General features: G+C 38.6%; 5 protein-coding genes across 8 annotated transcripts in view; 2 read left to right on the top strand and 3 right to left on the bottom strand.

Moving 5' to 3' along the window:
• LOC148920446 (putative E3 ubiquitin-protein ligase ARI8) overlaps window positions 1-2,066 on the top strand; it is a 2,801-nt gene extending 735 nt beyond the window's left edge. The window contains exons 1-5 of one of the 2 annotated variants that reach the window (XM_089045699.1): window positions 1-415; window positions 679-764; window positions 880-978; window positions 1,254-1,301; window positions 1,899-2,066. The exon at window positions 1-415 is cut by the window's left edge and continues 735 nt beyond it. In XM_089045699.1, coding sequence (XP_088901825.1) covers window positions 325-415; window positions 679-764; window positions 880-978; window positions 1,254-1,301; window positions 1,899-1,994 — 420 coding nt within the window. In that variant the 5' untranslated portion in view covers window positions 1-324 and the 3' untranslated portion in view covers window positions 1,995-2,066. The remainder of the gene's footprint in view (window positions 416-678; window positions 765-879; window positions 979-1,253; window positions 1,302-1,898) is intronic. The other variant, XM_089045700.1, reaches the window with a different exon arrangement.
• Window positions 2,067-20,995: 18,929 nt separating this feature from the next.
• Window positions 20,996-32,822, bottom strand: LOC103322443 (tRNA synthetase class I (I, L, M and V) family protein). Its single transcript, XM_008224357.2, has 27 exons — window positions 32,084-32,822; window positions 31,893-31,958; window positions 31,486-31,629; window positions 30,958-31,178; window positions 30,663-30,828; window positions 30,051-30,164; window positions 29,550-29,647; window positions 29,212-29,290; window positions 28,726-28,884; window positions 28,458-28,547; window positions 28,238-28,371; window positions 27,961-28,120; window positions 27,739-27,822; window positions 27,375-27,587; window positions 26,629-26,754; window positions 25,180-25,317; window positions 24,840-24,943; window positions 24,668-24,731; window positions 23,633-23,721; window positions 23,372-23,513; window positions 22,865-22,928; window positions 22,719-22,786; window positions 22,486-22,608; window positions 22,033-22,098; window positions 21,633-21,744; window positions 21,401-21,492; window positions 20,996-21,289 (listed from the first exon to the last, which is right to left on the bottom strand). Exons 1-27 carry the CDS (start codon window positions 32,615-32,617, stop codon window positions 21,191-21,193), a joined length of 3,549 nt encoding a protein of 1,182 aa, XP_008222579.2. The 5' UTR covers window positions 32,618-32,822; the 3' UTR covers window positions 20,996-21,190.
• A 4,399-nt stretch (window positions 32,823-37,221) lies between these two features.
• On the top strand, window positions 37,222-40,748 carry LOC103322444 (putative phospholipid hydroperoxide glutathione peroxidase). 2 transcript variants are annotated; one of them, XM_089046057.1, is made up of 7 exons: window positions 37,228-37,417; window positions 38,081-38,157; window positions 39,011-39,072; window positions 39,160-39,278; window positions 39,574-39,741; window positions 39,841-39,881; window positions 40,591-40,748. In XM_089046057.1, exons 1-6 carry the CDS (start codon window positions 37,244-37,246, stop codon window positions 39,871-39,873), a joined length of 633 nt encoding a protein of 210 aa, XP_088902183.1. In that variant the 5' UTR covers window positions 37,228-37,243; the 3' UTR covers window positions 39,874-39,881; window positions 40,591-40,748. The 2 variants fall into 2 exon arrangements, with proteins under 2 accessions (XP_008222580.2, XP_088902183.1); XM_008224358.3 differs by lacking the exon at window positions 40,591-40,748 and having other exon boundaries at window positions 37,222-37,417; window positions 39,841-39,882.
• An 897-nt stretch (window positions 40,749-41,645) lies between these two features.
• Window positions 41,646-43,577, bottom strand: LOC103322445 (small ribosomal subunit protein mL104 (rPPR9)-like). The gene has a single exon (XM_008224359.2). It carries the CDS (start codon window positions 43,571-43,573, stop codon window positions 41,804-41,806), a length of 1,770 nt encoding a protein of 589 aa, XP_008222581.2. The 5' UTR covers window positions 43,574-43,577; the 3' UTR covers window positions 41,646-41,803.
• Window positions 43,578-44,307: 730 nt separating this feature from the next.
• On the bottom strand, window positions 44,308-52,450 carry LOC103322446 (Tetratricopeptide repeat (TPR)-like superfamily protein). 2 transcript variants are annotated; one of them, XM_089046419.1, is made up of 5 exons: window positions 49,392-52,450; window positions 47,673-47,952; window positions 47,067-47,208; window positions 46,874-46,977; window positions 44,308-44,881 (listed from the first exon to the last, which is right to left on the bottom strand). In XM_089046419.1, exons 1-2 carry the CDS (start codon window positions 52,389-52,391, stop codon window positions 47,908-47,910), a joined length of 3,045 nt encoding a protein of 1,014 aa, XP_088902545.1. In that variant the 5' UTR covers window positions 52,392-52,450; the 3' UTR covers window positions 44,308-44,881; window positions 46,874-46,977; window positions 47,067-47,208; window positions 47,673-47,907. The 2 variants fall into 2 exon arrangements, with proteins under 2 accessions (XP_088902545.1, XP_088902544.1); XM_089046418.1 differs by having other exon boundaries at window positions 46,874-47,208.
• Window positions 52,451-71,138: the final 18,688 nt, after the last annotated feature.

The following is a 71,138-nucleotide window of genomic DNA, read 5'->3' as shown; positions in this document are numbered from 1 at the left end:
AATGTGACCTTGGAATTGCAAGTCTCTTTAACGTTTAAAGCTGTCTTTAGTTGTTTAGTTGTAGAAAATTTCCCTTGACCCCCCTTCCTCCACAAAATATAATACCAATAATTTTGTATAAACAAACTATTTTTTGCAACTACTTTTTCGCCATTCTTTCCACCATTTTCTGAACATCCATAGTATTTTAATCCCATGCTAATCTGTTTCTTGCTATGATCTGTTGCTAGATGTTTTATATTTCTTTCCACTGCCATGCTTTATGGTTTTCCGCGTATAATTATTTTGTTCTTGTGGTAGGCTACATTAGAGCATCTATTAGCGATGGTACTTCATATATCGTCTTCTGTTGTTCTCTCATATCTTTCGTTGATGACACTCAGGATACTAGCCAATTCCAAGCCATGTCCAAAGTGTAAGCCATACTGAAAAAACCAAGGGTGCATGCACATGACATCACACCCCTTGCAAATTTGAATTTTTCTGGTATGCTTTCTGCTTGCATTTTTTTTTCCTTCCATGGAAATTGATAGATGTTTGAAAACATATCTGATTAATGAATAATAGCATTGTATCATTCACATTGAGAATAGAATAATTGTTTGAGGAAACTTTTCTATTGTTTATGCTCTTATATTGTTAAGTTCTGGTTCTAAATGAATTATATGTATCTTGCAGGCTATGCCTTGTGGTCGGATCATGGTGAGAGGACAGGTGGTTTCTATGCTTGTAACCACTATGAAGCAGCTAAGAAAAAGGGATTTGTAAGGATTTTACAGTTTCTTTTTGCTCATTCTGAGAATTTGATATTCTTCTTTGCCTTTTGGGAGCATAGTTTTCTTTTCTTCTGTTTATAAGAGTTTGTATTGTGGTTTGTAGTATAATGAAACTGAGAGAAGAAGAGAAATGGCAAAGCATTCTCTGGAGAGATACACTCATTATTATGAATGTTGGGCAAGAAATCAGTTGGTGTTCACAGTTCTCTTTTCAAATTTTCCTCTCTGTTTGTTCTGCTATGCTTTGAATTCATGCATTTCTTTTCATACTGTTATAGTACCCTGGCTATGTATTTTTTGTTGGGTCAACTACATAAAAGTGTGGAAGCCTCCTGAATTTGTAGTATTTGTCTGTGCATTGTTCTTCTGTTTTATGGATTTAATTGTCTAAGCCTTAATGTTGCTCTTGATGGACCTATACAAATGTCCTATTCTCGTTTAATCATTCACTAAAATCTTTTTGGTCTTCCTTGGCAGTTGAGGCAAAAAGTTCTTGCGGATTGGCATCAAATGCGAACTGTGAATGTAAGAATCTGTACTTGCAGAAAAAAATTCCTACATGTGCACATACATGCAGACATGGGTTCATGTGTTTGCTATCTTCATTCTTCAATGGAGTAGCTAGTAACAAATGTGTTCAAAACATAAATAATCTTAGCACTCATCTTTCTACTGTATTGTGGAACTAGAACCATATTTAAAACTTTTGCAGATTTGGAATGTTATGGTATATTTCTTTTGCTTATTTATTTATTTTTAAGAACTCGTTATTAGCCTATCGATAGAGAATAGGTTGTGGCTTACAAGCCTCATGCGACTTGGATTCCTAAAACCTTTTTGGTGTACTTTATCCTGACTGGGAGAAGTTTTGGTTGGATTATTATGATGGACTTCTTGTCCACACGGAACTTTTACTTATTTTCCTTATTTGAATAATAAAGTTGTGTTTCTTCAGTTCCATAAAAAATTGTTTGTGTTATTGAAACAAAAAGTGTGATTGCTTGAAGATGTTGGGTAGGATTGTCTGTTTTCATCGCACCTGTGTTACTTCCCTAGCTATCATGGAATTCTATGAAGTACTCTGTATTTACTTTGTTTATATCCTGGCTATCTTTTTCTCAGGTGCAGAAGCTTAGTGATATACAGTGCGAACCCGAGTCTCAGCTCAAGTTCATAACTGAACGGATGCCTGGCAGCTGGAGAGTTTTTAGTTCATAACTATCTTTTTTGTTAGATATATAAAGATTTATTTTCTTTAAAAGATATGAAAGTAGCTATAAGATCAGATTATATTTGATTTTCCATGAAATGTTGACAAATGTGTAGGAGAGTGCTGACATGGGACTTATGCATATGGGTACTATTATCACCACACCAGTACAGCTGCAGGCAGGTGGAATCCTGAATGTCTCTTAGTAATTGGCATTACATCCTTAATTGTGCACCAGTCATCCAATGAAGTGCTCATAGTGCCTTCAAAAACCATTCTTTCTTTTCTTTAGTCTCTACAACCAATCGCGTAGTTCATGCAGCATGTCTAAAGGGAGCAGGCATTGGTTGACCACAATGAGAAAACAAGCTCTTGAGTAGTTGTAAGAAGATTAGTTCCTCTGATTAATATCAACCATACAATTGCATTTTTCTTTTGAAGCCAACTTTTTTTTTTTTTTTTTTTCAGTTTGCAGGCTGTTTTACTGGAGGGATTGTGGACTGCAAAATCTGGTTTGATCGTCTCGAGAGGATGATGCAGCCAATAACTTTCATCCAAATCTACTGCAATAACCTATTCAGACTAATGCATTTGGTCAGGCCGGTTGAAGTTGTTCACCCATATATCTCATCAGAGGAATACAACAGATGAAGAGTTGATATGCACCATAGTGGCTGTCCTGTCTAAAGTGACCTCAGAGCATCAAAATGTCATTGTTTTAAAGGATTGTAAATGCCCTTATAATATTTTGATTCTCTCTCTCTCTCTAAGGAGAAAAACAAATGCAAGAGGTAGATGAGGATAAAATCTTTATGAAATGGCACCTAAAGTGTTCAAAGAGTAAAAACTAAAAACAATCCCTAACTTCCATTCTCAAGTTTTTATTTCATACATTCTCCCTTCATTCTCTCATATTACTATGCTTGTCAAGAAACTTTAAAAGATATGTAACCACCTATAAAGTGGTTTACAGGCCATTTGTTAGTATGTATTAAAATCCAGGACAAAACTGCTTTTAAATACATCAAAATCAGTTCCAGAATATCTCATACAGATATCCTAAGAGCTTAACTAAGCACTATCAATCTTAAGAGACGACCGCCGCACCGCCGCCCCCCAATCTGCATGAATAAGAAAGAAAGGCAAGTCCTAAATCTCACAATGATTCCCAACAACGAACTCTCTTACATAATCCCTCCACTTCCTCCCACATAGTTTTGAAAGTTGCTCTTATTTTGTTCAAACCATGCTGCCCACCCAAGAGCCAACACACAGCAGCTCCACAAATTCTTTGCTTTCTTCCCCCTCAAAAAACAAGCAACTTCAAACACAGAAGTTTTCCTCATGTGCGTAGTTGGCAGTCCTTGCGGGTGTTGTTGAGTATACCAAAAACAAGAAAAAGGCTCGGTGTAGCTCCAACCCACCTTTACCTACAGCTCAAGGAAGTTCCAAATCTGCAAATAAAAAACAAGCGAGAGTCAACGGCGGAGTCAACGACGAGTCAAGAGATTTAGACAAGTCACTTTGCTGTTTGTCTGTGAAGTTATTTAATATTTATTAAAGTATTTCTGTTTAGTTGGAATAACCCTATGTTTTAGGGAAGTGGCTGAGGTTTGAACGTTTCTTTAGGAATATCTCTTAAATTTAGGAGCTGCTGGTCATGTGATCGTGCAGCAGGTCATGGAGTCGTGCAAAGTTTCTTTTCTGTTTTGTAAGGCTATTTAACAACCATCTTTCACTTAATGAAGTATTCAATTCTCCCACTCTGTTTCCTCTCAGTAAATCTAGAAACTAACAATTGGTATCAGAGCTCCAAATTGGGGCCTGAAGAGCAAAGGAAAGTAGCAACTCTTTCCGTAGCAAGTGTCAATGTCAACTGAAGGAAGCAGCTTTGTTCAACCATCAATCCCACGCTTCGATGGTCACTATGATCATTGGAGCATGTTGATGGAGAATTTTTTGAGATCTAAAGAATACTGGAGTCTCGTGGAGAATGGAATCACAGCATATGCAGAAGGAACGGTGTTGACAGAAGCTCAACTCAAAACCTTGGAGGATCAGAAGCTCAAAGACCTTGAAGGCCAAGAATTACTTGTTTCAAGCCATTGATCGAGCCATTTTGGAGACAATTCTGAAGAAGGATACGGCAAAGGATATCTGGGATTCCTTGAAGAGAAAGTATCAAGGCACGGCTAGAGTTAAACGTGCACAACTGCAAGCTCTTCGCAAAGAGTTCAAGATGTTGCAAATGAAGAATAGAGAAACAGTCACTGACTATTTTGCTCAAACATTGACTGTTGCAAACAAAATGAGGATACATGGAGATAGAATGGAAGATGTCACTGTGATTGAGAAGATACTCAGGTCTATGACATCTAAGTATGACTACGTTGTATGTTCGATTGAAGAGTCAAAAGATATTGATGCACTTTCAATTGATGAATTGCAAAGTAGTCTGTTGGTGCATGAGCAAAGGATGACTTGTCATGATATTGAAGAGCAAGCTCTCAAGGTTAGTCATGAGAATTACACATCAGGAAGAGGAAGAGGTTGAGGCAGATTCAGAGGTCGTGGAAGAGGGAGAGGCCATCAAGGTCCATTTGATAAGTCAACTGTGGAGTGCTACCACTGCCATGAACTTGGACACTTCCAATATGAGTGTCCTCAAAAGGAGAAGGAGAACAAGGCTAATGTGGCTGAGACAGAGGAGGAGATGTTACTGATGGCATCAATTGATGAAAGAAATAACCAGAACTGCAACACATGGTACTTGGACTCGAGCTGCAGCAATCATATGAGTGGAAACAAGCAGCTGTTTGCAAAGATGGATGAATCATTCAGGGATAATGTGAAACTTGGAAACAATTCTAGTCTGTGTGTCATGGGAAAAGGCAACATAAAAGTTGAAGTCAATGGAGTGATGCACTGCATAACTGAGGTATTTTATGTTCCAGAGCTGAAAAACAATCTGATTAGTCTTGGTCAACTGCAGGAGAAAGGGATGGTCATCTTGATTAAAAAGAACTCTTGTCACATACATCATCCTGACAAGGGTTTGATTATTCAAGCTGATATGACTTCGAATCGTATGTTCATACTCAAAACAGAAGCACATGCTAAGAAACAAATGTGTTTCAAATCCACAACTAAAGAAGAATCATGGTTGTGGCACTGCAGATTTGGGCATTTGAGTTTCAATGGCCTCAAAGCACTCCAACAGAAGAACATGGTGAAAGGACTTCCTCTATTGCAAGCTCCCTCAACGGTTTGTGAGGAATGTATGGTGGGAAAGCAACATCGTGAAACATTTCCAAAGGAAAGTAGCTGGATAGCCACACAGGTGCTGCAATTGGTGCACTCTGACATATGTGGACCAATCAACCCCATCTCGAACAGCAGCAAAAGGTATTTTATAACCTTTACTGATGATTTTAGTAGGAAAACATGGACATACTTTCTTGCTGAAAAGTCTGAAGCTTTCGTGACTTTCAAGAAATTTAAAGCATCTGTTGAAAAAGAAACTGGTGTGTTTATTAAGGCTTTTCGAACAGATAGAGGAGGAGAGTTTACTTCCAATGAATTTGTTAATTTTTGTGAGATAAATGGCATACACAGGCAATTAACAGCAGCTTATTCACCACAACAAAACGGTGTGGCCGAGAGAAAGAACCGTACCATTATGAATATGGTAAGAAGTATGCTTGCAAGAATGAAGGTACCAAAAGAATTTTGGCCAGAAGCTGTGAACTGGAGTTGTCACATTCTAAACAGATGCCCTACTCATGTTGTGAAGGATGTTACACCGGAGGAGGCATGGAGTGATAAGAAGCCTGAAGTAAGCTATTTTCGAACATTTGGTTGTCTAGCTTATGCTCATATTTCAGATAATTTAAGAACCAAGCTTGATAACAAAAGCACAAAATGTGTGATGCTTGGAGTCAGCAACGAATCAAAAGCCTACAGATTATACAATCCAGAGACTCAGAAAATCATAATTAGTAGAGATGTGGTGTTTGATGAAGCTAGTGGTTGGAACTGGAATGATAAACCAAGAAAGGAAGCTAGTGTTTATCTTGAAGAGACTGAAACTGAGCAAATTGTTGAAGAAGGTGAAGATGAACCTGTCGAGCCAAGATTTAATGAAGTCTCCTCAAATTTACCAAGGCAAAGAAGACCCCCTGGCTGGATGACTGATTATGTGAGTGGTGATGAGCTCTCAGATGATGACAATATTGCTCAATTTGCCTTGTTTGTTGGCAATGATCCCAACACGTTTGATGATGCTGTAAAGAGTTTGAAATGGAGAAAAGCCATGGACCTGGAAATACAAGCAATTGAAAGAAACAACACATGGGAGTTGGTTGATTTGCCTAAAGGAGAAAAAACAGTTGGAGTGAAGTGGATATTCAAGACTAAGTTCAAAGAAAATGGGGAGATTGACAAGCACAAAGCCAGGTTAGTAGCTAAAGGATATACTCAAAAATATGGTATTGATTATTCTGAAGTATTTTGCTCCCGTAGTTCGTCATGATATCATACGTTTGGTTATATCTTTAGCTGCACAGAATGATTGGTCCATTTACCAACTCGATGTGAAGTCTGCCTTTTTATATGGAGAGCTCAATGAACAAGTGTACATCGATCAACCCCCTGGATATGTGCAAAAAGGAGAAGAACAGAAGGTCTACAAACTAAAAAGGGCTTTATACGGACTAAAACAGGCGCTGAGAGCTTGGTATAGTCGTATAGAGTCACATTTCTTGAAGACTGTTTTTATCAAGTGTCCTTATGAGCATACCTTGTTTGTCAAACATGGTCAAGAAGGGAAGATTCTTATTGTGTGTCTTTATGTGGATGATCTAATATTCACAGGAAATGGTGTAGATATGTTCAAAGACTTCAAGAATTCCATGATGGAGGAATTTGAGGTGACAGACTTGGGGAAAATGCACTACTTACTTGGAATTGAATTGAAGCAGTCAAGCAATAGGATTTTCATTGGACAGAAGAAATATGCTGAGGAGATTCTCAAAAGATTTCATATGGAAGGCTGCAACTTTGTTCAAAATCCCATAGTTCCAGGAACAAAGCTCGTCAAGGATGAGGGATGGGAGAAAGTCGACAGCACTCACTTCAAGCAAATAGTGGGAAGTTTAATGTATCTAACTGCTACAAGGCCTGATTTAATGTTTGCTATGAACCTTATTAGCAGATACATGGAATCACCCACTGAACTTCATTTTCAAGCAGCTAAGAGAGTGTTACGCTATTTGAAAGGAACAACTGATCTTGGTCTATTTTACAAGAAGAAAACTGGAGCAAAGCTGATGGGATTCAGCGACAGTGATTATGCTGGGGATCTTAATGATAGGAAAAGTACATCTGGATACGTATTTCTGTTAAGTTTAGCTGTTGTAGCTTGGTCTTCGACAAAACAACCTGTTGTCACTCTCTCTACAACAGAAGCTGAATTCATAGCTGCAGCCTCATGTGCATGCCAAGCTGTTTGGTTGAGAAGGATACTCGAAGAATTGTATTTTATACAGGAAAAGCCTACTGTGATCATTTGTGATAATAGTTCTACCATCAAATTATCAAAAAATCCAGTAATGCACGGGAGGAGTAAGCATATTGATGTTAGATTTCATTTTCTTCGAGATCTTGCCAGAGATGAAGTCATTAAACTAGAACACTGTCCAAGCAATATGCAGGTGGCTGATATTCTAACTAAGCCATTAAAGTTGGAGGCTTACATGAGGATGCGAGAAGCACTTGGGATTTGTTCGAGTTCGAGTTCAAACTGAAAGTTCAATTACTTTTCAGTTTAGGGGAGGATGTGAAGTTATTTAATATTTATTAAAGTATTTCTGTTTAGTTGGAATAACCCTATTGGAGGGAATGATTTTCCCCACGAGAATATTCGTCAAAGATTCCTTCGTCTTCTCCGCTTCTCTTTCTCCCTGCAAAACAGATCGGAGTAAAAGGACCACACCCGGGGGGTGTTGGCCAAAGGCCCTCCGATGCCTAAGTTAGGTAAGGTATTTCAAGGAAAACCGGGTGGCCGGAGCTGTGTGTGGTGGCCGGAGCCTTGTGTAAGGGAGAGAAAGAAAGTGGTGGCTAGGGTTTGTGAGAAATGATTTCTGCAGAGTTTCAGTAGGAATTTAGACGTACCTCCACCCTTGTGTGTGGCTATACTTTTATAATGGTCTTGGAGGCTAGGGTTTCAGATGAATAATTCCGTAGATGGAAGGGAATTATTCCTCCCCTTTTTGGAATTGATTTGATTAATTAGGGATTTGATTTATTAGGGTAAATCAAATCCCTAATTGTGGTAGGTATCAAATCAAATCATAATTCAATTGGGTAACTCCTCATTTAATTGGGAATCGTGGTAATTAATCAAATCAATTATTAACCCAATTAGGCAACGTTCAATTTAATTGGGTAATCCCCAATTAAATTGAGTAACTCCCAATCAGGTAAATTAATTCCCAATTAGGTCAGATAATCCCCAAATGGAATGAATTATTTGACCTAGGGTTTTGATTTAATTTGGTTACCACAAATGCCCCCCAGCTTCTGCATGGTGCATGGTGGCATGCAGGAGATGTAAATTATCTGTTGGGCTGTCCAAATTGAATCGGGCTTCCTTCGGGGACCTGGGCTCCTGAGTAGAGGAGGTGTTTGACTTGCCAATTTTATGAACTTCCAAATTGGAAAGAGTTTGCGATTCCTTGTAGGTCAAGGAATTTTGATCCTTATAAATGTAAGGCTCCTCCAATTTATCCTTCACATCAAAATCCATCCCTTCGACTTTATTAGTGCGAGAGAGAAAACCTTGGTGAGTTTTCCCATCCTGCTTGAGTCTTTGTCCTTGCTGCACATCCAAGGTAATTAGCTTGGAAGAAATTTTTTTCTTGTGTCTTTGACTTTTGGCAGCTTGGTCTGTGCCTTCTAGTTGATGAGGGGAGCTGCAAGAAGTGCGTGATTATGGCTTGAAGCATGGCTGGAGACGTTAGAAGGTGGCAGGCTTGAGGTCGCATGCCTTGGGCTCGAGCATGAAGGTCCGGAGGCTGGTAGGCTCGAGCAGCGGCGTCTGGGCTTCGAATTGGAGGTCCGGAGGTTCCAGCCCCGCTTGCATTGGTGCCGAGCGGAATTGGGCCAGCGTGAGACGTGGGCTTGCGCTAGGCAAGGCCGCCACTTGCGCCTGGTGCCGAGCGAGCGGCCAGGCTGAAGGATGCACAATGGGCCTTAAGCGAGGCGTGGCCGCGCAGTGGAGGTGGGCCTCCGTCGGTGCCGAGCTGCACGCCGGTGGTGTTGGTGCGACTTTGGCCTGCTGGAGCACTGCTAGGCGCCCTTCTTTGGGCTGATCCAAGCATTATTTTTCTGCACGCTTTTTTTTTTTTCCGACTTGCGAATATTTCCGGTATTCTAACTTGTAGAATTCTTTCTTATTTTTTGCAGCTACTCGCTGACCAGCCATGTCTTCCGAGGACGGTAGCAAGGCTCCAAGCTTTCAGCACCTTTATACTTGTGGGAGGCTCCTAGTGCCTAGCAAGAAATTCGTAGCCAACTTGCACCGCGTGACGACCGACGCCTGGGTTCCAAAGTGGCGGGCTGCCTTCACGCCCGCCATTCTAGATGACGGCGGGTCAAGCTATCAAGTCTTGGGCTGATAACAAGCCTTTGGTAGATGCAAATGATCCGCGCTAGGGTCATCACCTTCCGTCCTTTTACTTTTCCTTGACTTCAAATTCCCGCCGAAGCTTTCAAGGAGCTGTTCGCGCCATGGAGTGTGCTCCGAGCCGTGTACTCCCAATGTTTACCGGGCAATTATGTGCTTCGAGAATCTGAGCCGTTTCTTCACGTTGGAGCTGACAGGCGTGAGTTCTTTTATTTTTTCGTGGTGAGGCACTTTGAGCAGTATGCCCAAGTTCGCACCTACAAGACCAAGCTGTTCGACGGTCTTAGTCAGGGAGATCACCCTTGGCATGACGACGTGTTGGAAGTTAGTGGACGGTGGGAGGGCGACGTTGATGACGGCCTACTTGTTCCCATCACCTATTGCCATGGTATGTCTTTTGCGACTTTTGATATGTTCCTTTTTATTTGAATTTGTTAAAGTGTGGTTGACTAACTTCTGTCTTCTGCTTATAGTGAATGACATCAGCAAGCAATTGGAGCTTGGACCAGACATGGCTAAGGTCCGTCGTGCTTTGAACATCCCTCAAAAGTTTCGCGAGTGGCGCTGGTTGTTGAGCGAGTACCGAGAGGTAGATGGTGGTCTGCCCCCTGCCGAGGATGTCGAAAGGTGGAAGCGAATGGTCCCGACTGACGATCCGCCTACAGGATGGAAGAGTGTTCTGTTGAATCTCCACCAAAGAGAAAGGTGCTACCAAATCTTCCGTAGTGAAGCTACTTCTTCGACGCCAAGAATGGGTCTCCATCGAGGAAGAAGCCAAGGCTCCTTCTGCTGAGAAGACTCAAGTGGGGTCTACTCCGTCATCATCTACCAGGATCAAGCATCTCGTGGGTGAAGATTGCACGAAGGTTGGTGGTATGCGCGGTGCTCGGATGTTCTGCCGAGCCTCCCGCCGACAAGCTTGAAAACATGATCGCTTCGTGAGACAGCTCGTGCCCGGCCTAGTTCTACCGAGGCGTCAAAGAGATGTAGACATTCCTCCTCGAAGTTCAAGTCGTCTGCATCGGTCGAAAGATGGAGATCGAAGTGGGAGGTCTGCTTATGATCCAGTTGTTGAACCGTGGGTAGTCAAGCGTGGAGTTGATTCCAGTATCATTGACTCCTTTGGAGATGAAGTTGGCGGAGGCTAAGAAGATGAGAGAGTCATCTACTCGGGCTAAAGGTTCTTCTTCAGCGACGGCGGTTGATCCCAAGGTGGACAAGTCTAGCCCTGCAGGGGATGCATGCGTGTCCGATCTGCTCAAGATGAACTTCCTATCAAACCCGTCCTCATGTGCCGAGCTGGTTGATCACATCCATCAGGCCGGCGATCTTGGCACTTTCTCGAGCCTTTCCTTGGAAAAACAAAGGGAAGCGACATTCCATCTTATCCAAAAAGGATTGGTTTTTGCTACAGAGACCATTCGAACTCATCTCTGCTGTTGCCCCTCTTCGCTTAGCGAGATGGAGAAGAAGAATGCTAAATTGGCCAGCCATCTTGCCACCGAGCAGGCCCGTTATGAGAAGAAGACGCATGATTTAAGGACAATGATATCCGAGCTGAAAAGCTCCCTTACCGAGAAGGATTCTGAGCTCAACTCTCTTGCCACTGATTTGGTTAGCCGCAAAGATGCCTTCTTTAGTCTTGAGCGTAAGAATGCTGACATCTCCTTTAGCTATGACAAGCTCCTGGCTAGATTTCATGCATACCACAAGTCCGCAGAAAAATCCAAGTCTGAAGCCATCATAGATGCGTACAAGTTGGGCTACCTGCACCTGTGCGGATGAGACTACTCCCTTGTATGCGATTAACGATGTAGACATCGAGACACTCTGCCCTGATTCACCCCGTGCGGAAGGAGGAACCAAGAGTAGGCGTTGGAGAGGATGGAGGGGAGGAGGACACAGTGAGATGAGATGATGGCAGATGTTACGGAGCAGCAGATGAGGCTCAAGGCATAGCTGATCAGGTGGACGCCGAAGAGGCTACAACTCATAGGTCTCCTGCTGGCGCCTCGGAGTAGATGAAGACTTCTTTGTTTCTTTTCAGCTTTTGTAGTTTGCTTTCTTGTTTAGAATAATTGGTCTTTTTTGACCATATTCTTTTTGTTAAACTTGGCCGGTTGGTCATCTTGTTATGAAAATTTCAGTTGTTATTCTCAACTTTCGATTTGCATATCGACTTGTGAACCATTAAGTAACCAGCTTCTATCTTGATTGCACTTCTTCTTTGGAGATTTATGAGTGATAGGGTTCCGAGCGTATTCTGCACATCTCGTATGATGTTTTCTCTTAGGAAGTTGGCGAGTGCTAGGGCCCCTTAAGAGGCTCCGGCGATTCGCACATCCCTTGGGATGGTTTCCCAGGAAGTTGGCGAGCGTGGCCCCCTTAAGAGGCTCCGGCGATTCTCGCACATCCCTTAGGATGCCTTGGTCGCCTGCGTCTCCCGAAGGGCGCGATTATGGGCAATGTGTCTATCCCGCCTCCCTTAGGAAACGGATAGGAACCTGGATATTCCCCGAAGGCATGGAGACCTCCTTTAAGAAATTCTGGCGCACCTGCGTCTCCCTTAGGATGCTTTTACGGGCGCGTCTCCCGGGACGCTTTGGTCGCCGTGCGTCTCCCTTAGGACGCCGCTTATGGGCAATCGCGTGTCTATCCGCCTCCCTTAGGAAACGGATAGGACTCGATACTTCCCGAAGGCATGGAGACCTCCTTTAAGAAATTCTGGCGCACCTGCGTCTCCTTAGAAGCTTTTTACGGCCGCGTCTCCGAAGGACGCTTTGGTCGCCGCCTGCGTCTCCCTTAGGACGCCGCTTATGGGCAACTGTTTGTGTTTTGTAGGCAGATAAGACATTTTGGAATGAGAAACTGAACTTATATTGATATTCATAAGATTACAGTCCTTTATTCGAAAATGAAAATAACTGAGTACAAAACTTGAAACTTCTAGTAGTCATGAGGAAGCATTATGGATAATACTTTCGGAGATGGTGAACATTCCATTGTCGTGGTATTTGCTTCCCATCCATGGTGTCCAATGTGTAGCTTCCTCTGCCCCCGGACCGGCTGATCACATAAGGGCCTTCCCAGTTGGGATTCATCTTTTTGACCCTTGTCTTGGTGCGGTGATGAAAGCCTTTCTTAGCACGAGGTCGCTGGTTGAAACTGTCTCGACCTTAGCTCTTTTGTCGTAGTAAGACTTCAACTGCTGCTGGTAGGAGGCGACTCGGATAATGGTCTTCTCACGTTCGCCCTCAAGTAGGTCAAGGTTGAGCCTCATTTGCTTGGAGTTCTGGTCAACACTGCCCACCTCGAGGTTTATAGAGGGGACTGTGATGTGAGGAGGGATGATTGCTTCCGTCCCATAGGCGAGGGAGAATGGGGTTTCACCAGTTGACCTTCGCTTGGTGGTGCGATAAGCCCATAGTACTCCGGGGAGTTCATCCACCCATTTTCCTTCGGCGCCTTCTAGCCTCTTCTTCAAGCAGTCCAATATGACTTTGTTGGATGCCTCGGCCTGCCCATTTCCTTGTGGATACCTCGGAGTTGACAGGTGTTGTTTGATCTTGTATTTCGCAAAGAAGGCGGTGATATGCTTGCCAATGAACTGTGAGCCATTATCAGTGACCAGCGATTGTGGGCAGCCAAATCGGCAGATGATGTTTCTCCAGATGAATCGCTCCACATCGGCTTCTTTAGTAGAGGATAGAGCTTCGGCCTCGATCCATTTAGTGAAGTAGTCGGTGGCGACGATCATCATTTCTTTCTTGGCGGGCGCCGGTGGCAAGGGACCCACTAAGTCGACGGCCCATTGCATGAATGGCCATGGACTGTTTTGCGGATGGTAAACTTCGGCAGGCAAATTAGGGATCGGCTTGTATCGCTGGCAACGATCACACTTTTTGACATATTCGGAGTCGTGGCGCATGGTAGGCCGAAGTAGCCTATGTTTAGAGCCTTCTGGGCGAGTGACCTGCCCCCAGAGTGGTTGCCACATTCGCCGTGGTGAATTTTGTAGAGGACCTCAAGTGTTTGAGGGTATTTTATGCAGGTAAGGTGAGGGCCGGAGTATGATCTGCGGATGAGCTTGTTGTCGTGCATGTAGTATCTCGCGCCTTCTGTTGGACCTTCCTAGCCTCGGACTTGTCCGCGGGTAGGTTTCCATTCGCTAAGTAGTCAATGATGGGGTCTTGCCAGCTGGGGTCCTCGTCAATTTGCATAGTGTCGATTGGCTCTACTTCTTCAATGCTTGGCTGGTCAAGGTGTTCAACCGGGATGGAGCGTCTGAACTGGGTATCCAAGCGACCCTAGGACCGCTAGTGCATCGCATGTGCGCTTCTCTGCCGGGTACTTGTTGGATGGTGAAGGTAGGAAATGCCTTCAACAGCTCCTGAACTTTGTCAAAGTACAAGATCATCCTTGGGTGCTTCGCCATGTATTCTCCTGAAGCTTGATTCGCGATTAGCTGGGAATCGAGTAAATGGCTAGCTTCTTAATTGCGAGTTCCTTCGCTAAGCGTAGGCCGGCGTGCTCGATTTCGCCTCGTTGTTCGAGGCCGGGAAGCCAAGCGTGATAGCTTGCTCCAACAAGGTTCCATCCGGGGTGATGATGACGACACCCGCTCCAGCTCCTTTTTGGTTTGATGCTCCTTCTACCCGCAACTGCCACGTGTCTCTAAGTTTGCTAGGTCCAGCGGAGGTCCCGTCTGCTCTTGAATTTTTCTTATTTTTGTTGACCAATTTCTCTTCTTCGGCTGATGGGGTGAACTCTACCACGAAGTCTGCTAAAGCCTGGGCTTTTATTGCAGCTTTTGGCCGGTAGATGAGGTCATATTGGCTTAGCTCTATAGCCCACTTCATGAGTCGCTGAGAAGCGTCAGGGCTGTGCAGGATTGATCTCAAAGGAAAGTCAGTCATGACGATGACTCGATGAGCTTGGTAGTAGGGTCGTAGCTTTCTCGCGGAAACTACAAGAGCCAAAATGAGTTTCTCCAATTTTGGGTAACGAGTCTCTGCATCGAGGAGAGCTTTTGACGTGTAGAATACCGGATGTTGGGCCCCCAGCTCTTCTCGAATGAGAGCCTGAGCTGACAACGAGTTGGACACTGCAGTACACGAACAAGTCCTCACCAAGGACTGGCTTTGAGAGCAGGGGTGGTGAAGTGAGATAAGTCTTCAAACTCTGGAAAGCTACTTCGCACTCCTCATCCCATTTGTCTCTTTGTCCTTTCTTCAAAGCTTTGAAGAATGGTTTGCACTTGTCGGTTGATCTCGAGAGGAATCGGTTGAGGGCCGCTGCTCTGCCCGTCAGACTTTGTATTTCCTTAACTATGGAAGGCGACTTCATCTCGAGAATGGCTTTGATTTGACGTGGGTGTGCCTCGATTCCTCGTTGTGTGACTAAGTATCCCAAGAATCGACCGGAGGATACACCAAACGTGCATTTACTTGGGTTCAACTTCATGCGATATTGGCGGAGCAAGCTGAATGCCTCGGCGAGGTTTTTGAGGTGATCTGCACGTTTTGGGGCCTTGACCAGCATGTCGTCCACGTATACCTCCATAGTTTTACCGATTTGCTCCTTGAAGATTTTATTCACCAGCCTTTGGTAGGTTGCTCCGGCGTTCTTCAGCCCAAAGGGCATGACCTTGTAGCAGTAGGTCCCTCTCTCGATGATGAAAGAAGTTTTCGCCTTATCATCCATGTGCATCAAGATTTGGTTATAGCCGGAGTAAGCGTCCATGAAGCTGAGCAGCTGATTGCGGGCTGAAGTGGAATCCACGAGTTGGTCGATTCTCGGCAATGGGAAGTTGTCTTTTGGGCATGCTTTGTTGAGATCAGTGTAATCGACACAGACTCTCCACTTGCCCTTCTCTTGTTTTGCTACTAGAACCACGTTGGCAAGCCACTCTGAGTAGGAGACCTCTTCAATAAAGTCGGCAGCTAGAAGTTTGTCAATCTCGGCTTCGATGATAGCGACTTGCTCGCGCGGTTGCGTCTCTTTGCGCCACCGCTTGCAAGTAGGGTTGACATGGAGTCGGTGGCAGATGATTTTCGGTCGATGTCGGCATATCTTACGGCGACCATGCGAACATATCTTTGTTATTCGGAGGAAGGTGGTAAGCTCCATCTTCTCGTCGGGCTTAGGCGCGAGCCGATCCGCGCTTTTTGTCCGGGCCGATCAGATCCAAGGGTATTAACTCGACATCTTCCTCGTGTTTCCATCCTTCTTCGGGAAAGACCTCTGGACGGATTTCCTCGGCTTGGTCCTGACGCATTGATTGCTATAAGATAGCAAGATTCGGTTGTTCAACTTCCTTCAGATCTGCCTGGCTCACAGGGAGGAATTGCGCTTGTTTGCTTTTCTTTAGCCCTTGGGCGGAGCATTTCCTCGCCATTGCCTCGATCGCTGTTGATTTGGCCGACACCGCCCCAGGGATTGGGTACCGAATTTTCTGATGTGTGGCAGAGGTGATGGCGTTGATCTTGCCGATCCATGACCGCCGAATGCCGCTGTAGGGTGAAACTTCATTGATGACCATGAACGTTTACAAGCAGACTACAGGTGGGGAATAGACGTCGAGGTCTATTGTGCCCACGGTAACCTTTGTTGCACCATTGAAGCCGGTCCGATCCTGGCTGATTTGTTGATTTTGCCTCAAGCCCATCTGCGGATGACCGCCACCGGTGTAGGATATTGGCGCGCCCTCGCTTGCATGGATTCGGCCGACCATGGCCTGCGCGATTTGAATGCTCGACAACAAGGGCATCGTTATGTGGCATGTCGAGGCCGATCAGATCTTTCTTTTGGAAGCCGATTATAGGATCGTCACTGGTAGAAGGCCGCCGAGACTTGGAAGATCATAGCGCCTGTTTGATCTTCCTCTTCTTTTCCTTGCTGGTCAGCCCCGACTCCTTGGCGCCGCTAGGATTGTGTTAATCCTTATGACCTTCTGAGGTGGTTCCTTGGCGGTGTCTCGATCTTCAATTCGCTGAATGGCTCGCTTCGCGATGAACTCCGTGCAGTGACCTTCTCTCACGAGTTCTTCAAGGTGTGCTTTCCAAGCGAGGCAGTTGTTGGTAGTGTGCCCGTGTGTCCCATGAAAAGCATAGTATTTGCTAGTATCCCTCTTGTCTGGATCTCCTTTCAAGGGTGGTGGTCTTCTTACCCAAGGTTTGTTTTTCACTTGGGCTAAGATTTGATGTATGAGGATGCTGAACTTGGTGTAGTTCTCTCTTGCTGCAGCATCTCCTTGTGGGTGTGACCTGCGCTTATCCTTGTTCTTGTTGCTAAATCCATCGCTTCTTTGACCTGCTCGCTTAGTTGGTTGATCTTCCGCTTAGTAGACTTTTTGCGGCGATTTGATCATCATCCCGCAGCGCGTAGCGCTCCGCGGTCGCGTAGACCTCGCCAGAGTTTGGCCGGGAGTGATAGTCACCGCGATACAAGTCGTGTTCACCGAAGGCCTTTCTTGAAGGCGATGACGCGATTCGGTCGTCGCATCCTACAATGTTGACCTTTTCGCTTTGAATCTCTTGATGTAATCTCGGGATTCGTCGGACTTCTTGCGCAGTTGTGCTGTGGTCGTGGTTCTTCTTGATCGCTCGGTAAGAGGGTACTCTTTGGTGAAGACGTAAGCCAACTCCTTGAAGCTATTGATCGACCCAGATGGCAGGGTGTGGAACCAATCTTGGGCTGCTCCTCACAAGGTCACTACGAATACCTTGCACATCAATGCGTCGTCGGCCTTGTGGAGGATCATGACACTTTGAAGTGTTTTAGGTGGCTCTGATCGGAGTCCCCTTTGAAGTGTGTAAACGGCGTGGAGAATCGCCGGGAGCAGCCGCTCGATTTCGGCGGTGAAAGGTGTGGAGTTTGCTCGGTCGATCTCCTTGCGTAGTGCATCGTCGAGGTTCCCACCGCCTTGGACTTCGAAGTCGGTCATTCATAAGCTTTTCAACGCCCTCCATACACATTGCTGGTTGATCATGTTGGCGACTTCGTGATTCGGCGACGCTGACCGACCTCCTCCTAGGTCTCGCGAGGTCGACATTCTCGTACGCCTAGGCGGCGTGTTGGTGGATCGCGCTATGCGAGAGATTCTCCATAGTTTGTCGACGAGCCGCCTCTTCGTGAGCGAGCAATAAGCGTCCTTCCTCGTGGTCCTCATTGTGAGGATTATCCGGTTGACCACCCCGGGACGTAGCCTCTCGTGAATATTCGTCGCGAGTGGATAGCCGGCGCCTTTCTTCACGACCCTCGTTGCGATGGTTGTCTCGATTGTCCTCCCGGGGCCTAGCCTTTGAAGTACATTTCCCTGCGGTCCCAAGCGGGCGTGGACGTCAAGTCGTGCGGCCTAGCCTCTCGCGCATATTGTTCCTCGAACTTAATCGCTCCGAGTGAGGCTCGAGGATGCTCGTGACATGTCGGTAGGCCGATCAAGTTGTTGTCCTCGCCTTGTCCGCCTACTCCCGCTTGACTCTGGGTACCCGTTGAGCTGCCGCCGGTGCGTTCGTCCATCCTTCTCTATTCGCCTAGTTGTCCAAGGCCAAGGTTTTGAGCCAAGCTGATTTGGTGGAGGAGTTGCCTCATCAGATCGCTTTGGTCATCCATTCTCTGAGCTAGCTGGTCAACTCTCAGACTAAGGTCTGCTTGACTTCATGGATCAGGAGGAGAGAAGTGTGTGGAGCCCAATTGCACACGGGCTAGGGTTTCATTGGAGGTGTGCGCGGGAGCGTGTGTCGAGCGTGGAGGCAATGAAGGGATCGCTTGAAGTTGCTCCAAGACCGGGCCTAAGTCGGCGGTGGTAACAAGCCCACCTTGATGAGAGGTTCCACCATGTTCGGCGGCGGTGGCCCGGTGCGGTGGTGAGAGGTGGCGGTGCCACCATGTCGATTGCGGGACCGTGGGTGGAGTGGCTTTGGGCCGTCGCGGATCTAGCCATCGCGGCGGTTTTGCCTCTCGTCTTCATGCTTCCAACCATGGTTGTTTGGAAGGCTTCGGTGGATTGGAAAATAGGAGGAACGGATTCCTTGAGCACGCGTTGAGTATAACTCGTGCTCTCAATGAAAGCACCAATTTGGAGGGAATGATTTTCCCCACGAGAATATTCGCAAAGATTCCTTCGTCTTCTCCGCTTCTCTTTCTCCCTGCAAAACAGATCGGAGTAAAGGACCACACCCGGGTGTTGGCCAAAGGCCCTCCGATGCCTAAGTTAGGTAAGGTATTTCAAGGAAAACCGGGTGGCCGGAGCCGTGTGTGGTGGCCGGAGCCTTGTGTAAGGGAGAGAAAGAAAGTGGTGGCTAGGGTTTGTGAGAAATGATTTCTGCAGAGTTTCAGTAGGAATTTAGACGTACCTCCACCCTTGTGTGTGGCTATGGTTTTATAATGGTCTTGGAGGCTAGGGTTTGGAGGAATAATTCCGTAGATGGAAGGGAATTATTCCTCCCCTTTTTGGAATTGATTTGATTTATTAGGGTAAATCAAATCCCTAATTGTGGTAGGTATCAAATCAAATCTTAATTCAATTGGGTAACTCCTCATTTAATTGGGAATCGTGGTAATTAACCAAATCAATTATTAACCCAATTAGGCAACGTTCAATTTAATTGGGTAATCCCCAATTAAATTGAGTAACTCCCAATCAGGTTAATTAATTCCCAATTAGGTCAGATAATCCTCAAATGGAATGAATTATTTGACCTAGGGTTTTGATTTAATTTGGTTACCACACCTATGTTTTAGGGAAGTAGTTGAGGTTTGAACGTTTCTTTAGGAATATCTCTTAAATTTAGGAGCTGCTGGTCATGTGATCGTGCAGCAGGTCATGGAGTCGTGCAAAGTTTCTGTTCTGTTTTGTAAGGCTATTTAACAGCCATCTTTCACTTAATGAAGTATTCAATTCTCCCACTCTGTTTCCTCTCAGTAAATCTAGAAACTAACATTGTCTCCAAGTTTCTCATCAAATAAATAAACATGAACATGTCACCGCAACGCAGGGCCCTTGTTTTTCCTATGACAAAAGCCCATTATTATTTACAAGCTTCGTAATTCAGTTGGGCCACAAAGAAATCCCAAATTCGGTGCAAAGCCGAATACACAACTTATTCTAAATTATTCAAAAAAGGTCACTAAATTACTAGTAGGTCATATGCTCATTAGCAAAATTAAATTACCTTTTCGAAATACCGTCGGTTTGTTCTACCAAGGGTATACGCAGACAATCTAGAAATTCAATCTAGATGCAACCACAAATACTTCCTTAAATTGAATCTCTGATTTAACCACATTCATCTAAATTCTATAAATATTTTCCACATCCAAAATTCCTCAATTTACATCATTATAAAATGCTTTCAAGGGGTCATTCACTCCTTGAAAATCCAATTAAATTCTTCCGAGAATTACAAACGGCTTAATCCCCAAAAAGGTATGTAGGCAGTCTAGGATTCCCAAGACGCAACTATAAATATCAAACAAACTTTCACAAGAGATTGTAATTAAGAGATATTTTCATCCAGAAATGGATCCTACTCAAACTACAGAAACTCTTATTTGCAATAAATAAGAGTGAAATTGTGTTGGATGAATCTTTTATCACTTTTTGTATATTTTTATCTAACAGTGTTACGGAATGAAGGCAGCAAAACTGTAGGGGATCTCACTGAAAGCTTAACTTCTTGTTCTGCTCTCCATGCGGAACCGGAAGCTGCCATTCGAGGTCTCAAACTAGTGGCTGGTTTGGGGTATAGAAAAATGATCATGGAGACTGACTCATAAATTTTGAACCCTAGTATTTATGGTCGAGTGAATAAGAGGGCTTGGACTATTCTTCCAATTGTGCTGGAAATCAGCCATCTTGCTTCATCTCTGGATGTTGTGGAGTGGGGTTGGATCACTTGTAGTGTTAATCGAGCTGCTCATGCAGCAGCGACGATTGGTTCCAGAGCGGTGGCGCAATGTTGCTGGCCAGATAGGCCACCACCGTCTCTAGTGGGTGAATTCTTGCTTGTATATTTTGGTGCTCTTTGTTCTTTGTTCTATTTCCTTTTTCAAGTTTGTCATATCTTATACTTCTGATCTGATTATAGAGAAACAGTTCCATTCTTTTATGTTCATCTAACGTACAAATGTTTGTTATCTCTGGTTTTCTTTCCTAAGACTTTCGTCCAATCGGCCTCATGAATTATTATTATTGTTATTATTCTTGTACATTTGAATCAGATTGAATGAATATTCAAGCTCCACTTGGTGTTCCCCCCTTCTTTCATTTGGCTCTTATCAATAAACAAATATCGTATTTGCTTTTACAGCAAAGCAAGGCAATTGAAACAAAAATTAGGGCAAGCTGTTACAAAAGTCAGTACGTCTTTACATTTGTACAGCAAATAAGAATGGTAATTTATAACTGCCCGCGAAAAGGGCCCGTATTTGTTTTCTAGTATATTTTTTTTTTCACCGGACGAAAAGCAAAAGAAGAAAAGAAAATCAACCTACAAAAATATTGTCCAAAAAGAAAACCTACTGAGATTTTGTTCTAAAATCTCCAACACACAAGAATACGTGTTCCCCCAACACCAAATCCACTGGAGGAATGTTTTCAATGCAATCAACGGTTATCTGCACAAAGAGAAGTATGATAGGCAGAATGAGCACACGTAATGACATGCCTTTTTATTTTTTTATTTTTTGCGATACGAACAGCTTAACGGATTAGAATGTAGAACAAACCTTTCCATTTCCAGCCTGAAACTCAGACTTCAAAGTTGCATGATCCCTTGATAACAAGTATATTTGCAGACACCGTACGGATTCAGCATTTCCTGCAACCATTGAGGAACGTTTGTAAGAGAGAAGCGGATAAGACTTCAGTTGTGCAACCGTCAACCCATATTAAATATGTCTAGAATCAATTCTATTTCGTTATTGTTCTTTTCTTTTAGGTTCTGGGAAGAGTACCAACCCGAATACAGAGGGAGAATTGCATCTGAGTTGAACACTAGGGCAGGTCGGGCCAAACTGATAACAAATGACATGCCAGAAATCCCATGGAAACTCTCCTCCGCAACAACGAGCTGCAATGTGTAAAACATTGAAATTAAAAATATCAAGACACAAGAAATTAATCAGTTACCCCGTGTCACCATGAGAAGATGAAAGAAACTACTGCAATGCGAACGAACTCATTAATATATTCCTGGTAAAATAAAGTATGCGTATCTGAAGTCTCATGAACATGTTCGAAATATCAGGGAGAGAATATTTTAGTCAACTTCCAAGTGACTATTTAACTTCCACACCAAAAACAAACAAACAAAACAAAACAAAACAAAACAAAGCAGCATCCAGTGAAAGCAACTTACAGCATCTGATGGCATCACACTAGAAGGAAGCAGTGGCAAACCAATGGCATCCCTAATGTATTGTTCCTGCATACAAAATACTCATCAGCCCTTGACACAGAATGTCATCAGAAATGATCTTTGACAAGACAGGCATCAAAAACTGATTTCCTTGGGGGAGCGTGCTATTCTGGAGAAAAGTACGAAAGAGAACTCCAAATGGAAGAATTGTACATAAACCAAAAGGGAAATGGGGGAAGACAGCAAATAGAAAACTTTAAACCCTAGAAATAAACCACCCTTCAAATCAAGAAACATATGATTCATAGAGGTAAATATACCGACAAATTGCAGAATTATGTTGTATTTCTCATGGTAAGTAATTCTTTTAACTGATACTAAAAAGAAATAATTCCCGCATGCACATCTATCACCAACAAAGGACCTAACACACTGCCTGAAGAAAAGGAGTACCTGTGAGTGCAAAACCCGTTGTGAGACAGATTTGTCTTGATCCAAAGAATCAAAGTACGCTTCCACCATGTCAGTAGGTTCAAGGGCGGCTTTCTTCCGTAACTTCTGAATTCTGTTAACAATCTGATATGGATTGAGGAAAATGAGACAATGTTGCACAAAAAAGAGACATACTTCTACATAATTAGAAGTAAGTGTTTACCCAATAACCCAACAAGAAGTAGCATAAATACCTCACGAGCAATACCGGCCTCAAACAACGACTCATCTGGACGTAAATCCAAAATCACCAAAACATCACCTGGAATGTAGAACAAAGAAAAACTTAGATACAGATACACGTCACAAAATATATCACAAGATCTCTCAAAATTCCCACCATCTCCATTTGCATCAATCTCCTTTTCTGTTGTTCCATTAGGACGTTTGAAATCCCTAACAACCTGGAAATTAAAGGAACGACAATAAAAATGAGTTAATGCGATCAATGGAGTTCAATGAGTTATGCTATTGATGGAGTTCAATGAGTTATGCTATTGATGGAGTTCTTGCCGGCATTTTAGGCAAGATCACACATGCCAAAAATGCTGTCCTCAAAAAAGATAAATCTTTTTCGTCTTTTCCATCATCCTTTTGATACAAAATGGCTACCTAAATATAATATGCAAATACCATTGATACCATAAAGCTAAGCTTTTCTTTTCGAATATTGATCTAACTGCTAATATAAAATGGCTGTGATATAAATAGATTGCAAGGGACAAAACATTTTATTGTAAATAAAATAAAAAAGAAATGTCAAACGAAGTGAGGTAGATACCATGGCAAAGAAGTTGAGCGGAAACAGAAGATAAAGGATATTATCTTAGCAATGGAAGATGAGCACCTTAATATCAGCCAGTTTTAAACAATGACCAGAAAGAGAAACTTCTCCAGCTTTCTCAAATCCTAAAATGCTTTCCTGGGACATAGCCTTGACTTCTTTGGCAACAACTCCCATAGATTTTCCTAGCCGCTTACCTAATAAGCTATAAGAAAACAAACGAACAAAGCCATTAAACATAAATACAAAGGCACATTCTTCAACCCCCACCCCACCCAAAAAAAAAAACTTTCAAAACAGTCCTCATGTATACAGTGTTCATACCTAAAATCAGGCTCTGCACGTAACGAAGCATACTTCAGTGTATCATTACATGGGACAAGCGACCGTACATTAAGTTCCTCCAAAACATACTGGGATAAAAGGAAAACAGCTAATATGTTAGTTGGGGAAGACTGATGCCCAAGACCAAGAAAAAATGAGTTCATTTACATGGGATCTGCAATGAGCCACTGCTACTACTGACCACAGTTATAGATCACATACATTATAAAAAAAACAAAACAAAAAAGATGACCGCCAGTTCAAGGTTGATTGTAAGTGGTTTAAAAGACTTTCCTTGCCCCAAACAAAAGTTAGCCTTCGCAAGGAAAAAACAAAAAGAAACAAAGTGAGCAAAACCAATTAATCAAGTAGCCACATTCTTTGATTTCCCAAAAGTTTTACACAACCAAACCAGCCAAGGAGAACACACACACACACACACTAAGACTATAAATATATTGTATTGAAATTTGGAGTTTGATGCACTTAATAAAATAGCTGAGAACCTGGAGTAACCAACAAAACATTGTTTCAAGAAAATCAGAACATGGTATCAAATACTGGTCCTAGCAGAGACGTTTATATACTGATAGATAGAGAAGATGGTCAGAAAATAGATAATATTGGAGAAATAACTACTTGTTACAAATTACATCTTGGTAAAACAAAATGGTTGAATAATTGAAAATTGAGGTTATTTAAGAAGAGACATTAAATACTAAAGATTGTGGAAAGCATTTGTGGTAGTAAATCCATAATTAAAAGAATGTTCGTGATTGAACAAGAAGATACTAGGGCCATTGATTCAGATCACTTACTCAGAGACACATGTAATACAAAGAAAGAAAAAGGAACCTATTACTTGCAACACAAAGCTGAAAGGTTAATTAGATGTAAAAGATTGGTGGTTTCAACTGAAAGACTATTATTCTACCATGTAGATTGCGAAAAGGCACTTTCACAAACAATACCATTAGTTGGTACCACAATAACTAGACATTTCTACATGTATGAAAACGTATAAGCACAATATACCTCTCTTAGCTTTCCAGCAATATCATCAAGAAAATCTGCATCAGGATGAACTATAACCATCTCCCTTTAATGTTCAGAAAAGAAGACTGTTTGTTAGATAAATATGAAGAGACAAATGGCAGAACAGTTTAACAAAAGTAACAAAGCAACAAATGGGAAGGTATGAGCACACCTGAGGGGTGTTTTGAGAGGCTTGTTGTGACGCTCACGAATATTACGCGCAAGATCAATTATTGTCATCATTCTTGTAACACTTTGCTCGATACGTTCATCTCTCTGTAATGGAAGTAAAATTTAGTTAAAATGCCTCAATGAATCTAGAAGATCAATATGTCAAAATTAAGTTCATTGAAATACAGTCGGCCACACAAGAAGGCGCTAAAAATGCATTATTTAATTGTTCCACATTAGAAATATTACCTTGACAAATTCATAGCTTAAATAACTACAAAAGGTTTCAATAAAAAATTGTTTGATAAGATCTTCAGAAAGAAACAAATGACCACCAATACCTTTCCTTCTGCTTGAGGAAAACTGCAAAAATGAATGCTTTCCTCTGACTCATTCAAAACTTTCCGCATATTTTGATAAAGGACCTCAGTGAAGAATGGGGTTAATGGTGCCATCACTTTACATGACACTAAAAGGACCTGTAAACACAAAATAAACAATACACACTAAGTCATATCTCAAGAACTGAATAGTTACAAACGGCTGAGGTTAATGGTGAATCTAAACTGCATATCTCAAGAGCTGAAAAGTAACAAACTAAGCCATAGTTGAAGGCAATATGCAGAGAATAATTATTGATAATGATGCTCATAAGAATTATAACCATGGTATGCAGAAAGAAAGATGAGAAAATGAATGCCAGGTAGAAAATTTTCTGATACTTAACACGGTTATATGAAAAGTAGATGATAGCTTACATATACTAATGTATAAGTTAACAAGAGCACATGAGGAGCAAGTCCAGAGAGAAATTAGTTACGGAGGATACTATGCCCGAAAAGAATTTAACAAGTCAACACTATGCTTGCAGATGAAGCATTCTGATTCTTAGTGAAGAGTAATTAGAAACTAGGAGTCTTTTTTTCATAAGAAAATATTAATAGAACCATTGACACTTTTACAGTCAAAAACAAACAGGTATATAAAGGTACATTCGAGTTAATTACAACTTTGCTCCAACTAGAATGAACCCTCTATTGGTTAACAACAGAATATTAAAGAACATCTTGGTTTCACAATTGGAAAAAACATAAAAATTATAAAGTTGCTCAGTAGTTATAGCCTGAACATCCCCTTCATTGGGTACTATAGTATAGTACCAAACAGAACATGATTCCGAAATCCAAAGAAACATGAAAACACATTGTTAGACTTTAAACTCCCACCAATGACACTCACAGCGTATTTGAGGACCTCCAAACGACAATCTAGTATCACATGCAATCTTTTTACACAACGTTAGGATTGAAAGGTGTTGGGATGGGGTTTAGTTAGGCTTTACCACAAGGCTTTGGGTTGGTAGATGATGAGTTAGTGGTATAAGGGGTGACAGGTGGGGGATAGATAGTAAAGATGAGGGGGTCAACATAGCAACTCCCAAATGAATATTATAGTAATTTAAAATTGTTTTAGAAAAAGTCTGTTGATTCCTTTTTTTTAGCATATACGTGTACATTTCTTCTATTAACAAGACTTGAATATAAAAATGCCTAAGGCAATAAATAAAACTGCATATGCAAATGAGCCTTAAATACAAAGGCATTGCAAAATGTAGATACAAAAATCAAGTAAATAATAACAAACAAATAACCAAAATCACATTCCAAGAATCGCAAACTCAACCAATCATGCACACCATCATTCATGAAAGACATAGCTGTTGGTCACACAATGGAAAGTAACAAGAAGAGAATAACCATCATAACACAAGAAAGTTACCATCACCATACATTGAAGAGAGTTGAGAGTGCCATCCTACAATCTTCTTCACCAGTACGACCCTTTAGCCTCTTGCGATTAAAACGCACGTATATATTTGTCAAGTTGTCAAGAAACTTCAAAAGATATGGAACCACCTATAAAATTGTTTACAGGTCATTTGTTAGTATGTATTAAATATATAATTAAAGGCATAGAATGATTTCTAGAATGAACACATTTCTTTATGCGATGCGAAACAGAAACATTTTATCCCAAAAAAACAGTAACTATGCGGGAACCATGAAAATAATTAATGACCTTTAGGGGGAAAAATCATTATAACTATTAGATCCAAAACATAGCAAATCCAAAGAGATAATAACAATGAAGCAAGCATACACGAGCAAAGATGACAATGACGTCTACGTAAACAAGCCCATAATTAAATTCTGATTTATCCATTTTTTTCACTAGTGGATTTTTCATAAATCATAATTCAGCAGAGATATACAAGTTTCATGTATATTCATGAAAAGGTACTGTCCCACGCATGGAATATTATTGAAACCAGACACTTCAAGTATATTTTGAACACCTAAGACAGGATACCTTTATTGCAACGTCAAAAAATTACTAATTAACTGTTACAATTTAGTTTATATTCGGATCTTGCATTCTAATTATCTAATCTGCATATAACCAGAAAGCACAAATCCACCTAAACTTTACGGGAAATCAAAGTTAATTTGAAAATAATGGTTGATATATAGCTAACCGTGTAAAGTCGATAACCATTCATCTCTTGCTGGACAAAATATACAAGACTCTGTGTGGCTGAGTTGATCCACTGGTCAAGGACATTTGATGACTTTTCTACAGTGGCATGATTTATAGGGCGGAAAGGGGCAAAGCCCTCAACTTCAAGTCTCTTAGCGTTCTGAACAAGGAACCTATATGCGTTGTACCAAGGAAGAAATACATCCTTGACCTGAAAAGAATAAATAAAACGTACTTCTAAATTAATTGAAGGGAACCAAAACTAATAAACATATTTAAGACCATATAATTGAAGATAACTATGCAACCAAACAGAACTCCAATGCAATAATAAAAAGAACAGTAGATATAATAGTACTTACAACACCAAAAACACCTTCTTTTTTGAAACGTAATGGCTCAGCACGCACAACAGGAGAGTTGATGAGGTATAACCGCAGTGCATCCTGCACAACAGAAATAGAAAACAGACCAAACATTGGTAAGATTTAACATCTAGAAAGGCTTTCATTATTCAAAGAAAGAAACCTGGACAAAAATTTCATATGTATAATGAAAACTTGAAGATACTACAATAAACTTACAGCCCCATAGTCATCGATGACTTCCATTGGTGAAGGATAGTTTTTCAAACTTTTACTCATTTTTTTTCCATCCTCGGCAAGGACAAGTCCATTGCAAATGAGGTTCCTAAAAGCAGGTTTTCCAAATAATGCAGTAGATAACACCATAAGAGTGTAGAACCTGCAGAGTGAGAAGGAAACCAACAATAAATCAGAACATATGGGTTAGATATCATGTCACCTATTTTCTTTCCAGGCGAAGACACTCAAATCTGGAAAAGAACACAAACAAACTTACCATCCACGAGTCTGATCTAGCCCTTCAGCCACAAAATGCCCAGGAAAATTTTTCTCAAAAAGTTCTACATTTTCGAATGGATAGTGGATATAAGCATAAGGCATGGACCCACTCTCAAACCAACAATCAAACACCTGAAGAGAAAAACCAACACATCAACATCAAGGTAAAGAAGAAAATACCGGCTACTACCATAATAGAGTAGCTTGAATGTACTTACATCATCTATACGTCGAAGAACACCATATTCAGGACCACGGCTAGAAGGAATAGTGATATTATCAATGTTGTGGCGGTGCAGATCAAAAACCTATTAAAATCAGCATAAGAAAATATTAGTTTAGATTTTCTAATTCATTAAGAGAATAAAAATGAAATGAGATTAATTTTATTCATGAAACAACAATTAAAAAACATTATCCTTGAAAATCTAAGGAATCAGCATTCATAAGTAATAGCAGACATGCAGACACAGAGAGGAATCAAACCTTAACACCAGAAAGCTTTTCAAGCTTCTCAATAGAATCCATGACGACTATTTCCTCACCATCCTCACTGATCCACACAGGAAGCGGAGTGCCCCAAAATCTACTTCGACTAACTGCCCAATCTCTTGCATTTTCCAACCAATTGTGGAAGCGTTTTTCCTGAAATAATAGAAACCAGGGAGTTGTTGTCACCACAGTTCAAAATTCCATAAGTATCTCCCATCTGAGGACGTACTGCATATTTTTCATAACATAACACGTAACACGAAAATAAATTTTAAAATAGCATTCTCACTAGCCATTTGCATCCCAAAAAAAAAAATCAAATCAAATCACAAGGTTCAAGGAATGAAAATTTAGCCACACCAAAAAATCTTTTTTAGCTTTTTAATTTCAACAGTTTAAGCATAGGATTAGATGATAGTACAGCCGCCCTTGCCCGTGTTCAGAAAAGCAATCCATGCTCAGAAGAAAAAAAAATTTAACCTTCACAAAATCAGGAACCCAGTAAGTCTGCGTGTTGTTTTCTAACAATTTTTCTTTTAACTGCTCCACTCGGATAAACCTGTAATCAAATGGCAAAACTCATTTAGGATGAGACTACACGTTGGCAGGAGAAGAAATAAAAATGGTTGAAACTGACACAAGTCTTAGAGTCCTACTATAAGAACTTGCAATAAATTTAGCATGCATGGAAGAATCTGTTCGAACAGAATCTACCAAAAAAAAAACAATTGACCAATGAAAACTGAGCTTTTAATATATAAAACATTAACAGAGTATAAAGCTGAAGTACGAGATTAGCTAGTTAAAACTGCAGTTACCAGCTTGGAACAGCTCTGTAAATGAGTGGAGTTTTAGATCTCCAGCAAAAAGGATAAGAGTGAGTAAAGGTTCCAGACTTCACTAGCCTTCCGTTTGCCTGAGCAAATACGAAGAATTACATCAGAACAGAGGAGAAAAGCAATACACGAGGTAAAAAAAGTACAAAATCATCTCTTGGCAAATAAATCTCCATGAGAATAGAACATCCACACACTGAAGAGGACTCTGGTTTCTACTTTTTTCACTTTTTTTACTATGATCCTTCAACTAATGATGATGACAACAAGAAGAACAATAATAATAACTAGCATCAGAACACATGAACCTAGACATTATTTGATGTCAAAACATGTTTAAATGATGAAGATAAAACCGAACATTTCTGTAAAAGTCTATTTCTTCTCAAAGTTGAATGGCATAGCTATATCTTTTCTTCTTGTTGAGTGGGGGTTGGGTAAGTAAACCACCGTACTTATATGTGTGTGTAAACTGTCTAGTACCTTCACTGCTTCAATAATGGCTTTATCTGCATCCTTGACATAGCGCCCACTGAAGTCGGTAATTCTTTCCGTGAAGCATCCATCATCATCAACCGCTACAATCAAGTTCTCTCCCTACATGCAAAAAAAACAAGGGAGTTTCACTAAAACACCCAAAATGGGGGTTGAAATTATAAAAAAAACCCAAGCACTATTTAAACATATAAACACACCCAAAACCCATCATTACACACACTCAAAACCCATTTATAAACACACCCAAAAAGTTGACTTTGGGGTTGATTTTGGGTGTGTTTCTATGTTTAAATAGTGCTTGGGTTTTTTTATAAATATGTGTCTAGGATTGGGTTTATTTATAAATTTGTAAAAAAACAAAGGCAAACATAAAAAACATGGGCCTGAAAGTAAACTGCAAAAATTGAGATGTTTAAATTTCTCGGGGAAAATATTTAATTTAATAGGCCACTTAAGGGGAAAATATCTTCAGGACTTTCAACACCATTAAAGCAGTAAAGGGAAGTTCCACAGAGTGTTGAAAATCAAAAAGAACTTGAAAATGCAGAAAATTTCAACCCTTGATATTATAACATTTACATGCATCTGGGTGCATACCTTATTGATTACTTTATTTTCCAGGCAAACACGATAATCATCTTCACCAAATGCAGGAGCACAATGAACAACACCAGTACCACTGTCATCAGTTACGTAGTTATCGGCAACAACTCTGAATGCCACATCAGAGAACTCCTTAAAGTAGTCAAACAGTGGTTCATACCTGCAGTTCACAGTCTCTTTATAATTGTGATACGCATAAATAACTACGTGAACTAAGTAAACAAAAGAAACCACAGACTAAAGTCCAATCTGACAATAATTTGAAAAATTAAGGAACAGAAGTACTCACTTCTTTCCCACTAATGAAGCCCCAGAGACTTTCTCCAATACTTCATATGAAGTATCAACAGTTTCTTTTTTCCCACCTGCGGATCCCTTGGTCTTGGAATTGAGCTTTTTTGAATCATCAACAGATCCATTTGCAACATTTTCTTTTGGTTTATCACTCGGAAGAGCTGACAACCGAGATTCAGCAACAACATATACTTTTCCGGAGTACTTGTTGCGAACCTAATTTTTTCCCACCTCAAATTAGATTCTCACGTGATATAGCATAAAAAATACATTAATAAAGTTGAACAAAAAATTAATGACATCACAAAATAGTATGATAACCACTAGATGGCCAGGATATCGTATTTTGACAAAAATTAAAAGAAATACAGTTTAAGCGCCAATATGGGTTTAAATTTGCATGATATGGTCAAAGTGACATTGAAATAAATAAATAAATGGATACACTTTTTAAAAAGCAAACTAGAAAATAGATATCAAAACTACTGTTATAGCAGCAAAATTAAGTGACAAAGTAACTGACCTTCACGTAAGTGAAATTTGCATTGACACATAGGGCTAAATTGCTAGGAAGGGTCCATGGAGTGGTTGTCCAAGCCACAAAATTAGCCTTTTGCAGATCTCCAACAATTGGAAAAGCCACCATAATTTCAGGATCAGGAACATCCTGTGTTACTCCACAGGTGTCAAATATGATAGGAGATTCTTAAACACAATAGGAAAGAAAACAAAAGGTGGAATTAATGGTAGAGCAATAACGCAGACAAATTCCTAGTTTCACCAGTGGAATAACTTTGACTGGCCTCTTAACCATGGAAACGAAAAATACACGATCTCATCACATTAACAAGATTCAACAACAGCAATACAAACAAAGATAGAACTAATTCAGCAAAATTTGTATAAAATATCAACAGAAGTATCACAAACCCTATATTCTTGACCGGCCTCAAAATTGGAGAGCGGTGTCTTGCAGCCAGTACTGTATGGCATGACCTACAAAAAAGAAAAACAATTATGCCATCTCCCACCACTAATGACCAAAACCTGTTTAATTCAGAAATTCTCAATACCCAGTTGAAGAAAACCAAAAGAAAACACAATGCAACCAACCAACCAACCTTGAAGCCTTTATAAACAAGACCCTTTTGAAATAACTGAGCAAAAACCCACCAAACACTCTCCATAAACTTCAAGTCCATGGTCTTATAATCGTTTTTGAAATCAATCCAGCGCCCAGTTCGCGTAATAACCTTCTCCCACTCCTCCACGTACCTAGTAACAATGCCCCTACACTTCTCATTATACTTATCAATCCCCATCTTCAGCACATCGTCTCGGCGCTTGATGCCGAGCATCCGATCAATCTCGTTCTCGACGGGCAGCCCATGGCAATCCCAGCCGAAGCGGCGGATGACGTGGTGGCCGGTCATCGAGAAAAATCGAGTAATGATATCTTTGATGGTGCCGGCCAATATGTGGCCATAGTGTGGGAGGCCCGTGGCGAATGGAGGACCGTCATAGAAGACGTACTCGGGCAGGCCCTCAGTGCGAGCCAATTGAGTTTCGAACGCCTTGATTTCGGACCACAGATTGAGAATGGTGTCCTCTTGCTTGGGGAAGGAGAAGTCTTTGCCCTCGCAGACTTCCTCCATTGAAGCAAGGGTTAGGGTTTTACAGAGGTTAGAGAATAAAAACAGCTGAAATCTATATATCTATACGCAGACAACGAAATTTGTATCTATATATATATGCACACAGAATCCCCAAAACTGTCACTCTTTTTTTCGGTCGAATCCCAAAACTGTCTTTTGGTAAAGCAAACAGGCAACTGAGGCGTAAATTTCCTGAACAAAACAATGTCTCATTATAATAACGCGCCAATGGGGATAAAACCTAGGGACATTTTAGAAAAAGCAAGAGATAGAAAAATTTTAAAAGAAGCAAAAATTGATAAAAACGCCTTATTTATTTTGGAAATCGCCATCCATTTTATAATTTTTGTCAAAATACCACACCTCCCCAAAATTTTTAAAACTACCACCTATAAATACATTTTTATTGTTCACTTATTGCCCACATAACACTTTTATCTGAAATTGTGTTCTCTCTCTCTCTCTCTCTCAAACCCAGTTCTTCATCTTCCTCTTTGTTTTCTTCTCTACCCAAATGAAGTCTTGCAGCAACAGTGAAAAGGAATCGGGTGAAATCCCCAGTTTTTGAAGTTTCCCAACAAGGCAAAGAAGAACATGTTTACAATTGACAAAGTGGATTTGATAATCTCACCGGTGGGTTCATGGCCCAAACCCCAGATACATCTTAATCATGACCCCTGACCAAACCCACATGAATGAGATTGTGAAATCTAATACAAGCAAACCAATCCTCCCCATTTTGCTCACACAGAAATCACCAACGCTTACGCTTTGCACAGAAATGGTGGCTGGCCAGTGCCCATTCTATTTTTGGTCAACATGGAAGGACAAAGTAAACGAATCTTATTCATCATCAGCATCCCCTAGATGGACCTAGCAAAAAAAAAAACCTCTTTATTCCTACCCAAATCCTCTTTGTTTTCACTATAAACCATAAGAACAGCAATTGTATTGTGATTTTATTGCGGTTGTATTGTAGTCGTATTGCTTTTGTATTGCTATGGTATTGCGGTTGTACTATTTTTGTAATACAACTACAATACAGCAATACTATAGCAATACAAAAGCAATACGACTACAATACAACCGCAATAAAATCACAATACGATTGCTTTGTTCTTGAAGACCGTAGACCCAGACTTCAAAACCCCAAATTGGACCAAAATGCTCAAACAATGGCCACCTAATGCCAACACATGCTGTCATATTCAGAAAAGATGGTTTTGTTTGGGTTTGTTTAGGTTGCAAAAGGGATTCGAAGATAGGTAGAAATTAGGGTTTGGATTTGGATTTGGGTAGAGAAGAAAACAAAGAGAAAGAGGAAGAACTAGGTTTTGAGGGCAAAGCTGTGGGTTTTGCAGGTTGTTCTTGATCTTCTTCTTCATGAGGAAGACGAAATTGGGGTTTGGATTTGGGTAGAGAAGAAAACAAAGAGGAAGAGGAAGAACTAGGTTTGAGAGAGAGAGAGAGAGAGAACTAAATTTCAGAAAAAGTGTTATATGGGCAATAAAAATGTATTTATAGGTGGTAGTTTTAAAAAATTTGGGGAGGTGTGGTATTTTGACAAAAAATTATAAAATGGGTGGCATTGAGGGTCATTTCCCATTTATTTTTAGATTTCTTAAGGAATCCAATATATTTGTATGTCTTTGATTTGAAAGTTGAGTGGTTTTTTTGTCTTTTTTGAAAAAGCTTTAACAGGCCGTTAAGAGAAGGGTATTTTTGTAATTTTACATGCATTAAAAATTTAAAACGGGAAAAATGAGAGGAAAATATTTACAACGAAGGGGATTTGAATCTTTACCCACCGCCTATGTTGCACAGACACTCCAAAATGCTGGAGTGTCGGAGTGTTGGACACACTGACACTCCGACACGGCTCGACACGATCAACAGCAAGGATATGGTCAAGACACGGCTGGAACACGGTCAAGACACGACAGGGACCATATTGAAATTTTAAAAATAAAAATAGGGGTCTAAACGTGATTTTTGAAACTTTAGTGGACTGATTTGAAACATTTTTAAAAAGATGGGTTGAAAGTGGAAAAAGACTTTTTTAAACCTAAATGAATCTCACGAAAATAGCAGCCACTGCACTTCATTTCTTCCGTTGTAGCAGCTCTTCTCCTCTTCTCCAGCTTTTGCAAAGGTGAGTGTTTTTGCAATTTTTTTTCCTTTGTTTTCAAATGCTTTTATTTATATTTTCTATTTTCTTTTCTTATGTCCCTCCATAACAATAGAAGAGTTGGACTTGGTGGTGAGGTGAAGATTCTTTTTTTTTTTTTTTTTTTTAAGAGAAACACAACAAATAATAAGAGTCTTATATTTTTTTTTCTATGTTTTGATGTGTTTTTTTTTTCTATTTTATGTAACAACCCGGTCCTTAATTAATATTTAATTATTAATTTATTCCAACAAAAGACCATTATACCCTTAGAATATTTTAATAATTTAAAAGTTGACTTTTTGACCGGGAAGGAATTTGAGGATTTCAGTTATACCGTTACGTAGAGCGCAGTGAGATGAGCCCAATAGACATATAGTGGGCTCGAATCCGAGTTGTATTGAGGGAGATACAATCAAAATATGTTCAGGGGCAAAATAGTAATTTGTCATGTCAGATGTTTTAAAACTGATCTCTCTCTCTCTCTCTCTCTCTCTCTCTCTCTCTCTCTCTCTCTCTCTCTCTCTGACCCAACCCTCACCCGTTTCTCTCATCCAGTGGCTTCTTGCCACCAAAGACGCTACACACCACCGCCACCACGGGACCCAGTAACGACCGCCATCAACCCAAACCATCGGTTCCGCTTATGTCCCAACCCCGCAGCAGCCTCGGCCCGAAACAGCCCGACAATAGTCGATTTTTGATGAACTTTCGAGCTCCGTTCTCGTCGTCGAGCCACCAAATCGGATGAGTGAGATATGGTTTTCTAGCTATTTTCCCTGCTCTAGCCTGGTTGGGTATGATTTGTAGATTTCAAGCGTAGATCATTCGATTGTTTAAGTTAGATTTCAGAGATTTTGGTCATTTCGCCACTTCCACCGCTTTTGGAGTATGTCCAAGAATAAAAGTTGTTCCAAATGGGATATTTTACCTAAGTTAGGAGTTTGGGCTGATGGTTTGGAGTTTTTCCAACCACCAGAATTGATCAAGCCACCCACCCACCGCCGCCCATGTGGCGGTGCGTGGGCAGATTAGTAGAGACCACTTTCGCCTAGAATTATCCTTGGTCGTCACGAGTGCGTAGGAATTCGCGGATCTCAATTTGATTAACGTTTGAACCCCGAACGGATCTCGCATATTGTGTGATTTCTGGGTTCAATAGTTTCGAACCGTTGGATCATAACCATTTTCAGATATGGTAATCTAGACTTGGCCAGGATAGTATAGTATTTGACGGATCGTAAAACGGAGTTCCAGTTACTCCAGAATGTCACCCTAGAGCGAGTCTCTCTTCCTCTTCCTCTTCCTCTTCCTCCCATCTCTCTTTCTATTCACCACTGCCATCGCCGCCTCTCATGAAGACCATCAACATCCAAACCCAATATCGTCATCTTCCTTAATTCCCCTATATCTTTCTCTGAATTCACTCATGACACTCTACACAATGTTAATTCCACCACCAGCTTCAACCTATTGCCACCTTGGAATATTTTCATACCCGGATCTAGACCCTCAAGAATGAACCAGTTTTTAATTATCAAGACTACTCCATTTCTTCATCATCAATACCAGTTTAATCTAAAACCCCATCTCTACAATTAATATAAGGGGTGAATATAGACTATATAGTTGAAGGAAAGGGCTGGCCGTCATAGCAGGTAGTAGTTGGGATTAGGGTTGTTGGGTTGGGAGATAGGTGGTTGTTAGGAAACTCTATTTTTAATTTTAATTCAAAAGTTAAGAATTAAACTAAAAATTCCAGCTATGAAACGATAATTAATTTAGAATGCTGCTAAACGAACCCTAAAATTAACCGAATACACTCTATAATCTAAGTTAACTCTAATATTTTAATCAAAATATAAAATCAACTAAGTACACCCTATTTAACTACCAAAAATAGCCATGGTACAACACTCTAATACCAATCATAAACCATGTTTCTTTTTTACATGAATTTGTGCCATCTTTTCAGATTTTGGGTTTCATCAAAATCTTTAATTTTGTAATACCAATTCTAAACTAAACTAATACTCACTGCGTTATTCGTGAGCACCAAGCAATACAAAGACTTTTCTACGTATAATAAGGGTCGAATATAGTGAGTTAGGTATACTTATTAAAATTTTATTTGTTTCACAATTCAATATATATATTTTGGCCATTTTATATTACGGTAAATTAGTAATTTAATAAATAGTTTGATAATATGGTGTACTCAGTTAATTTTAGAATTTGTTTAACAGTACTTTTAATGTGACTGTATTTGAATGGATTTGAATGGACATGTGGCTATATCATCCTATAATTTCTCATAAAAATGAGCCGGACCATTGAAAGAAAAAGGTGTGATCAGGTCAAATGAATGTAGTCACAATTCTCGAACATTAAATTGTATTTTTCCTGAAGAGGAAACTGGCAAGAATTGTCAATGCTGACATTAATGACGACCTTACCACATGTTACTCCTTTCGGTGAAGGGCGTGGGTATGCATTTGTTGAAATTCACCAACTGGGTCTCTCTCTTCGTTCTGGGTTTTGCTTTCTTGTACTTCTATTACACCTACCAGTTCTCTTCTTCCCAGATTATGGCTGAAGAAAGTTCCAAATCAATATACGATTTCACAGTCAAGGTACTGGCTTTGCTTCATTTTTTTTCTCTTCTTCTTATAGCTTTCTGATAAATTATGCTTGGTTGCTGGGAAAAGAAAGATTTGATATTTTGCAGTAATAAGTTTTATTGGTTTCCAATTAACACAGAAGTGATGTGAATCCATTTAGCTGGACCCTTGATCCATAGTGGCGTTAAGCTTGGCTGGCTGAGTGGAAAAATGTTGGGTTTTTATAGTGATTTGATATTTAGCTTTTAGTTGCACCTTACTTATGTGGGTTTTCAACTTCCAATATTGTATATGGTTTTCTTTGATCACTGATAGGTGATGTGAGATAATTTTCTGTAAAGTTGTCTCTTCAGATAACATTCATGAGTGGCTTTTAAAAATTCCCCTAATTTTTTTCCAGCTTTCCCAATCTCTGCTAATTGTTTCTGATATTTATTTTTAAAGACTTAAAATTCGAAAGTCATTGGCCGTTCCGGCCAGATCAGGTTACTTGGGGTGGTAAGTCTTTTGTTTTGTTTTCTGCTTCAAGTTTCTGGAGTTATTTTGCCATTATATTTGATGAAGTGATTTTGGAAATTTCCGATTGAAAGCTGAGTGAATACAGTGAAATTGCAGACTATTTTATTTGATAACTCGATCTGAAATGGATTTGTATACCATTTGATTTAATTGCAGGATATTCATGGTAACGATGTAAAGCTGAGTGAATACGGTGGGAAGGTTCTTCTGATTGTAAATGTTGCTTCCCAATGGTAATTAACTTGATCTGTTTGTGTGAATTATTTCTCTTCACTTTTAATCCATGTTAATCGTGGCTCAAACCATGTGCTTCGTTCAATTAATTTCAGCTACTTGGAGTTAAATCGGGATGTTTGTTAAGGAAATTTATGATACAAATCTTGTGGTCTATAAAAAAATTTTTGACCAGTGGTTCAAGGAATTTTATCATAGGTCTTGTGTGATAAATCTCTACAAATGTTTTCTAAAGTAGGAATTTTATAAAGTGGAACGAAAATTTATGATATATATATATATATATATATTGTAGCTTACAATTATTTTTTCCCCGTTGAGGATGCAATATATATGTTAGTGACTTTTCTACTTGAATTGTAATTAAAAGTTTAAAAGCCATTGGACTATAACTAACATAAATATATATCAAGGACCTGAGTCTGAAAATTCCTTTTAAAATTGTACTCAATGTCTTACTGTTGGATACTATGAATAGTTAGTCATGTGGTTATGTTCCCCAGATGGTCAAACTTCTGTGGATTGTTTCTTAAAAGAGAAATTTAGTTGTATTGCTCTCTATAGCAGTGTGGCAAGTTATAGAACCCCATGAAGAGGCATTTTGTCTGATACTTAGATGTTCATCCTTCAAGGTTCAGAGGCAACACTAATTATTTCTTTTCTTTTCTAAGATCTTGGCAGACCATTATGTTTTTGGAGCATTTGTTGGTGATTCTACATGTTTTCTATGCTTGGTTGAACTTGTTGATTATATAAATTTGCTTGTGTCATAATGAATTAAGGCATTCAACCTGTATTACAACTCTATATCCTCTGTTGCCTCTGTTCTTACTTTTTAATTTTTTTTTTCAGTGGTTTAACACAATCCAACTACAAGGAATTAAGTGTTTTGTATGAAAAGTACAAAAACAAAGGTATGTGACTCCTATGAGCAATGCCAAAAATTTATTGATTCATGTGTTTCATCCTTGTCCATGACATTTTATTCAATTTTGTGGCAGGTTTTGAGATCTTGGCATTTCCTTGCAACCAGTTTGGAGGACAAGAGCCGGGAAACAATGAGGAGATTCAAGAAGTTGCATGCACGAGGTTTAAAGCTGAATTCCCAATCTTTGACAAGGTAATCCTTATTATTGAAGAAAATAAAGAGATGAAAAGTTTCTCAGCAATCTATACGCAAAATTCTAATTAAAAATTTCTTTTCTTCTTGCTACTGTTTAGTTATGCTAGATTTTTCTGTGCACAAGACTCTGCACTGTTCAAACTAATAAACATTCAGAAAACTGGTTCTACCTTAAATAATTCATTGACTGATTTGACTTTGCTAATAATTTAGCAACTACTACACATGGATAAAGTGACTAAAATTAATTAATCCATGCACAAGTTATTAAATTTATATGTGGTCATTGTAGATTGAGGTGAATGGGAAGAATGAGGCGCCCCTTTACAAATTCCTGAAATTACAGAAAGGTGGGCTCTTTGGAAATGGCATCAAATGGAACTTTACCAAGTTTTTGGTTAACAAAGAAGGAAAGGTTGTGGAGAGATATGCTCCTGTGACATCACCTCTTAAAATTGAGGTCGGATTGCTGTTGTGGTTATTTGTTTGTTTGTATTTGGTGAACCAATTCAGTTCTGCTGACGACAACTGCTGATTTATCTTTCTTTGCTTTGTGCAGAAAGACATCCAGAGTCTATTGGAATCTTCTTGAGTATCAAGGTCTGATATGTTTCTATACGAAAGGATATGCATTAGTCTGTTGCACTGGTGTAATGATTTTTTATTTTCGTTGAAAAAAACCTGTTTTTGGTAAAGGACATTTGAATTCCAAATCCTATGGCCCTCTACATGTCATCACCTCCTTTGCTATGTTGGCATTTATTTTATGATAGAATGGTTCAGATGATTTTAAAGATCTTTAAGGGTGTTTTCACGTGATGTACAATGCCATCTATAAACTAATTCATACTCTGTTTAGTTATTTATTCCTTTTAAGCTAACAGTTCTGCAAGGGAATTGAATCGGCGCCAGGATTAGAATTATCTAGTCTATGACAGATCTGGGTTTTATAGATACTTTCTCGATTGCCTTCCATATAAATAAACAAGCACATAAGAGATCTGGTCTCTTTTTCTAATTATGGAATGTAAGGTGAACTTTAGTTGAGAGTTTCAACTATGCTTATGTAATTCAAATACCGCAATGTTGGTATCTTTGCTTTCTCCTTTGGCAAGTATTGCATCATTATTGCTGATCCTAACTTGCATATGCATCTAACACGACTCTGATACGATGTCCTCAGTTGGAAGGATTTCTGAACAAATACAGTTTGGATTTTCAATTTTATTTTGTTTCTTCTGGAGATAGATTAGGTTTGAGAAACTTGCATCATCTGACTCTTATCATTATCACTGTGATATTATTGCAGGACAACAGAAAGTGTATGCTTTGGCTTTGCAGAAATAAAAACGTGGGTGGTAGATGGAGTAAATTGATCAACGCATGATTGATGTGTAAAAGTATGATTATGACTCTAAACAAATACATGCCTTGTTTATTAAGAATAGATGGAAACTTGTTCAAGGTCTCTTTGTATTGTACAAGGGGAAAGCATATCCCGATTAAAGCTGTATACCCACGTTAATATTTTATCATCAATAATTAAAATATATTGTTTTGCCCGTAACTTAAAACATATTTTGAAAGATAAGCATGCACAAATGGCTTCCATGGAACAAGATGATGGATTCTCCATCTTTGGAGAGCTTTCATATTAACAAGCAATGTGAAATGGGCAGTTAATTTTCAACCAGAGGCAAAAAAAAAAACCTTTCATACAAGTGATATGGGAGGAGGGGTAACTACTCACTTGAGCTACAAGCCCTTTGCCTCTCCTTGAGATTTAAAATGAAATTCTTCTCTGTTTTATGGTTGAGTGACTTAATCCATTTTCTCACCACCCTTAACTCCGTGGGCTTATATGATACGGATTCGTTAAAAACTCTAGTATCATGACCATACAACTGATTAATTTTCAAGTATTTCCGCTGTGCCTTTCGCATTAATCTTCCAACTCTAAGATATATTGCAAAAAGTCTAAAAAACAACAGTTAGGCCAATACATTCAGATTCAAATGTGCGCACAAATGAAGATGACAAAAACATCTCTTACCATCCCAGTCTTTGATAAGAAGCAGTTTGCCACAGAGACGATGCTACAGTTAGGTAAGTGATTTACATCAATACATTAAAACTTTTGGTTGCCCCATCTTACGAGTGACTCCTATATTTATACGGACACATTGAAACACATACAGTAAATATGCACACATAAATCAACAAAACGAGTGGGCCCACACAAACGGTTCAGATCATGAGATGACATTGTGGAGTGAGCTCAAACAAGCATTAGCGTTGTATGTACTTACTAAAAGGTTAGAGTGTTTCTGTACAGTAAATAAGCACACATGAACCAACCAAGCATTGAAATTAAGAGACTATTTGATTGCCCCAGCACAGTATACACAGATGCTACGTGTATGGAACCACATGTATAAAAGAATTGTAACAAGAAATCGGTTAGAACTCACAACTCTTCAGTTAATGGAGGAAAATACTTCTTGTTAATAGGTCATCAACAGCTAAGTTCTATCTATTTCATCTATCTTCTCTAGCAATTCCTGAGCTATTTTCGATTTTCCATACCTTCGGAACGCATTCTGAAAAGCATCCCTCACGTAAACTGGTGGGTAAAACCCCTTTTCAATCATTGATTTTAGTTTCTCATATGCAGCTTCTAACTGGCCATCTTTACACAGCTTCTGCAACGTCACGGTTTCCAACTTCCTTTCCAATTTAAGACACAAATCCATCTGCCCATTTTCCCTCAAAATTTTGTCAACTAACCTGTAAGTGTGGAAATGTGGTGAGCAGCCCAACCCAAGCATTTCTATCAATAAGCCATAAGCAGTTTCCCAATTTCTAGCTTCGCAATAAGCATGGATCAACGCAGAATAGGTCATACCATCTGGAAGACATCTATTCTTGTTCATTATCTTAAAGACCCTTTCAGCATCATCCACATTCCCTAATTTGCATAGCATAGTGATAACATGATTATAAACAGCCAACTTTGGTTTCATGGAGTGGGAGAGCATCCTCTCAAACAACTTGCTAGCTTCATCAACGTAACAGTGTTCACACAAAGCCTTCATCACAATGCAGTAGCCCTCTTCGACACAACTCAGCTTCTTACCCTCAACTGCCTTCAAGACCTTGACAGCCTCTTCCGCTTTTCCCAGTTGACAAAGGCCCAATATAAGCCGGATTATGACAAATGCACTAGGTAATAAACCCAATTTATAAACTTCCCAAAACACTCCAACTGCAGGCTGTATAGCATCACTGTTTCCACCCACTTTAGGAACTAAAATTGTAAAGGTTCTATAAGGATCTTTCACTCTTACTTTCTCAACAGCTCCTTCTTTCGCACTAAATAAACACAAATCTCCAATAAGAACATTCACTGCAGACCGAGTAGGAACCAAGCCAGACTTACACATATCACCAAAAACTTCAACGGCAGTCTCAAATCTACCAAATTTACATAAACCAACGAGCATGTTACTATACGAATATGTATCAGGGGATTCGATTCTCCGAAAAACTGCAAGTGCAAAATCAATTAAATGCCCAGATGACTCCTTCTTACAAAGCACGTAGAGCATATTATTGTACACAAGATTATCGGGTTTACACCCAAATTTTGATTCCATTTCTTCAAACACGCAAAGGGCTTCTTTAATCCTCCCATGCCTACCCAGAAACCTAATACAAATGGACACAGACCGACAGGAAACTCGACCCTTGTGCGAAGACACAGTCAAAAGAAGACACTTCATATCATCAAAGAGCTTCCTCCTACCTAAGAAATCAGCCATGTACTCAACCACAGAGTCATCAAACTGAAAACGCATTTGAAATCCAGCCCAAGAAAAGAACTGCAAGGTTTTACTCCTACCCAACTGCTTATAATTCATCAAAATTTGAAGCACAAGTTCTGAGCTCAACATTTCTTTGAAGTTTTTCAACAAACTATCAATGCTTGTGATTTCATGGGTATCTTTAGAGAGTAAAGAGCATACTGAGTTGACAATAGAAGCACTTACTGTGTCTGGAACTCGTGGGACTGGTGCAGCGAGAGAAATGGGTCTTCTTGTAGTGGATTTTCTTGGGATTGTGGTAATGTGATTCTGGGTTGTGGATTTTGGATTGGATTTAGAAGAAAATGGAGACAATTGGGAAAAGGGTATGAGAATTTTGAAGAGAATTGGAGAATGTGTGAGAGCTCCATTTTTTGTTCTACTCAGGGAGAGCATTAAGGTGAGGCAAGTGCGGGTCGGGTTTGCCATGTTCACTTCTGTAGGGTCTTTATAATGTAAGCCCTATTTTTCAACCGTCAGATCAAATTAATTAGCCGTTAAATTAAATTAATTAGTTTAATCTAATAGTTAAAAGATAGAGACTCGTCTAATAGCCTTAGATAAGGCCCTTACTATAAAATAACAACCGCCTTCGGCCATCTCCAATGCACAAACACAAAACTCAAATATAACTTTATATCAACCCAAAATTCATCTACGAGTTTGAGCTTAACTCAAAACCCAAAGAAAAGAAAAGCCTGGCTGATAGTGCTTATTTATCTCTGTATTTGAGGTCTTAAGTTCAATTTCCTCTTTCCAATATTGCTTGGGTTGTATAAAAAAAATAAAAATATAAACGCAAACATTTAGTCGTACATTGGAGCGAAAACAGCTAAAGAATTTGTATTTAGCATTGGAGATGATGTTAGCGCGATAGCATCTCTCAATAAAAAATTTGACAGGTACCAAAACCAGAAATGAAATATAAAGCAGAGAAAGATTCATATCCTTTTCTGTAACCCCAAATAGGGTTAAATTACATCATCAGATTCAGATCTTAACACGTTTTTTCATTAAAAGAACTGCACATTCCTAACCTACGTATCATAATAAATAATGAAGTTGAATAATTCATCGAAACAAGTCTCTTTGGACGGCAACCGTGGCAAAGCTGGAGTTATTTCTTTTGATATACAAGGTTTTTTCAGCCAGAAGATCACAAATTCTCATAAGCAGATTGTTCAGGATATAATCGAAGCTTTAACATCAAATGGTAGGATGATTCATTCTCAGCGTTTGACAAACTAAAATCACTTTGTTTTGCTCAATTTTATCCTCAACAATTTTTCCCAACTGCAAATGGGATGTTACAGCCTCCGTGAATATTTAACCCGAAGCTATGTCGAAGATAAAATCAAAATCAAACATAAAACAATCACACTTTGGTTTCAAAGAATGGTGGCCTCAGGCTCTCAGCTACAAATTACTTTAGGCATTAGCAAATGCCAGCACTCATTTTACCATCACATGGCATTTGCAGTCACCTTGAGCTAGCTTGCTTGAAACACAACTTATTTCCGTTTATAGTTTCATCTGTATCCTTTTTCTTCCTCCTTTTGTGAATAAATTCGAACAAGGCAGCAGACATCCCTCGCATATTTATTGAACACAAGAATGCCACTTAGTGAATCGAACTCATGTCCTACCGCTCCTACTTGAAAAATGAAATCCACTTAAACATGATTCGAACATGACTCTAGAGGTTGTTGAGTAGTTTCATCATCTTGGTTAGATACACTACAGCCCACCCAGAGAACAAATAAATCAATATAAATGATAAATATAAAATCACTATCATTAATACGGTTTGATTTAAAAGTGAAGGAAAACAAAATAACAGCAGAAGTCTAAAGAATCTAAAATCTTGCCCAGGAAGTGTAACAGAACAAAATAACTACAGAAGTCCAAGGAAGCTAAAAATTACATTACCAAGAAGACACTGTTTAACCAGCAAGCCATTTAAATATGGATTATCATCATGATCATTTCTAGGTTTATCGAAACAAACCTTGTGTTTGCCCATGTATTTATTGACTGACAATTAGATGAATAAAAGATTCCAGATCTTGTTGATTGTTGCATCGACATCCTTGAAGAGGAACTTAAGAATTGATGGCTCAGATCATTATACCACATTGTGGCATGGTCAAACTATGAGATCCTTACTTCTTCTAAAGGGTTAATTACAATTTTGGTCATTGGGGTTTGGCTCGAAATCAATTTTAGTCACCATGATTTCAACTTTCCCGATTTCGTCATTGTACTTGCAGTTGTTAATAAATCAGGTCCAATCCTTCATTTCCGTCAGTTGAGCAGGGGCTTTATTGTCCTTTCGTCCCAGCTCAGCTGTCTGTCTGTCCGTCTCTCTCTCTCTCTCTCTCTCTCTCTCTCTCTCTCTCTCGCACAGTCGCATCCTCATTCGTTCAACCAAACCCATACCAAATCCCTCATCTTCTCTCTCTCTTCTCAATTCCCAATCAACAACTTCCACCCCCAGCCCAACTCTCAAAGAAATACCAAGAGAACCCTAACAAAGATCACTACCTCTCACTCCCCCCACTCACACACTCGCAGAACCCATCCAATTTTCAACCTTCAATTCACAAAACAATAAAAACTCATGTAACCAAATATGAAATTAAATACAAAAAAGATATAAAAAAAGCTTTGGATCTTGTTGCCCTTGCCGACCTCGTACATGCACCAAGAGAAGGCACCAAAGGCACCAAAGAAAATGGCCACTGCACTGGGACCCTTGTTTGAGTGGCAGCGGTGTCACTAAGGACGGAGAAGAGCTTGATCTGGACAGAGAGAGAGAGAGAGAGAGAGAGAGAGAGAGAGCTGGGCTGGGAATGGAAATTGGGAATTGAGAAGAGAGAGAGAAGATGAGGGATTTGATCTGGGTTTGGATGAACGAACAAGGATGCGACCGTGGGAGAGAAGAAGAGAGAGAGCTGGGCTGGGATGAAAGGACAACAAAGCCCGTACCAAACTGACGGAAATGAAGGACTGGACCTGATTTGTTAACGATCGCAAGTACAGTGATGAAATCGAGAAAATTGAAATCATGGTGACCAAAATTAAATTCGACCCTAACCTAGGTGACCAAAATTGTAATTAGCCCTTTTCTAGGCTAAACTAAGGTCATCCTTACAAGAGACTAATTTTATCTCATACCTGATGTACCTAATAAAACCAAGTACAGTATTTTGTTTGTGGATTAACTACTATCCTCAAGGTAAATCAAATAGAAATAAATGCTTGCAGTACCACAACAAATCCCATACACTACTTTTCTGGCAACGCTAGCCATTAAAAGGAAGTTTAACTTGAGCTCCTAGCATCTGTATAATGCCTGCTGTTTGAAATTTGATACCTTATGAGATCCTGTGGAGAAGATCCAGATAGCTCCAATCCAATCACATCATCCTTATCCTTAACTAATCAAATTCAATTTATAATTCATAAGCAATAATTGCTATAAGAAACAGGAACTACGCAAAATAAGTTCTGACTGAATCACATGCACACAAACGACAAAAAGAAAAAAAGAAAGAGAAGAAATTGTGAATTCCTTTCTAAGGTTTTCTCCCTACCCTATAAATTTCATCCTGCAAATATTCTGAAATGTAAATCACAAACTACCATGTATGTGCCTCTGTTTTTGTTTGCATGCATATTGTATCTACCAACTAAACTGCACAAGGAATAATTCAAAAACAACCCTACCTTGACATCATCACGTGAAAAACGAAGACAATTCCCACGAAATGAATTCCACAACGCCTGCCAGCTTTGCACTCAACAAGCAACATCAGCGGTATGTGATAGAGCTGAACAATATCATACTTATCATGATCAAGTAGCAAAGAACATAGTGAATTTATCTGCACCTAGTAAATTAGTAAAAACAGCAATATACTTAAAAACTACTGTCCGGAGGTATGAATAATAGGATCCAAAGTTCCTGAACTTGTGATGATTCATAATGGAAGGTGGTATTGGTCCTGCTTACACTCAAGCAGCATCATCTGTAAGCCTTGCCGCAGAATATAAAACCTATGCTGCATGCATACAGTTATAGGATTTGTGAGACGATACGACAATACCAAAAACCTCCAAAAATAAGATACAGGTACCACAACGGATACAACAATGAAATTAATTTTCTTTTTCTTATCTAACGTACTGTTTTTTGTTTTCATATTAACTCTTTTAACATCTTAAAATGACACTTAGATACCCTTTTTCAGAAACAACTCCAAAACCTTTTAAAATGACACTCTTAGCTCCGTTTTTCCTATACTAATTTTACAAATAACCCCTTTCGTATCTATCTTGATCACTTTTGTATACATCATGCATGCCTCACATATCCATGCCATATCCAAAAATCAAATTTTCCTAAAGGGAAACTGGATACAGACTTGGAGCATATGGTATCTGTCAAGGCATGCCTTATCAGTATCAAATCCTCCATTCTGAAATTTTTGAAGTATCATGCTTAGGACATTTGAATCAGATTTACCTCCTTCGAATAGCAAGCAGAAATTTCTTCTAGCTTTCTTGCAATTTATAGCCACTTTGCAAGGTAAGAAAAACTGTAGGATCACTCCATTAAGCAGGCAACTGTCATTCATATCCTCACGGTGCATATGCTTGCACAAAGACTCCCACACAAATACTTTTCCACTCCTCAAGAGAACCTTAGACCAAGGTCCAATGAGTCATCAGTGGCAAACAACAAAAGTTCCGAAAACACACTACTTTCTGTCAGATGTCTCTTCGTCCAGAAGCCAATGGATGTCCTGCTCAATTAGTTGAGACTAATACAATGAATATAAGGAAGAATAATAAACAGAAATAAACAAAACATAATTAAATAAATAAACATGTCCAGTTAAAAACAGAGGCAACTTAGATATCAGCAGCGCCAACCGTTTCAGATTATTGGTCCAAGCTATCAAGTAAACTCATGTAAGGTTAAGCTGGCCTCAATTTAGACGAGTCTTGGAGCTTCCAATACTTTGAAGTTTTCACAACACAAGCATAGATTACCCCCTTCTAAATGATAATAGTCTTTAAAAATTCTGCTTTCCTAGTTATAAATTAAAAAGACGAGCAAATGAAATAAACAAAACATATGATCTAAGTCATTAAACAGAATGCTTGGGAGAAGAGAAAAAAATCATTAAAGATTGAGTTTACACAAGCAAAAACAAAAACCCCATTCTAGGACCCAGAAAGCAGAGCTGAGCAAAAGGTTAAAGCATGCCTATCCCTGGACTGAAAGTCTTGCAGAACAGTCCAACAAAGGCAATGTATGCTTTTTGTAGTGAAACATCCTACTGGCTACTGCTGTGTTATTCTTGCTCATTCAATTGTAAAGATCTTGTCAAAATGAAACTACAATTCTTCCTAGTTCCTAGTGATCTCTACATGCCACATCAAGGGTCCTTATAACCTAAAAATAAAGCACAAAAGACAGTTGACAGGTAGCTTAATATACAGCTTGAGGCAGCTCAATCACATAATGTAGTTATGATGGCTTCATCTACAACACATCAATCGGTACCGACATTTTTTCAGGGTAAGCAAATGCTACTGATAAGGCAAACTTGAGGAAAAAAAAAAAATTGCCAAGTGCAAAATTCTCCAACTAACCAATGATCTTAAACATGTAAAGAAAATTTTCTTTGCAATAAATAATGATGAACTACCATACACTAGGTTGATCGCTTAACAGACAGGTCCACCCAACCATTTACTATAGGATTTACAGACAAACAATTGGTACAAGTAATTGTACAAGACTTCTAAGTTAAGTGCATTTCCTTAATCCAGTCCTTGGATAATAAATAATGGCTTAAAGGTCCATGCATACATGCAAAATGTATTACCACTCATAAAATTTACATGCATATACGGAGAGAAATAGACATGTAAGTGCACTTGCTTAAATGTGCATGTACTCACACCAAATACTAAAACCCTCGCCTTAATTCAATACTTTTCAAACAATATTTAAAACTATTAACTTCAAAGAATTCTAGGAAAGAAATAGTTTGACACTTTATCTATGCAAATATTTTCAGTTAGAATTTAGATTTTCCTCTTTTTCTAGGGCATATAGTGTATAACATTCACTCCTAAAAAATAGCACAATGAAATGAAATGGTTCATAGTATAAATAAAGAAAAAGATATATTTTTATGTAAAAGAAATGAGGTGAGTTGGAGAGACGAACCATCTGGCATATGCTATCCGATAGTTGAAGAGCTTCATCCCACTTATTAATTTTAATGAGCCCTTTAATAAGGTCAAACAATGTCATTAGCTCTGGAATACCACCTTGCCTTACCATGTCTGCAAACAGCTCCAGTGCCTTACCAACCTTATTTGCATGTAAAAGACTTTCAATCAATGAAGTATACATATTCTTGTTCGCAGATGTAAAAGGTGAAGATGATGAAATCTCGTCATGCAGCTCAAGAGCAAATTCCAATCTTCCAGCCTTTACAAAATTATCAATCAAAACTCTGTATATGTGAATAATTGACACTGAACCACACTCACTCATCTCATCTAAAATCCCAAGAGAGTTCATGAACTCTCGGTTGTAACCTTCAATAACTTTATGGTAGCCTACCATATGCTTTGGCCAATATGTTTGTTTCATTTCATCCAAAAGCTTATGAGCTTCATCCAAAAGGCCAGTTGAACAGCAATGGTTTATCAAAACCCTGTACGTGACAAAATTTGGAGCACAACCTTTAGAGCTCATTTCTTTAAAGAGCTCAAGACATTTTTCGATTTTACCTGCTTTCCCAAAGCCATCTATCATTGCAGTATAAGTAACAACATTTGGATAACACCCCTTTTCTTCCATCATCAGCATAAGCTTATAGGCTTCATCTGTCTTCCCAACTTTACAAAGACCATCAATCATCTCTGTGTAGATAACAACATTTGGTGCACAAGAGTTTTCTAGCATTTTAGACAAGACTTTTAAAGCGAGATCTAGTCTTTTATCCTTAAACAACCTATCAATCAAAGAGCTGTAAGTGTACACATTTGGACTGTACCCTTTCTCTGACATCTTAGTAAACACCTCTTGCGCTTCATCTAGCTTCCCATATTTACAAAATCCATCTATAAGGGCATCATACACAATATGGGTAGGTTCACAACCTTCTACCGACATAGCATCCAATAAGTCACGGGCCTCTTTGACCTTGTGTGCTTTGCATAAACCATCCACCAAAGCTCCATAAGTATAAACATTAGGTTCTTTCATACTCTGATTGTCAATTCTAAAATACATATCAACATCAGGGATTTCCACATTACCTCTCATCCTTTCATAAATCAGGCAGGCCTTTTCAATTCTACCAGCTTTACAATGACCGTCAATTAAAGCAGTATAAGTAACAACATTGGGAATGCAACCTTCAGTCAACATCATCTCAAAAAGTTGATTTGCATCAGACACCTTCTTTGCTTTAAGGTATGCATGTATAAGAGCAGTATAAGTCACCACGTTAGGAGCACAGCCATTTCCTACCATTTCATTAAACCAGCTACGAGCCTGTTCAATAAGGCCAGCTTTAGAAAAACTATCAATTAAAGTAGTATAGGTATAGACATCAGGAATAATACTATTCCTTTTCATTTCTTCAAACAACAAAAATGCTTGTTCTACCTTGGATGAATCACACAAAAAGCCAATAACTTTAGAGTATGTACTAGTGTCAGGCACAAAACCCTTGCTCATCATTTCATGGATAACATTAAAGGCTTTCTCATATTTTCGGGCGCCACAAAGACATCGTGCAAAATTGCTCACATTGACCTTATTTAACACAACCCCTGCATCAAGCATCTCACCATAAGCTTTTTCAGCCAAATCTAACATATCTGAGCTAGGTAATTCCTCGTTTCCACATATACCACCAATCAAGATATTGTAAACCACATAGCCTGGGTGGCACCCGCATTTTACCATTTTCTTAAGCAACTTGTAAGCATAAAAGTAATCTCCTAACCTGCAATACGCATTTACAAGAGAATTAAATATCTTACGGCTTGGATAACAACCTTCTGTGATCATCATACTAAGAATCCTCTTGCACCTACCAAGCTGTCTTTTTTTTAAACAACCACAAAGCAAAATCCTATAGGTTACGACGTTAGGAATGCAAGAATCACACCGCATTCTGTTCAAGAAATCCATGGCTTCCTCAAAAAGTGAAGCTTCACACAACCCAGATATCATCTTTGTATAAAGAGAAGTATTGGGCACAAACTCTTCCTTCTCAATCAATGTGAGCGCTACCTTCCACCTCCCAGCTTTGCAAAGGGCGTGAACAAAGCAACCAAGTGTATAATCATCCATCTTAAACCCCAAATCCGACATCTCCACATGAACCAAGTGTGCTGTATCCAACCTATCAGCTTTTAGAAACACTTGAACCAAAACATTGTAAGTTGCTCGAGTTGGCTTGTATCCGAAATCCTTAAGCCTCCCGAGCTCTTCCAAAGCTACATTCCACAAACCATTTCGGCAACACTTCCATATCAACACGTTAAGCAACTTGCCAAGCACCTCTCTATCATCACCCTTAATTTCTCGGAGAAAATGTTCTGGAACTCTATCATTACTACCACACTCCAATAACTCTAACAATGCATCATACACAGGACCAGTGTGACTATACCCAATTTGTCTACCTGCCCATATGAAAAACTTCACACCTAATTCAGGATTTCGAATAAGCTTCAGTACTTCCATCACCAGAGTTTCATTCAGAATATCCCTAAACTGCCTAAGAAACTTCTGGGTTTGGTCACCAAACGCATCATTATAATTCCTAATCTTATTCGAAATCAAAATGGCATTATTAGAAAACTTATCTGATTCAAATTTAGGCGTTGAAGACCCATCACCGGCACTGATATCTAACACCGAATCACGCAAAGAGGCGAATTCCTCTGCCGAAATAGACTCAATTCCAGAACTCCCAGGCATTGAAAAGTCGTGAGGATCGACCAGACCATCGAGATTGTCCGGCGAAGAAGTGCAAAGGAATCTGGGCAGGCAAAGTTCGAGATTTTGGTGAAAGAATTTGGATGGAGAAGGGAAGGCTTGTGATTGACTTGTGGTGAAAAGGGGGTTGGATTTAAGAGGGGACGATGACATGGTGGAGATTGAGTGCAAGAGGAGAGTTTTCAAACGTCTTCGGCTCATTTTTGAGCTGCGAGAGTTTGAAGTGAGTAGTTATTTCAGGGTTTATGATGGGGTTTTGTTTTCAGGCCAAAAAATTTAAATAAAAAAAAAAAAAAAAGGAAATAAATAGGGTTACCAAACAAAATAAAAAATACGGGAGATGTTCTCTGGTGCGAACGATTATTTGAGGACAACACTTTTAGCCGTTGGATCGAAATTAACGGCTGGGATGAAGACCCGAACGTGAATGCCCACTTTTTCTATTGTTTTTTTATTTCTTTTCTTCTTCACAATCTGTTGTCTTTTCTTCTTCACAAAAAATAATTAAACTCGAACACCCCAAATTAGTTTCTTTTTTGATGAATTTTGTTGTTCCACCAGTTCGGTTGATATTTTTACTATAGGAATTGAAACATATAAATGTTTCTTCTGTAGAGTACGAGCAGAATCAATGACTTGAAGTACATTCCATATATATCAAGTTGATTTGAACTCAACCGTTATTGATTTAAGCACTTCTATTATTTACTTCTATATTTTCAACTATATTATAAAAAATATAAAAAAACTTTAATTATATATAAATCAAAACTCGACCGTATAAGTGAATTTTATTGATAAGCAAGAGAATATACACATAGTTAGGGGGGACGCAATGAACCTTACTCATCAAAATGCATACTTACACATAACTAAATACTTAGATACAAAAACAACAATACATTAAATAAACATGCAATGCAAATACAATCTTAAACTACTTAAGTGGTACCCTACGAGTCTTCAAAGCATTAAACTACTCGATTATCAAATAAATAAATATATATATATACATATATTATCAACAAGTTCTCTTTCTATGTAGAGAATTATCTCCAAGAAACTCATCCTCCATCTTGTTTCGAAGACAGGTTTTAATGAGTCTCATAGATGAAAAAGCACGCTCTACCGTTGTTATAGAAACTGAAAGAGTCAGACGAATTAGTTTCTCAATCAAATAAAATGTATTTCTTGTTTAAACAAGTTCTTGGAATAATTGAGAAAGATACATATTATGAAATTGTAAAAGATGAGAGAGTTCAAACTCATAATGTAGAAGCTCTTCTCTTAAAAGATGAATCTCATCATCTTTGAAATCTTCATGATAGAATTTCTCTGCCAACCCACATATTTTGTCATATGAAAGGTTTTTTTTTTTTCGGTAGAAGTTGCAATTCATTGCAAACCCTCAAAGGGGTAGAGAACAATACAAACAAAGCCGAGCAAAAGCACCGGCCATAAAACTAACGGAAAACAAACATGAACAAATCTAGCTAAAACTATTATAATATAGCATGAAGATCATGTTCTCGAGCCAAAAACTAAAATGTCAAAAGCCAACAAAAAGACATTTAGCCTACATAAAGACATATAGCCCACAAAGAGGCATTACACCCACATTCAGCATAAAGCCCACATTAAATATAAAATACATAAAATAAAACACAGGAAACCTAGCCGACATAACCAAAGAGAAACTCCAAGCCGCCACCACCAGCAAAGAGAAACTCCACAACTGTAGATGGACAAACCACCAATCACCACCATGAAGAACCAAACACCCGTAGGTCAGCAAACCAAGCCATCCCTCAAAACGTAGCCCACCCAAGATTCACTAACAGATCCAGAAATGACCCAACCAATACATCCGAAAGACAGCAACCAACAAAACAAGAATGAGAAAACGCATTCCACAGTCAGGAGGAAAAGAACCAAGAACCTAGAAGGAGGTGGTGCAAGCACCTGAGTTAGAGCTCTACACACCTTCCAATAAATACGCGCCAAAACGCGTTTAAAATTTGTAGCTACAAACCAAGGATGATGCCAGATCAAAGGGGAGGTAAAGGAATCCAAATGAGCCATGGATTTTAGGTAGGTATGGAGCAGGACTAGGATAAAGATGGTGGTGATAGGGGAAATCATGCCCATGGTCTTCATCCCACTAGATTGGAAAAAGGGGGAGAAGGAGGAAGATGAGGAGAGGGGAGGAGGGGTAGACCAACTCTCCCCTCCCCGCCTCCCCCAAGATACGGCGTTGAAGGGGTAGGGGGTTTTGTTTTTCTGCTAGGATTAAAGAGAGAGAGATGTGGCGCTCGAGGAAAGATTGTTTTTCTCGTAAAGTCTTCAATATGAAATGATTTGAATGCATCACAAGGATCCAATGTTGAGCTAAGAGTAAACAGTTCAATTGCGCTCTTTCCAAATATGTTTTCTAACTCTATCACTGAAAATCTATTACAACATTAAATATATCAATATGAATGCTCAACCGTAATAAAATTTTGTTGTTGGCAAAAACAACACGTACCCTTTATATGAGGAACTCTCAAGTCTGGAATATCAATCCATTTATTTTCACAAAATGATACCATACCCCCAATGAAAGCTTCCCAACCACTTTCCCTCAACATTGAAAAAAGAGACTTTGTGCTTAAAACCAAGTTCATAGCATTTACGATGAGATTGAAGTTGGAATTGTTTACAAAGAACATTAGTGATTCCCATAACCTCATCCATCAAATGCAAGTTAAACACAAATTCAAAAGACATCAAAGCTTTATAAGCACTCATAGCTTCCCCATGTATTTTGTTGTTGAGTCCATTCATTCACATGTTTTGTGGAACTATATCAACATTGCTTAAACAAGACAATTAATCGCCTAATAGAACCAAAATGAGAACTCCAATGAGTAGCTCCAACTCGTTATAATGTACAGATTTGATTAAGCCTAAAGTCAGTTTCAAGTTCTCCATCTACAAGTTGGTTTGCAAGTTCAGCTTCTTGAGAACACTTTAAGTTTCCTTTTAAGAATCATCTATGAGTAGATTTATCCATCATCTTATTTGGCCTACCTTGAGTCTTGGTATTCACAAATGGTTCCACAAGTCACGTAATTTGTGGTGCTACTAACTCCATAAGTTTCCTTTTAAGAATCATGTATGAAGTTGCATCAGATTTCATCTAACGCCTATGACATAACTCTATCTTTGCATTATAGGAACACTATGAAGTTTTTCTTTTAAGTGGACATGTCAAGGGTTCCACCAATGAGGATTAATGCACTCAAGTGGAATATGATTTACCATCTTTCTTATATTTTACAATCTCATAGGCACATGGCCACCCATGAGTTTGTCGTAAGACATATCCACACGCCTCAGAGTCAACACCATTCAGGTTAGTTAGCTTGGTCTCCTCGAGTACCATATACAGTGCACGAATTGAGACAAAACCATGAGTTTCCTCATAATTTGAACTTCTAAAATCATAATGCACCACTGTTAAACTTTTTTCGAACGAAGCCTTAATTTCAATGTGTTGCAAATCAAGCAAAGCATGTATATTTTTGCATGTTGTGGCAATGCTCCTTAGCTTGTTCCAAGTTGTCATTTTAATTTTTCATGTGAAATTTCAGCCCTGTTGAAGTAAAAGTATAGTCGCATTAAAACAATTTGTATATAGTAATATGATTCAAATAAAGTATAAAAAATATAATCGGAACTTATAAGTCAAACTCAAAGATTATATATCACTTTTGCACCTATAAATCAAATAAAGTAAAAAAACAACATAATTGGCATTACCTGTTTGAAGTTGTATTCCCAAATTGCATGCATTTATCTATCCATGCGGCAATAAATCTGCCATTTTATGGGTTCAACAAGTATCTGTCACATTTTTAAGTAAATATGGATACTTACTAAACTCAGTGAATAGTTCTCTTGTCTCCCTTATGAAGTTGGCTTCAATAGGGGACACAACTAGTGAATTCCATTTAACCAAAAACCTATCACAATCATCCTTACTTTTACATTCAACTGTGCACTTGGCTAGCACGATTTTTTTTTAATGTGCCATTTACATAATAGATACTTAGTTGTACCAAACACAATGTTAATGGCTTTCATCAAAGCCAATTCTTTATATGTCACAATAACATCGGGCATAGTTATTTTCTCTATCACTCTCCATAATACACTTAAGGCCATCTCCAACCCAAGGGGTGGAAACCCAAATTATGAGTTTTGAGTCCAAAAATCTTCACCAACCCATGTATTTTGGGGGGTGGAAATTTGGGAAATCTCAAATTTGTGATGGAATTCCTAAGGATGGAAAAAATTTGTTTGCTCCCTGACCCTAACGAGGGGAGATTTCGGGGCCAAATGGGTATCGGGTACAGGGATCCCCGAACTTGAAAAATCCCCGACGGGTATAGGGAGAGGATGGTATTGGCATCCCATCCCTAAACCCGACCTGAAAATATATATGTTTATATTTAAATAAATAAATATATAATTATAATATTTATGTTTAACCCTAAGTTAACCTTCATCTCCTAATTCTTCCTAATCTTCTCTAGAATTTCATATTGATGTGATTTTGAATAGTTGAGTTAAACTTTATAGTTAATTTGGATGTGTTGAATGATAATTTAATATGAAACTTAATGTTAAAATGTATGATGAATATTTTTTATGTAAAAAAAATTAGGGATTCGGGTAGAGGGATAGTCCCCCAACGAGTACGGAGATGGGGATTCCCTAAACCTATTAAACGAGGATGGGTTCGGGGACGGGGGCAGGGATGGAGAACGGGGACATGGATGATATTGTCATAACCAGCCCTTACCCGACTTGTTGCCATCCCTAGGAATTCTAGTCCAAGTATTGCCTGGACTGGTATTTTATGTGGGCCCAAACTTTACTATCTTTTTTTTTTGCTTGGAAGTCCACGTGAAAACCAAAATTGGTGGGCCCAGCGTGACATTTGTTGTCTGGCGAGCATGTTATGCGACACAGCTGGCCCTTTGCATGTTGATTCCATTTCAATGGCCATAGTTTCAAAAGTTGTGTTGTGCTGTTTTTTTTTCCTTCCAACAGCTATATTTGTAATCAATGATCAAGATTAAATTTGGCAATCTGAACGATAAAATTTCACATCCAACGACACAAATTTAAATCCAACGGTCAAAATAATATTTATAATTAATCTAAAACAGACCCAACCCCAAAACTTATTCCAAACTCTATAAATAGCCATTCATTTGGTAAATAATCCACCAAAAAATCATTTTTTTTCCTTTCTCCCTTTGTTATATTTTTTCATTCTACTTTCAGTCTTGTTGAGAATGGCCTGAAAACCCCAAAGAGATGTGAATTGGAAACCACAAGAAGATTAGGCATTTTGCAAAGGGTGGGTTTCTATATATGAAGATGGGTTTATTGGCACAAATCAATCAAACGACTTATTTTGGTTGCGTGTGTACCAAAAGTTTTTGGAAAATAATCTAGGCATGAGCGGAGTTGGGATATGATCACTGCAAGTTATTGCTTCTTGGTTCAAGATCATCAACCAATTTTCACTTTGGAATCCGGGTCGAAACCTGTTTAAAATCGACACTGTAAGTGGGTCGTAAATGACCAAAATGCCACAAAACATAAAATAAACCTGAGCCCCTAACTCGTGGCTACGCCTAATAATCGTAGGCTGCCTACGCACTCTTACTGAGGATCAAGCCACACGTAGTTCTTTCCTCTGTTCTGACACTGAATCTGGTTTGATTTACTATAAACCTCACTCTAGGTCTGACATTTCTAGGGTATCCGAGACTCCGTTTTACGATCCGTTAAATGCTATACGATCCTGAAATTACCTAGGTCAACATATCCGAAAATGGTTACAATCCAACGGTTCGAAACTATTCAACCCGAAAATCACACACTATGCGAGATCCGTTCGGGGTTCAAACGTTAACCAAATTGAGATCCGTGAATTCCTACGCGCTCATGACGACCCAAGGATCATTCTAGACCTGAAAGTGGTCTCTACCAATCTGCCCACGGGCCGCCACACGCGCCGCAGGGCGTGGGTGGCTTGATCAATTCTTGGCGGTATGAAAAACTCCAAACCACTTGCCCAAACTCCTAACTTAAGTAAAATACCCCATTTGGAACAACTTTTGTTCTTAGGCATACCCAAAAAACTGGCCGGAAGTGGCCGAAACAGAACCCAAAAATCTGCTGAAACCTAACTTAAACAATCAAATGATCTACGCTTGAAACCTCTGAAATCCTACCCAACCAGCAACTAAAGCATAAAAAATAGCTAGAAAACCATACCTCCCTCGTCCGATTTGGTGGCGGAGGCTTCCTGAGTTTACTAAAAATTGTCCACCACTGTTTAGTGGTGATTCGCGACAACATGGCGGATCACGGCTGGGATGGGTTGAGACGAAAGAGGGGAGTGAGGCGGTTCATTTGGCATTGGTTTTGCTTAATTTGGTGGTCGGAGCTGAGAGAAATCCTCTCCTAAAGTCGGCTGCTCGAACTCCAGAGAGAGGAAAAATCTAGGTTTTTCTAGATTTTAAAAACTGAAGTTTGAAATATTTATGGTTATGCCACTGAACTTCTTTTAATCGTAACTCTTTCGTTACAACTCCGATTTGAGTCCACTACGTGTCTATGGACTCATCTCACTGTGCTCTACGCAACGGTATAACTGAAATCCCAAAATTCCTTCCTGTTCAAAAAGTCAACCTTTAAACTAATAAAATATTTTAGGGGTATAGTGTTCTTTTATTGGAATAAATTAATAATTAAATATTAATTAAGGACCGGGTTGTTACAAATATTTTCTATGGAAGGCATGTTTAACAAAGGCCAATGCAAGGTATGTGAGTGTCTCCAATCTTGAAGATGTGGTGAGTACCCATTTTTTTCAATGCTTAAATTTATAATTCTAATTCTTTTCAATTATTAAGTTGATTTTTATTTTATTTCATGGGGAGGATATGCGAGCATCCAATCTACAGTACTCATCGGTGAAGTTTGCCGAGCATCCATATGCGAGTATTCGAAACACGGCCGTTAGCTTCTGCTTTGGGGATAGACTTTGTCGTCCACAAACATCTATCTTCTGAGTAAAGTATGGCTCATGTGCAACAACATCATTTAAGATGCGATAGAAAAACTCTCTTCTCATGTGGAACCCCCTGCGAAGGTCCACTGAGGGATAAAGTAGTTTTTCACAGAAGTAGTCCTCCATGAGACTCTTGTTTTTCTCTCTTCCGATTCTTGTATTCATGGCCTACAACAAAACCACCATGTTTGGATTGTTGAGCATATTGCTCCAACAAAAACGCATGGTGTTGAACGGCCATTGTAACTCTCTGTTGATGAAGGTAATCATCATCAGAATCATCATTGAAGAAATTTTGTATAGCCTTCCCACGTGAATTTATTGTAAGAAGGAGAATGAGATTGAAGGAGATTGTGTGGTCAATTTGGTAGAATAACACTTCTTAAATAGACAAGAGAATGAGATGACCTACATTTTGAAAATAATTAAATGAAGATAGGGAAAGATAAGGAAATCCAGTAAAGTGAGATGAACAAAGATGAGAAATGGTTCAGAACATGATTGAAACAAGACAAGATGGGAAATGGTTTAGAAAATAATTGAATGAAGATAGGAAAAGATAGGGAAAGATAAGGGAATCCAATAAAGTGAGATGGACAAAGTTGAGCAATGGTTCAAACATGATCGAAACAATACAATAGGGGATGAGAAAGGGTTTATAAAATAATTGAAGAACACAAGTGGATAAGTGGGCAAAAGTTCAGAACATTATTGAATAAGGATAAAGGAATCCAATAAAGTAAAAGTAAAAGTAAAAATGGAAGACAATTATGGAAATGGCTTCAATGAAGGGTTCGAATTATTCTCGGCATACGTATGGTGTTGTACTTGTTTTTATTTTTAAGTGAAATTATATTATGTTTTGGAATTTTATTTTTTTAAGTTAAAATGTTTAGAAAATTAAATCACGAATGTTGAAACAAAAATAATGTCAAGAAAAATTAACGAGAAAAAAAATTAGGAGTTAATCATTCTTAAACAATTTAATAAAGTTGTGGACTCAAATTATGAGTCTGCAAGGTTGGAGAAAAAACATTTTTGAGTCCTGAAAATACATGAATAGTTGTATTTTGGAGAGTGGAAATTTGAGTTTAGCCCCAACATGGTTGGAGATGGCCTAAGGACCATACATAATTATCTTCTTGTTCCGAATAAAGATATATAAAACCAACACAACATGTCATGTTGGTTGATGTAACTCCAACAATTTCTAACAATGGCATGCGGTACCTATTGGTCTTATAGGTACAATCAATTATTAAAATACGTGGAAATGAACTTAACAAGTCCAAACAAATATGATGAATCCAAAACAAGTCCAAAATAATATTTTTCTTTGGGAAACTCCTATGCCACGTAATGTAATTATGCTCAAATAACTTATTCATCTATTGTTGCATTTGAGATCTTCCAATATTGACGTGCATTATATATAGTGTGGATACATTACGCTCATATCTTTGTTTTAACATAGTCAAAATTTCCTTTGATCGCACCAAACTTTTTGACATATCAAGTAACAATAATGTCTCCTCAGACAATAATAATCTACCATCAAATAAATGACGTTCCAAATGTGTTGCTGCTATATGATTATGCACTACGGTAACTATTATCAACATCCAATAATCATCTATTTCTAGCTTCTTAACCTTGAATTGAAAAGATCATCCACACCTTTTTAAACCCGCATGTCTTCTATCTTCATCCTTGATATCCTTTTTGGGAATTCTCTTTCTATATTCTCCATATCTCTCCCAACCGAAAGGAACTCTAGGCTTCTTATTTCCTTTTCCACCTTGATCAAATCTTAATGTCACAATAACAAAACCATTCGCCCTTCCAACTTCACGAGCCCATCTATTCTTATCTATAGTTAAATATATGTGTAAACTTCATATTATACATAAGAAAACAATTACATAATCCAATCAAACCTAACTGTATACATTAAAATTGGAATTACTGTGCTTACACTAACCTCATTCGTGATAAATTCACTAGTACAATCCCCTATATGTTCAAAATCCATGTTTCAGTCATATGTGTATAGTAATTCTAATAGAAGTTGCTTTATCTTTATGTGAAAAGGAGAAGAAAGCTATAATGATTCAGATCATTCTTTTTGTTTATTGTCTCAACACTTTATTGTAGAGTTGGTATGCCCTTATTCTCCCTCCAATATTTGCTTCCCTCAGGTTCCGGATTGAGAAACCGTATCTAGTAAGTTCATATTCCTTATTTGTATTTTATCTCATGACCCATTACAAAATATGTGTTTGCAAAAAAGCATGAGACCTTCATTGTTATTTTCTTTTTCTTCTTATATAATGTGTAAGTACTCATTTTATAATTGTAGGTTGATAGTTCACCATGGAACTAATCTTAATGTATTAACATTTTCACTTGATCTTTACATGCATTATTTTAAAACTGCACTTTTACATATAATTCTATTCTGACAATTGTTTTTCTGTTGTGCGAGGGGCTTTTTAAAGGTAGGCCGGCCCTGACATTTTGGTGGCTCTAGGGCAAATATCAAGTGAGGCCCTTAGTAAACAAGAATTTTTTTTTTTTGCTGATTGCCTTTTTGTGTGTGCTTAAATATAATAATTTTATGAAAAATGCTAACAACCTTTAATTATGAAATAACATTATGTATTTCCAAATTTATCCTTGGCAAAAACTAAAATCTATGTCTCTCTCTTTCTCTCTACCTCTATCTCTCGCATATTGGGATGGTGAGAAATTTTTTTCTCTACTTGTCTGTCGCATATTTGTGTCTTTCGCTACCTCTATAGACCTTTTTTTAATTATCAAAACCTCTACTGACCCTTTGGTTTCCAAATCATGAATGGTTGAACACTTTTTATTTAATTATTTTTAACAAAACCAAATAAAAAAAACAACGAAGTACTTTGGCAGTGAGATTTGAGAAATTAAAAAAGAATTGTTCAATTTCATTGATGGGGAAAGAGAAGGAAGTGGGAAGGTGGGGTTAATATGTTGAGGGGATGAGGGAGATGTGGTTTTGGGGTAATGAGGAGGAGAGGAAGTAGGTCTCTTGTATTCTTTGAAAGTGAAACATGCAACAAATAAACAAAATAAACACACCAAACTTAACCAACAAAGAAACAAATACAACCAATGAACCAAAGTAACCGATAAAAGATTAAATTTAAACAACAAATAAGGAGCATAAAACCTGTTTTAGGCTTGTAAAAAAAAAAAAAAGCCTCAACCTACCTTGCAGAACTTTCTTTAATTAGCCTAGCTCTGTTGCAAATAAAATTCGAAATCTAGGATTATTATTGAAGAACCTCATAGAATATTTCACAGCTTTCCTCTGCAGAAAACGTGTAGAAGGAAAAAAAAAATTCTGAAAATAAAAGTGGGATGAGAGAAAAACTGAAAATAATATATTGAAAGAGAGCATTTTGTTGGGTTTTATAGTGAAGAGAACTTGGGAGAAGGGAGAAGAGAGAAGGGTCTGATATTGACCAAAAAAGTGAGAAGAATAGGGTGGAATTTTTTTTTGGGGAGTTTCACTAAAACACCCAAAATGGGGGTTGAAATTATAAAAAAACCCAAGCATTATTTAAACATATAAACACACCCAAAACCCATCATTACACACACTCAAAACCCATTTATAAACACACTCAAAAAGTTGACTTTGGGGTTGATTTTGAGTGTGTTTCTATGTTTAAATAGTGCTTGGGTTTTTTTATAAATACATGTCTAGGATTGAGTTTATTTATAAATTTGTATTTTTACAAATTTATGGGAAGAGAGGAAGTGTGCAATTTGTTTATTGGAAGAAGAGGAAGCGTGAAATAATTTTAGGGCAATGATTTTCCCCACTCCTATTTTATCCATTTTACACTCCTTTTTTAGTTATAAAAAAGGAGTGTAATTTGTGGATAAAATATTGGAAGAAAAAGGAAGTGGGGAAATCACCACTCTAATTTTATGGGAAGAAGAGTTCTTCTGGCTGGAAATAGAAAGGGTGTTTTATTTATTTATTTAATGTTTGGGCTCTTTGTAATATATAAAAATTTTGAGGCCAAGAAGAGTTCTTCTGGCTTGGAAATAAAAAGGGTGTTTTATTTATTTATTTATTTATTTAATATTTGGGATCTTGGTAATATATAAAAATTTTGAGGCCCTTCTAATTTGAAGGCCCATGGCCGTTGCCCTCGGCACTCAAGCCCAAGGCCGGCCCTGTTTAAAGGTTTACATATAATATGAGAGTTATACACAGAGCTTTTTTACTTGCATCAATTTTTTGTGTTTTTATTGGAGCTTTTATCATGCCAACTTTTGGGATTAGGTTATGACAATAAATTCAATTATGTGTTACGAGTACTAACACACCTTTCATGACCTGTATATTGGTCAAATTAGACGTTATTTTTTTTAAAAAAAAATTAACTTGGTATTAATGCATATTACTGAGCTAGCTGACTACCATACTTAGTTGGACTCGGTATGTTTGTTTACGGGTTCTCTCATGTAATTGTGCTGAACCTTTTTTGCTTCGGTGTACTAACCAATGAACCCCCGAAACCTACTTTTTTTTTTTGACAAAATCAACCAAACCTAACTAGTAACGACATGTTGTTGATATTAATTAAGTTTTGGGGACTTTCGTTGACTGAATCCAACCATAAACCTAAACCTCGGCAATCTTCGTAACGAAAGAATCACGACAATATCCAAAGATCACCGTTGGATGGAGGCAAGGAGCCACTTACTTACTTTTGTCGTAGTCAGTTCAAACACACAAACGCAATCCACTTGCAGCCATGTTGATCAAAATGATTAAGTTTCATGACTTGACCAGTTACTCGCCCTCGTATTAGAAGATCATCTCACCCCATGGTCGACAGTTTATTCCTTTTAGTCATAGGTGTTAACCCCTTTTTTTTATGCAACTTCTTCTTACCTTTTGTTTTTAATGGATAACATTCTTTTTTTGCCAATTAAATGGTGAAGTTGGACATATGTGCCATAGTCAGACTGCCTACAATAACAATTCTATTTTCATAGCACATGTATGTAGCACCGTTTAACCATCCTTTTCTTGCATCGAGCTTTAAATGGCTAATGCAATCGTGGATTTTGTTGCAGTTCCTCCCTTATATTGTATCTAGATCTAGAGAAGAACCATTTAACATTTTCAGGTTTCTATGCCATTTGAGGGAAAGCCAAATGAAATTCAACAATTTGCACATATATTTTTAGTACCATTTGCAGGGCCATTTGTAGTAGTTATGTCTCGTGCATATGGTCGTACTCATAACAATTATGCGTTCAACCGTCTGGACATTTCAGCGATGCTCATGGGTAAACCCTAACTTGAGCTTCTATACTTTTTCCTATTATAAGTTGTGGAAGTAGTATGACGTTAATAATTGTGTATCACTAAATATAGGTTGTGGATCTTGTTTCTCTCTTTTCGGTCAGGTAGGCCGATTGAAGAAGTTTTTGGTCCTTCTTCTTTTAGATTGAGTAGGCATGCCACCACCAAGCCACTGACTAGCTTGAATGGAAAAGGTTGGATTGTTGTGTTAGCGCTTCTGACTTCTAACCAGCCGATTGATCGGCCAAGCAAGGAACCTTATCTTGGCCTAGGTTCTTTCACTTCCTCGGGTTTGAGGATGGTTAGGTTTTGTACAAGTATTTCAGTATTTTTGAGATTTTTAATGATAACAATGCAAATTAAATTAAAATATGTGATTAAACTTAAAGACGAGAATTGAAGTGCGATAAAGAAAATCAAAGCGATAGATAAACTTAAATTAAACGAAGAACGATATAAATGAATAAAGGCAATAAAACAAAGCAATTTGAAATTAAATTAAGCTTAAAGCAAATTCGATGACAATTAACAATAAAGCGATAAAATTGAATCTTAAAACAACGTAATGGAAAATACAAGAAATTAAACTTACACTAACGAAAGTGAAGAACTGATCTAGTCTACTTGCTTGGAAAATAAAAACCTAGTCTAAGGATAAAAATTTGAAAGACGAAAAGTAGGTTTTTGTGTTTGATGTCAAGATCCCTCTGCTCTTTGTCTGATGTAGTTTATATAGGGGCATTCGTCAGCCCATGGGCTGGCCATTAAATGGCCTAAGGTCAACTTCATCCAAAATTTTTCCTTGTGTGGTTTCCTAAATTCACAGAATTGATTCAAATGAGATCATCAAATTACAAATCTAATCACTTGATTCTCTCCTCCTCAGGAATGTTCCAGATTGACATCACTCTCTTTTGATTGCTTTCCTTGGATGGATCTCGTCACGTGCATGAAAACATCTGGAGGTTTTTGGGCCTACTTTCGAGGGTAGAGCTTGGGCCTCCAAGGACTTAGGCCTAACATCTGGTTAGACGATGTGGCTCCAAGAGTGTCTAATTTTGATTAAACATAATCCATCAATGTTGGGTGACTTGGAATTTCAATGAGTCCATCTGCACCATATATATATATATATATATAAACAAATATATATATATATATATATATTATATCCATATATTATTATATAGATGGTATAAGGCCATTAAATGGCCATCCGACTTTCATTAGACCTTTTGGATAAAGGTATCTAGGCCATTTGGCCTTTTGAAGAAGCTCAGCCAAGGTGACGTGACTTCTTGTCCCTTCATATCAAAATATATATTTTATATATATACCAATTACATGTTAAGTTGCAAATAACTATATATATATATATATTATAGAGGGAATCTGTAGGCCACTAGTTGGTCTTTAATTCTTTTCCCAATCTACCAAACTGTTAAGGCCTCTACAACGTATTTGCATGGATCAATAAGCTTTTCTAGCCCAGACTATGGGCAATCAAGTCTGGTTGGCCAATTAATATTTTAATATCACAAATTCTTTATGCCAGAATGCTATTTAACATGCCTTATCTTCAGGAATTCAAAACAACATTATGACCAATCTAGCTCACTTTAGCTTGTCAAACACGCACCCCTCCAGTTGCTATCTTCTCAGCCACACTTCTCCAGCCAACTCTTTGGCATTACATTAGAACACTTCATTTGGGCAAGGTCATTGACCAACATACATATTAAAATATTTTATAGAATGGTCATTGACCAATCACCACCTCCATCAATATATGCATATTTGGCCAACCATTCAATTCCAACCCAAGTACCAACGTTGGCTTCTGTAATACACTTCCAGCCAACTAAATTTCAAACCACTTAACAGAAGACTCCATCCATCTTCTTCTCCAGCCAATTCCAAACCAGCCACGAACCTTATCAGCAGCATTTTGCAAGTAGATCTAGCCACTTGTAGAAATAAACTGGTAAAAGTTCCAATTTGATTTTTCACTTGGCTGATCCTTTATCCCAACTAGTTGGATTTATTTATTTATTGCCATTTGTTTGTTGCATTTTCTTACTTGGCTAGGCCTCTTGGAACTCTGTCTCCTTGACTTGGCTGGAATTTGGTGACCACGTCCAAATAGATCCCAAATATGTTTAACTGGGGTTCTCCCGCTCTTGATGTTAGAGATGCAATTGCGATGTTGGTGACTGTTTTTGCTTCCATGGTTGAGGTAAGATAATCTTATGCTAATGTAATTTAAGATATGATATCCTTTTTTAAGAGTAATATTTCAGTTTCATTGATTTAGTTTTCTCCCTGTCATTTTGACATGCAATTTATGGGAACGTATATGTCAGGTAGGCATCGAATACTTGTATGCCTTCATTATTCTTGTCTCGTGCAATGCATTGGGATCAAAGTTCAAAGAAAAGAGAAGTAGTTAAAATAAGCACTAATGCTTTCTACATTAGTTAGATTGAATCCTCTTATGTACTAGAGTTCCATTATAACAGAAATTTTATTTTTGATTAGATTAGCCTTATAAAGTTTGTCTAGAAATAAAATAAAATTATAAGTGAGAGGCTTTACTTCTTATGTTTTTTAAAGATGCAAGCAAAAACCTAGATTCTTTTTCAATGGATTTGCAGCTTCACTGTCAAATATATTGGCTAGAAACATAATAGTGCAATTAAGAGACTCAATATTTGAAAAAGTGTAAGGATTTTGTTAGAGCAGAATTGACAAGATGTTATGTTTTGAAATTAAAGTGTTTCAATAGGGAAATCTGTTGCATTTCATAGTTGTATTTACTCAACTTTTGAAACTTATACTCTGTTTTCTCGCTCTATTAATTACTAGTTTCAGATTTTTCCAAGCAATAATTGTATTACATTTCAAATTTTTTAATGTAACAAGCAAAGGCTTCATGTGGAAGTTGCTAAAATATTAACTTACTTTGTTAGAGCATCTACATTGTTGCGGTGTAAAATAAAGTGTATCCTATTTTTACATCTCCAGCCATCGAAAAACACTCCAGCCTAGAGGTGTATATGGATATATATATATATATATATGTATACACAAATGGCCGAAGATGGGAAAATTGATCCACATTTGCATCAATTTTTACAACCCAAAGTAGCAGACTCCACAAAAGATAATGATGAGATATGAAAGCTAGTGGGGTAGAAAATGAGGAAAAAGAGAAAGTCACACTCCTAAACCCGCATATGCTAGGTTACTTGTTGCACAAAGCTAGCAGTGCAAAGTCTAATTCATTCACAAAATCAACTTTATAGAAGATATGTAAATTTAACATCTATCTCATTGGATGAAAAACCACATTTACATATTTTGGAGGTGTAAATTAGATGTACATGTGGCTTTACACCTCCGATTTACACCCCTTGCAAAGAAAATACTCTAATGCTTCCAGGACATAAGCACCTTACTAGATGGAGTTGTTGGACAGGGACTAGCTCTACGACATTAGTGTAATCATTTAACTTTTATAGTCTTGATATCTCAAATCTTTATTACAAGTGCCCACTTGTTGTCTAGTTGGTTGTAATCTTATTTAGGTGTAGGCCATGTAGCGCACTTTAATTTTGTTTGTTTTTATCATGGTTGTCAATGTGAATATATATTTACATATGTAATGACAATATTATGTTTTTTTTAGTGAAAATGTCGGGCTATTATGATTGATTTGGCATGGAAGCATGCGAGCCGTACAAATTGTTGCTTCATTTATGATTGGGTTCTCTATTTTAGGTGTGGAGTTTAAACTTATATGTTAGATGGTAAGAGTTTCTTATGTTTTTGCAGAGTCAGTCACCAATTAACTTGATCCTTCATAGAAAAGGTTGTAGCATTTCTTGCTACTTATATGTGACTTTTCCGAGATAAAAATTGTTGTTTCCACCCATGCACCTTTGCCAATCTCTCTTTTATTTAAACAAAAGCCTCCTTCTTTGCTCTCTCTCATATTGTGAGAAGGCCGAGGTAATTTCCAAGATTACTGACTTCTAACATACCTAAAATCTCACAAATATTACGGCACAGATCCTCGAATGAGTTGGGGTTCAAAAAAAAAACCCCCAAATTGACTTGTTAACTTGAGGCGTGGCAAAATGGATCAAGTAATAGAACCATGTTGCGGCAGTTTTGCGAACATAAGATGTGTGAGAATCGGCCGCTTGATCCCAACTTAATACCGAGTAAAAAGTTTGTTGAGCATCGTATTGTTGTGAATGAGCATAGAGAGAACCTCAATTACAATAATAAAAAAAATAAGACCGATTACATGAGGTCACCTTGCGTAAGGCCCCTCGTAGGCTTGAATTTGCAACGGGGCTGGCCATCGATGAACACATCGAATTCCACTCCTAACACAATTCATGATTAAGCTGACCCAAGTACTGGCAAAACCCCATCTTTAGTATCACAGCTTTCAAAAAGTCTCACTTAACCCTATCATATCCTTTGTTCATGTCCAACTTCACACATATTTCAAAATTTTTTTAGATTTCAAAAGCTCATGATAGTGGAACGTCTAATGGGCTCTAATATTGTAATGAATTTGCTTTTCAGGAATAAAGGTGTTCTGGCTATGGGAAATAATTTTGATGAGATGAGACTTTAATATGCTAGACAATAGGACAATATAGGTGAGACTGAGAGTATGAGGGGATAAGACACCATTAAAGAAGTCAACAGTTGTACCATGCACATTAGCACATAAAGTGTCCAAATATGACTGTTAGAAAACATGCTCGAAGTCATCGGGGCTTGGGGCTTTTATACTGCTATTAGAAATAATTTTGGTGAGATGAGGCTTTAATATGCTGGACAATAAGACAATATGGGTGAGATTGAGAGTTTGAGGGGATAAGACACCATTAAAGAAGTCAATAGTTGTACCACGCACATCATCACACAAAGTGTTCAAATATGATTGGTAAAAAACACGCTCAAAGTCGTCGGGTCCCGAGGCTTTCATATTGTCCATTTGAAAGACATCCTTATGAACATCCTCCTTAGAGATTAGGCAAGTTAAGACTTGGTTGGGGATGTCATCGATCAGCGGATCGAAAAATGAGGTGTTAAAGTCCCTTTATGTAAGCCAATTGATACGAGATCTTTGCTTCTAATAACACTCATTCTCCTATAAAGCATTCAACTTGTGAATTATAGGTTACATAACATCATGTTTCGTTTCCCAATCATACTGAAAAACATTAAGTTGAGACATTAAATTTCATTACGACTATTTTGAGGCTTCGTTTTGTACCAACCCCTCAGCTGGTCCCTACATTTATTAAGTTTTTTCCTCCATCCTAAGCACTAGCCATAGGTTCACTTCAACATCTCTAAACAATGCATAGGCAGACTTCCTCCTTCACCCACTTCACCTCGAACTTAAAAGCATGTTTGTTCATCCTGAACTTTGGGCGACACTTCAACAAGAAAACGATAATGGTCAACCCCACAACAGCTTCATGCGTAACCTTAGGAAAGATAGTTGCCAATTAATACCTAACTGTGGCCCTTCTGATCTCCTTTCTCGGACTTCTCTAGTACCTAATATCTCGGCAACTTTCGGCACCATTTCCATATGTCATTCACTTTTGCCTCCATATTACGCACTATCTTGGCATCCTTTAAAGGTCCCTCCCAACTCAAGCTATTGGACCACACCTTCACAACTACTTTGATATTGATTTCTGTCATCATGTATATGTGTTTGTAAGCCATAAGGCATTGAATTGCATTAGTTTATCACTTCATTCATATTTCATGAATTTCATAAGTTGTATTGATTATAATTACATAAGTTCTATTGATCATAATGCTTGAATGTTGCTGAATTAGCTCATGTTTGATTGAATATGTATATTGAAGTTGATAAATTGATGCAAATTTTGCTATTATTTGCAAGCAACAATCGTAGTATCGAAATGGTACTATATCATATCGAAGAAGCTGATCGGCTCCAATATGGTTCATACACCAACCTTAAAATTTCAATCCCATATTGTACCGCATCGTTTGCAAATTTCGGTACTGGGAGCATAATGGCCAAGTGAAACTTAATTAATGCCCTTAGTCAACTTCATGGTCCAACCTCTATCACGGTGCTCCTCTACCCAACCGTCATGCCATGTCATACCTCTCCAAGTGTAAACATGCCCCACAAAACCCTAGATCCAAAGCTCCATTCTTGACATAAAGTTTTGTAGAAACTGAGTCCTGGGGTGGGTAGAACCGTTCCCTCATTCTTTTTTATGGCTTCATAGATATTTGTTAAAATCGCCACCACAAAACCACAGTTGTTGAGTTGGTGAAAGCAAGTTCTTCTCTTCCCTATACGGTGTGTCATAAACCTAGGTAGTGCGAAAAACATTATCTGTTCCCACCGTAATAAATAAAGCATCTA

The sequence above is a fragment of the Prunus mume genome, linkage group LG2 (genome assembly GCF_029339155.1).
Source record: "Prunus mume cultivar Tortuosa linkage group LG2, ASM2933915v1, whole genome shotgun sequence".
In the NCBI taxonomy this organism is placed as follows: Eukaryota; Viridiplantae; Streptophyta; class Magnoliopsida; order Rosales; family Rosaceae; genus Prunus; species Prunus mume.
This window is presented reverse-complemented; position numbering and strand designations above follow the sequence as displayed.

Coding starts and splice junctions, on each gene's coding strand:
- LOC103322443 (XM_008224357.2), bottom strand. CDS start 32,617: ATGGAGGAAGTCTGCGAGGGCAAAGACTTCTCCTTCCCCAAGCAAGAG. Junction 31,959..32,083: donor TTGTTTATAAAGGCTTCAAG/GTTGGTTGGTTG, acceptor TCTTTTTTGTAG/GTCATGCCATACAGTACTGG. Junction 22,099..22,485: donor AACGGGTTTTGCACTCACAG/GTACTCCTTTTC, acceptor TTTTGTATGCAG/GAACAATACATTAGGGATGC.
- LOC103322444 (XM_089046057.1), top strand. CDS start 37,244: ATGTTACTCCTTTCGGTGAAGGGCGTGGGTATGCATTTGTTGAAATTC. Junction 37,418..38,080: donor TATACGATTTCACAGTCAAG/GTACTGGCTTTG, acceptor ATTTAATTGCAG/GATATTCATGGTAACGATGT. Junction 38,158..39,010: donor GTAAATGTTGCTTCCCAATG/GTAATTAACTTG, acceptor TTTTTTTTTCAG/TGGTTTAACACAATCCAACT.
- LOC103322445 (XM_008224359.2), bottom strand. CDS start 43,573: ATGGCAAACCCGACCCGCACTTGCCTCACCTTAATGCTCTCCCTGAGT.
- LOC103322446 (XM_089046418.1), bottom strand. CDS start 52,391: ATGAGCCGAAGACGTTTGAAAACTCTCCTCTTGCACTCAATCTCCACC. Junction 47,953..49,391: donor CGGATAGCATATGCCAGATG/GTTCGTCTCTCC, acceptor CTAATTGAGCAG/GACATCCATTGGCTTCTGGA.